Raw genomic sequence first — 72089 nt, forward strand, 5'->3', positions numbered from 1 at the left:
CTGACAGCTAGCCGTTAGCCAGGTATAGTCAAACAGCTAGCCGTTAGCCAGGTATAGTCTGACAGCTAGCCGTTAGCCAGGTACAGTCTGACAGCTAGCCGTTAGCCAGGTACAGTCTGACAGCTAGCCGTTAGCCAGGTAGTAGACCCAGCTGGTCTATAGGTTCCAGTAGGATAGTAGACCCGGCTGGTCTATAGGTTCCAGTACGATAGTAGACCCGGCTGGTCTATAGGTTCCAGTAGGATAGTAGACCCAGCTGGTCTATAGGTTCCGGTAGGATAGTAGACCCAGCTGGTCTATAGGTTCCAGTAGGATAGTAGACCCGGCTGGTCTATAGGTTCCAGTAGGATAGTAGACCCGGCTGGTCTATAGGTTCCGGTAGGATGGTAGACCCGGCTGGTCTATAGGTTCCGGTAGGTTGGTAGACCCGGCTGGTCTATAGGTTCCGGTAGAATGGTAGACCCGGCTGGTCTATAGGTTCCGGTAGGATGGTAGACCCGGCTGGTCTATAGGTTCCAGTAGGATAGTAGACCCGGCTGGTCTATAGGTTCCGGTAGGATAGTAGACCCGGCTGGTCTATAGGTTCCGGTAGGATAGTAGACCCGGCTGGTCTGTAGGATAGTAGACCCGGCTGGTCTGTAGGTTCCAGTAGGATAGTAGACCCGGCTGGTCTATATGTTCCAGTAGGATAGTAGACCCAGTTGGTCCATAGGTTCCAGTAGGATAGTAGACCCAGCTGGTCTATAGGTTCCAGTAGGATAGTAGACCCAGCTGGTCTATAGGTTCCAGTAGGATAGTAGACCCAGCTGGTCTATAGGTTCCAGTAGGATAGTAGACCCAGCAGGTCTATAGGTTCCAGTGGATAGTGAGACCCAGCTGGTCTATAGGTTCCAGTAGGATAGTAGACCCAGCTGGTCTATAGGTTCCAGTAGGATAGTAGACCCAGCTGGTCTATAGGTTCCAGTAGGATAGTAGACCCAGCTGGTCTATAGGTTCCAGTAGGATAGTAGACCCAGCTGGTCTATAGGTTCCAGTAGGATAGTAGACCCGGCTGGTCTATAGGTTCCAGTAGGATAGTAGACCCAGCTGGTCTATAGGTTCCAGTAGGATAAGTAGACCCAGCTGGTCTATAGGTTCCAGTAGGATAGTAGACCCAGCTGGTCTATAGGTTCCAGTAGAATAGTAGACCCAGCTGGTCTATAGGTTCCAGTAGGATAGTAGACCCAGCTGGTCTATAGGTTCCAGTAGGATAGTAGACCCAGCTGGTCTATAGGTTCCAGTAGGATAGTAGACCCAGCTGGTCTATAGGTTCCAGTAGGATAGTAGACCCAGCTGGTCTTTAGGTTCCAGTAGGATAGTAGACCCAGCTGGTCTATAGGTTCCAGTAGGATAGTAGACCCAGCTGGTCTATAGGTTCCAGTAGGATAGTAGACCCGGCTGGTCTTAACTGTCCTTTGTCCTCCTTGGCACTCAGCCAGTTGCTTCTTGTGTCCTGGTGAATCACGTCTCGTCTGCCCTTCCTTTCTTCGAGGAGGCGTGGTTCGGGAGGCCATCGGTCACTGGGGCCCCATGGTATCACTTCTCCTTTCTCTCCCCCCCCCACACACACACACCCCACGCTCTCAGCCCACGCTCTCAGACCACCCACACCCTTCTTTCTCTGTGTGCTCAGGGATGAATCAGAGCTGTCAGCATGAAATGTTTTCACAACAGACTAGTTTCTTTCACTCCCTAGGCTCAGGGTCAAGTGTGTGAGTGTGTGTTCCTGAAAGAGTGGTGATTATTAAACAGACAGCTAGCCGTTAGCCAGGTATAGTCTGACAGCTAGCCGTTAGCCAGGTATAGTCTGACAGCTAGCCGTTAGCCAGGTATAGTCTTACAGCTAGCCGTTAGCCAGGTATAGTCTGACAGCTAGCCGTTAGCCAGGTATAGTCTGACAGCTAGCCGTTAGCCAGGTATAGTTTGACAGCTAGCAGTTAGCCAGATATAGTCTGACAGCTAGCCGTTAGCCAGGTATAGTCTGACAGCTAGCCGTTAGCCAGGTATAGTCTGACAGCTAGCCGTTAGCCAGGTATAGTCTTACAGCTAGCCGTTAGCCAGGTATAGTCTGACAGCTAGCCGTTAGCCAGGTATAGTCTGACAGCTAGCCGTTAGCCAGGTATAGTCTGACAGCTAGCCGTTAGCCAGATATAGTCTGACAGCTAGCCGTTAGGCAGGTATAGTCTGACAGCTAGCCGTTAGCCAGGTACAGTCTGACAGCTAGCCGTTAGCCAGGTACAGTCTGACAGCTAGCCGTTAGCCAGGTACAGTCTGACAGCTAGTCGTTAGCCAGGTACAGTCTGACAGCTAGCCGTTAGCCAGGTACAGTCTGACAGCTAGCCGTTAGCCAGGTACAGTCTGACAGCTAGCCGTTAGCCAGGTACAGTCTGACAGCTAGCCGTTATCCAGGTACAGTCTGACAGCTAGCCGTTAGCCAGGTACAGTCAGACAGCTAGCCGTTAGCCAGGTACAGTCTGACAGCTAGCCGTTAGCCAGGTACAGTCTGACAGCTAGCCATTAGCCAGGTACATTCAGCATTCCAAATGGCACCTTATTATTCCCTACATAGGATGCCATTTGGGATGTTACCATGAAGCCATAAGACTCCTGAACATCTAATCAAATGGCTACCCGGACTATTTGCATTGCTGTTATTTCCCATTGACTCGGTACCGGTACCCCCTGTATATAGCCTCCCTACTGTTATTTCCCATTGACTCTGTACCGGTACCCCCTGTATATAGCCTCCCTACTGTTATTTCCCATTGACTCTGTACCGGTACCCCCTGTATATAGCCTCCCCTACTGTTATTTCCCATTGACTCTGTACCGGTACCCCCTGTATATAGCCTCCCTACTGTTATTTCCCATTGACTCTGTGCCGGTACCCCCCTGTATATAGCCTCCCCTACTGTTATTTCCCATTGACTCTGTACCGGTACCCCCTGTATATAGCCTCCCTACTGTTATTTCCCATTGACTCTGTACCGGTACCCCCTGTATATAGCCTCCCCTACTGTTATTTCCCATTGACTCGGTACCGGTACCCCCTGTATATAAGCCTCCCTACTGTTATTTCCCATTGACTCTGTACCGGTACCCCCTGTATATAGCCTCCCTACTGTTATTTCCCATTGACTCGGTACCGGTACCCCCTGTATATAGCCTCCCTACTGTTATTTCCCATTGACTCTGTACGGTACCCCCTGTATATAGCCTCCTACTGTTATTTCCCATTGACTCTGTACACGGTACCCCCTGTATATAGCCTCCCTACTGTTATTTCCCATTGACTCTGTACCGGTACCCCCTGTATATAGCCTCCCTACTGTTATTTCCCATTGACTCGGTACAGTACCCCCTGTATATAGCCTCCTACTGTTATTACACATTGACTCTGTGCAGTACCCCCCTGTATATAGCCTCTCTACTGTTATTTCCCATTGACTCGGTACCGGTACCCCCTGTATATAGCCTCCCTACTGTTATTTCACTGCTGCTCTTTAATTATTTGTCACTTTTATTTTTTTGAAATGTTATTTTTTTGGTGTTCTTTCATAAAACTGCATTGTTGGTTAAGGGCTCGTCAGTAAGCATTTCACTGTAAGGTCTACACCTGTTGTATTCGGCGCATGCGACAAATAACATGTGATTTGATTGTGTTGGTCATTGTAGCTAGTGAGATCAAATCAAATCATTTATTGATGACACGTAGGCCTTCTTTACGTTGTTGTAATAACCATCTAACCTGTTGGGATGAACAGACATTGGTTAGTGATTACGTCCTAAATGGCACCCTATTCCCTATATAGTGCACTACTTTAGACCAGAGAATGGCACCCTATTCCCTATATAGTGCACTACTTTAGACCAGAGAATGGCACCCTAGTCCCTATATAGTGCACTACTTTAGACCAGAGAATGGCACCCTATTCCCTATATAGTGCACTACTTTAGACCAGAGAATGGCACCCTATTCCCTATATAGTGCACTACTTTAGATCAGAGAATGGCACCCTAGTCCCTATATAGTGCACTACTTTAGACCAGAGAATGGGACCCTATTCCCTATATAGTGCACTACTTTAGACCAGAGAATGGCACCCTATTCCCTATATAGTGCACTACTTTAGACCAGAGAATGGCACCCTATTCCCTATATAGTGCACTACTTTAGACCAGAGAATGGCACCCTATTCCCTATATAGTGCACTACTTTAGACCAGAGAATGGCACCCTATTCCCTATATAGTGCACTACTTTAGACCAGAGAATGGCACCCTAGTCCCTATATAGTGCACTACTTTAGACCAGAGAATGGCACCCTATTCCCTATATAGTGCACTACTTTAGACCAGAGAATGGCACCTAGTCCCTATATAGTGCACTACTTTAGACCAGAGAATGGCACCCTATTCCCTATATAGTGCACTACTTTAGACCAGAGAATGGCACCCTATTCCCTATATAGTGCACTACTTTAGAACAGAGAATAGCACCCTATTCCCTATATAGTGCACTACTTTAGAACAGAGAATAGCACCCTATTCCTTATATAGTGCACTACTTTAGACCAGAGAATGGCACCCTATTCCCTATATAGTGCACTACTTTAGACCAGAGAATGGCACCCTAGTCCCTATATAGTGCACTACTTTAGACCAGAGAATGGCACCCTATTCCCTATAGTGCACTACTTTAGACCAGAGAATGGCACCCTAGTCCCTATATAGTGCACTACTTTAGACCAGAGAATGGCACCCTATTCCCTATATAGTGCACTACTTTAGACCAGAGAATGGCACCCTATTCCCTATATAGTGCACTACTTTAGAACAGAGAATAGCACCCTATTCCCTATATAGTGCACTACTTTAGAACAGAGAATAGCACCCTATTCCTTATATAGTGCACTACTTTAGACCAGAGAATGGCACCCTATTCCCTATATAGTGCACTACTTCAGAACAGAGAATAGCACCCTATTCCCTATATAGTGCACTACTTTAGACCAGAGAATGGCACCCTATTCACTATATAGTGCACTACTTTAGAACAGAGAATAGCACCCTATTCCCTATATAGTGCACTACTTTAGACCAGAGAATGGCACCCTATTCCCTATATAGTGCACTACTTTAGAACAGAGAATGGCACCCTATTCCCTATATAGTGCACTACTTTAGAACAGAGAATGGCACCCTATTCCCTATATAGTGCACTACTTTAGACCAGAGAATGGCACCCTATTCCCTATATAGTGCACTACTTTAGACCAGAGAATGGCACCTATTCCCTATATAGTGCACTACTTTAGACCAGAGAATGGCACCTATTCCCTATATAGTGCACTACTTTAGACCAGAGAATGGCACCCTATTCCCTATATAGTGCACTACTTTAGACCAGAGAATGGCACCCTATTCCCTATATAGTGCACTACTTTAGACCAGAGAATGGAACCCTATTCCCTATATAGTGCACTACTTTAGACCAGAGAATGGCACCCTATTCCCTATATAGTGCACTACTTTAGACCAGGGCCCATAGGGATCTATATAGGGAATAGGGTGCCATTCGACTATTGTCTCATGACTCGTGGTCAGTGTAAAATACACAGAACGTCATTATTTTTTTTTTACACAATAGTATTTTCTGCTAATCGTATCCCTGACATAGTGATTATTTGAACATTGAGTACATGAAGGCTAATCGAGGGGGTGTCAGCGCCCCTCCCATTCACAAGAAAAGGTTACTAGTGTTGAAATGTCTCAACGACATCTGTTGATAGTGAAAGAAATATGCCATGTGACAGAGTATTTCATGGCTATTAAATAGCAGAACCAGTCGTACAGACCACTCAGTCAGTCACAACCCTACTGGGAAGATGACAGCCATCATGATAACAGTAGCAGTACTGTTGCTATTCATTCAAACCACCCTGGAGGCTCCTGAAACAGGTATGTTGTCCATCTCATTGGTTATTGGTTTACACCTGAAACAGGTATGTTGTCCATCTCATTGGTTATTGGTTTACACCTGAAACAGGTATGTTGTCCATCTCATTGGTTATTGGTTTACACCTGAAACAGGTATGTTGTCCATCTCATTGGTTATTGGTTTACTCTGCAGAGGACAGCTCTTTAGGTCTAACTCCTGTTCTGTCTTGTCCTGGCAGCTTATTAGCCTAACCATTTGGCTGATCCAGAATCCCAATTGAGACCAAGGTCCATTTTTCAATGGGGCCCTGTATGTATGTGATAGTGTTATGTAGTCCTATAACAGTGTTATGTAGCCCTTTGACAGTGTTACGTATCCTTATGCTAGTGTTATGTAGCCCTATGACAGTATAGTGTAGCCCTATAACAGGGTTATGTAGCCCTATGACAGGGTTATGTAGCCCTATGACAGGGTTATGTAGCCCTATAACAGGGTTATGTAGCCCTATGACAGGGTTATGTAGCCCTATAACAGGGTTATGTAGCCCTATGACAGGGTTATGTAGCCCTATGACAGTGTTATCCTGTTAAATGTAATGTCAAAAGGTACATTTCCGCCTAAATAAGCATACCCAAAAGTAATTATTTATCATGAGAAGGCCATAAACAATACTTAGTAATATGTAATACTGCCAGAAAGATTACAATCTCACGTTTCTGGAATTTTCAAAAATAAATTGCTGAGGTGTAATCACTTTTGAGGACACAAGCTCAAGTACACAGTATAAATGTAATGAAAATATGAAAAATAATATATAATTTTTTTCCTGTTCAACAAAAGAGGGGGGAATAGGAATTAATAATATGCCATTTAGCAGACGCTTTTATCCAAAGCCACTTACAGTCATGTGTGCATACATTTTTACGTATGGGTGGTCCCGGGGATCGAACCCACTACCCTGGCGTTACAAGCGCCGTGCTCTACCAGCTGAGCTACAGAGGACCACGATTGCAATGCTTTCTGAATATAGTAACAATCAAATTATAAACGACTTACTATAAGATTTCACATTTCTTATAACTGTAAAATAAATATGATCGTATTTAGTGACAGTACAATATTGGCACCATTTCATATTACTGACAACAGAGCATTTTCTGCCCAGCGTCCTCTGTGTGATGCAGAGATGCCATTCAAATGCCTGCTGACTCATTACAACTTCAGCTTTTTAAGCACAAAGTGATTTAGTCCCTCTGTGACCAAGAGAAAGTGGTCTTGTTTCAGTTCTACAAAATTATTTTGTATTTTTTTCATGCTGAGAGCTAGAGAAGATCACGGCGAGATGAGTGCTGCAATCACACAGGCAGAGGATATCGATCCTTTTGTCTGGATTGGCCAGAAAATGTGAGGTGTCGCTCCCTATGCAAATGAGGTGTCAGATTTCACATGCTGCGTCTCAGAGAGCAGCATGTGAAGCGGGACAACCAGAGCTTTCACACAGCAAATGATGTTGCGCCGTTTCACAGAGCGCTCTGTACACAAAAATGTTGGTCCGACTCACATCAATAATTTCAAAGCTCAATCATTTTCAATTACGCGTAATTTAAAAGCCCATTTCTTAGAGAGTGTTACAAACTGGGACTATGTTTTGTAACTTCCTTTGAAGAGTTGGTGATTGGGTCTAAATAGGCGTTGGTAGTCTAAATTCAGTGTACTTTTCTTTAACTACCATTTCCTGAAAGTCCAACTCTTCCGACACGTCAACACATTTTTTCTCAGCTTAGTGCCTTCAGAAGGTATTCACTACCTTTGGCAGGTTTGCAAAATCTCTAAGAGCTTTGCAAACCTGGATTGTACAATATCTGCCCATTTTATTATTTTGAAAATTCTTCAAGCTCTGTCAAGTTGGTTGTTGATCATTGCTAGACAGCCATTTTCAAGTCTTGCCATAGATTTAAGTCAAAACTAACTAGGCCACTCAGGAACATTCAGTGGCATCATTGTCAGAAAAACGTGTCTGTTTCTGGTCAGCTTGTGTTGTTGTCCTGCAGTAGCTAGCTTGCTAAATCGGCCCTTTCCTAAGCCATGGATGGGGATTTGGACTTGTGGTTTTGACTTAATTCTCTCTCCAGGCAATGTTTATGACGGCGATTCTGATCTAACCATAAATTAATATATTGTGCCACTGGCCTGAGACGATTGAAGTTCAATATGTAGCCTAGAAGTAACCTAGTAGGCTCATGTTAACTAACGTTAGCTAGCTAACTTAGCTGGTTCATTGTTGCGCACGCATGCAAGCACACACACACACACACACACACACACATACACAGAAATCAGCCCCATGGACACCCACATGATTCTTAGCAACATGATTGGACTAAATTGTTTTTGGTATCTTTAAGTTTGTTTTTGTGCATACACTGCCGATTTTGCAGGTTTTCCTACTTACAAAGCATGTAGAGGTCTGTAATTTTTATCATAGGTACACTTCAACATTGTATGATTTTTAAGTAATTCATTTGCATTTTATTGCATGACATACAGTGGGGAAAACATTTATTTAGTCAGCCACCAATTGTGTGTCAAGGGTTCTGATGCGAGTGTGGTGTGGAATCAAGTGCAGGACACAGGAGCTCAGTCAAACCTGACTTTACTGAGATGAAACAAATACAAACGGGTCCAACTAACCCAGAGGCGAACAATACGCAACAGTGCGTAAAATACCAAAACCGACTACGCACGAAAACAAAAGTGCGACGGTACACTCTGGCGTCAAACAAATGAAGAGCACCAACAGACAGGTGAAAACAACACATGACAGAAACAACGAGAACTTATAGGACACATAATCAACACTAAACATGAACAGGTGTACCAAACACACCTAACCAAACAAACATCGAAAACAAAGAACGGTGGCAGCTAGTACTCCGGAGACGACGACCGCCGAAGCCTGCCCGAACAAGGAGGAGGAGCAGCCTCGGCCGAAACCGTGACATTGTGCAAGTTCTCCCACTTAAAAAGATGAGAGAGGCCTGTAATTTTCATCATAGGTACACGTCAACTATGAGAGACAAAATGAGATTTTTTTTCTCCAGAAAATCACATTGTAGGACTTTTAATTAATTTATTTGCAAATTATGGTGGAAAATAAGTATTTGGTCACCTACAAACAAGCAAGGTTTGTGGCTCTCACAGACCTGTAACTTATTCTTTAAGAGGCCCTCCTGTTCTCCACTCATTACCTGTATTAACTGCACCTGTTTGAACTCGTTACCTGTAAAAAGACACCTGTCCACACTCAATCAAACAGACTCCAACCTCTCCACAATGGCCAAGACCAGAGAGCTGTGTAAGGACATCCGGGATAAAATTGTAGACCTGCACAAGGCTGGCATGGGCTACAGGACAATAGGCAAGCAGCTTGGTGAGAAGGCAACAACTGTTGCCGCAATTATTAGAAAATGGAAGAAGTTCAAGATGACGGTCAATCACCCTCGGTCTGGGGCTCCATGCAAGATCTCACCTCGTGGGGCATCAATGATGATGAGGAAGGTGAGGGATCAGCCCAGAACTACACGGCAGGACCTGGTCAATGACCTGAAGAGAGCTGGGACCACAGTCTCAAAGAAAGCATTAGTAACACACTACGCCGTCATGGATTAAAATCCTGCAGCGCACGCAAGGTCCCCCTGCTCAAGCCAGCGCATGTCCAGGCCCGTCTGAAGTTTGCCAATGACCATCTGGATGATCCAGAGGAGGAATGGGAGAAGGCCATGTGGTCTGATGAGACAAAAATAGAGCTTTTTGGTCTAAACTCCACTCGCCATGTTTGGAGGAAGAAGAAGGATGAGTACAACCCCAAGAACACCATCCCAACCGTGAAGCATGGAGGTGGAAACATCATTCTTTGGGGATGCTTTTCTGCAAAGGGGACAGGACGACTGCACCGTATTGAGGGAGGATGGATGGGGCCATGTATCGCGAGATCTTGGCCAACAACCTCCTTCTCTCAGTAAGAGCATTGAAGATGGGTCGTGGCTGGGTCTTCCAGCATGACAACGACCCGAAACACACAGCCAGGGCAACTAAGGAGTGGCTCCGTAAGAAGCATCTCAAGGTCCTGGAGTGACCTAGCCAGTCTCCAGACCTGAACCCAATAGAAAATCTTTGGAGGGAGCTGAAAGTCCGTATTGCCCAGCGACAGCCCCGAAACCTGAAGGATCTGGAGAAGGTCAGTATGGAGGAGTGGGCCAAAATCCCTGCTGCAGTGTGTGCAAACCTGGTCAAGACCTACAGGAAACGTACAGTGGGGAAAAAAAGTATTTAGTCAGCCACCAATTGTGCAAGTTCTCCCACTTAAAAAGATGAGAGAGGCCTGTAATTTTCATCATAGGTACACGTCAACTATGACAGACAAAATGAGAAAAAAAATCCAGAAAATCACATTGTAGGATTTTTAATGAGTTATTTGCAAATTATGGTGGAAAATAAGTATTTGGTCAATAACAAAAGTTTCTCAATACTTTGTTATATACCCTTTGTTGGCAATGACACAGGTCAAACGTTTTCTGTAAGTCTTCACAAGGTTTTCACACACTGTTGCTGGTATTTTGGCCCATTCCTCCATGCAGATCTCCTCTAGAGCAGTGATGGTTTGGGGCTGTCGCTGGGCAACACGGACTTTCAACTCCCTCCAAAGATTTTCTATGGGGTTGAGATCTGGAGACTGGCTAGGCCACTCCAGGACCTTGAAATGCTTTTTACGAAGCCACTCCTTCGTTGCCTGGGTGGTGTGTTTGGGATCATTGTCATGCTGAAAGACCCAGCCACGTTTCATCTTCAATGCCCTTGCTGATGGAAGGAGGTTTTCACTCAAAATCTCACGATACATGGCCCCATTCATTCTTTCCTTTACAAGGATCAGTCGTCCTGGTCCCTTTGCAGAAAAACTGCCCCAAAGCATGATGTTTCCACCCCCATGCTTCACAGTAGGTATGGTGTTCTTTGGATGCAACTCAGCATTCTTTGTCCTCCAAACACGGCGAGGTTGAGTTTTTACCAAAAAGTTATATTTTGGTTTCATCTGACCATATGACATTCTCCCCAATCCTCTTCTGGATCATCCAAATGCACTCTAGCAAACTTCAGACGGGCCTGGACATGTACTGGCTTAAGCAGGGGGACACGTCTGGCACTGCAGGATTTGAGTCCCTGGTGGCGTAGTGTGTTACTGATGGTAGGCTTTGGTCCCAGCTCTCTGCAGGTCATTCACTAGGTCCCCCCGTGTGGTTCTGGGATTTTTGCTCACCGTTCTTGTGATCATTTTGACCCCACGGGGTGAGATCTTGCGTGGAGCCCCAGATCGAGGGAGATTATCAGTGGTCTTGTATGTCTTCCATTTCCTAATAATTGCTCCAACAGTTGATTTCTTCAAACCAAGCTGCTTACCTATTGCAGATTCAGTCTTCCCAGCCTGGTGCAGGTCTACAATTGTGTTTCTGGTGTCCTTTGACAGCTCTTTGGTCTTGGCCATAGTGGAGTTTGGAGTGTGACTGTTTGAGGTTGTGGACAGGTGTCTTTTATACTGATAACAAGTTCAAACAGGTGCCCTTAATACAGGTAACGAGTGAAGGACAGAGGAGCCTCTTAAAGAAGAAGTTACAGGTCTGTGAGAGCCAGAAATCTTGCTTGTTTGTAGGTGACCAAATACTTATTTTCCACCATAATTTGCAAATAAATTCATTAAAAATCCTACAATGTGATTTTCTGGAAAACATTTTCTCAATTTATCTGTCATAGTTGACGTGTACCTATGATGAGAATTACAGGCCTCTCTCATCTTTTTAAGTGGGAGAACTTGCACAATTGGTGGCTGACTAAATACTTTTTTCCCCCACTGTAATTGCAGCCTTACCGCAAAAGTGGAAGAGGAAAGTGGAAGGGGGAGAAAGTAAGGAACTTGTCTGTCGGCCTTGCATTAAAGAACATAATTGGTTAAGGAAAACTGTGATAAATAAAAAAGTATATCAGTTTCACTTAAGGACCAAAGGATTGACAGCTGTCCCATATAGTTTGCAAAATAGTTGGGAAGAGATCTTTGACGTACCGATCCCATGGCATAGTGTTTATGAACTGACACGCAAAACGACACCGGATTCAAAAATTAGAATCTTTCAATTTAAATTATTATATAAAATTCTTGCTACCAACAGAACGTTATTTATATGGGGGATACAATCTTCCCAGCTCTGCAGATTTTGCTGTGAAGAGACAGAATCATTAGATCATTTGTTTTGGTTCTGTCCATTTGTAGCTTGTTTTTGGTCACAGGTCCAAGAATGGCTAAAGGATTGCAATATTTACCTGGAACTAACCTTGCAGATAGCATTACTGGGTGATCTGAAAAGTCATAGTCAATCGATCAATAATATAATAATACTTTTAGCAAAAATGTTTATTTTTAATTCACAATCTGTAGAAGCAATGAGAATAGAAAGGTTCAGAACTTTTGTAAAACATCACAGTACGGTTGAAATATATATGGCAAATAGAAATCCTATATGGATGGTGTTAAGAGATAGATGGGAGGTATTGAATAGAGTTGAAGGATGGGACTAATAACAAATAACAACAACTAATAACAAGATAACTAATAATGTAAGCATACTGTGTCCATAATAAGTATATAGGTTGTATGTTGGGAGCTTTTGGGAAAGAGCACAGTTAGAAAGATATGGCATATAGAAGCAAACCGGATGGACATCATGAAAAAAATCGGAGAGGTTGAGAGTAGAAGAAGTTCAGGAGAAAAAAAATAAAAATAAAAAAATAATAATATATATATATATATATATATATATAATAGAATTATTGTAAATTTAACTCTGTCCATAAGGTGTAGATAGTAAGTATAGACCGGAGTATATATATATATTTTTTAAAACATGGGGGATTGGAAGTGATGCAGACAATTACATTGATAGAAGATACAATCTATCTGCAATATTAAGCTGATCCATTCCCCCAGGAAAAAAAAAAAAAAAAAAAGAATGTGAAATGTCAGAATAATAGTAGAGAGTGATTTATTTCAGCTTTTATTTATTTCATCACATTCCCAGTGGGTCAGAAGTTTACATACGCTTAATTAGTATTTGGTAGCATTGCCTTTAAATTATTTAACTTGGGTCAAACGATTCGGGTAGCCTTCCACAAGCTTCCCACAATAAGTTGGGTGAATTTTGACCCTTTCCTCCTGACAGAGCTGGTGTAACTGAGTCAGGTTTGTAGGCCTCCTTGCTCGCACACGCCTTTTCAGTTCTGCCCACAAATGTTCTATAGGATTGAGGTCAGGGCTTTGTGATGGCCACTCCAATACCTTGACTTTGTTGTCCTTAAGCCATTTTGCCACAACGTTGGAAGTATGCTTGGGGTCATTGTCCATTTGGAAGACCCATTTGCGACCAAGCTTTAACTTGAGATGTTGCTTCAATATATCCACATAATTTTCCTTCCTCATGATGCCATCTATTTTGTGAAGTTCACCAGACCCTCCTGCAGCAAAGCACCCCCACAGCATGATGCTGCCACCCCCGTGCTTCATGGTTGGGATGGTGTTCTTCGGCTTGCAAGGTACCCCCTTTTTCCTCCAAACATAACAATGGTCATCATGGCCAAACAGTTCTATTTTTGTTTAATCAGACCAGAGGACATTTCTCCAAAAAGTACGATCTTTGTCTCCATGTGCAGTTGCAAACCGTAGTCTGGCTTTTTTATGGCGGTTTTGAAGCAGTGGCTTCTTCCTTGCTGAGTGGCCTTTCGGGTTATGTCGATATAGGACTCGTTTTACTGTGGATATAGATACTTTTGTACCTGTTTCCTCCAGCATCTTCACAAGGTCCTTTGCTGTTGTTCTGGGATTGATTTGCATTTTTCTCACCAAAGTACGTTCATCTTTAGGAGACAGAACGCGTCTCCTTCCTGAGCGGTATGACGGCTGCGTGGTCCCATGGTGTTTATACTTGCGTACTATTGTTTGTACAGATGAACGTGGTACCTTCAGGCGTTTGGAAATTGCTCCCAAGGATGAACCATACTTGTGGAGGTCTACAATTTATTTTCTGAGGTCTTGGCTGATTTCTTTTGATTTTCCCATGATGTCAAGCAAAAAGGCACTGAGTTTGAAGGTAGGCCTTGAAATACATCCACAGGTACACCTCCAATTGACTCAAATGATGTCAATTAGCCTATCAGAATCTTCTAAAGCCATTTCATCATTTTCTGGAATTGTCCAAGCTGTTTAAAGGCACAGTCAACTTAGTGTATGTAAACTTCTGACCCACTGGAATTGTGATACAGTGAATTATAAGTGAAATAATCTGTCTGTAAACAATTGTTGGAAAAATTACTTGTGTCATGCACAAAGTAGATGTCCTAACTGACTTGCCAAAACTATAGTTTGTTAACAAGAAATTTGTGGAGTGATTGAAAAACGAGTTTTAACGACTCCAACCTAAGTGTTTGTAAACTTCCGACTTCAACTGACATTTAAAATGTATTAAATGTACATTTTGTGTCACTGATCTAACACAACAAAATGTGGAAAAAGTCAAGGCTTTCCGAAGGCGCTGTATATTCTCCATACTTGCCCAGAGTGTCACATTCGTTTAATGACGGGTCAGACCAAGGCGCAGCTTGATATGCGTACATGTTTATTTTAACTGTTAAACACACGACAAAACAACAAAGGAAACGAAACGTGAAGTCCAAGGTAGCACACACAACATACCTTAACCGGAACAAGATCCCACAACTAGACTGTGCCAATAGGCTGCTTAAGTATGGTCCCCAATCAGAGACAACGAGCGACAGCTGCCTCTGATTGGGAACCACACCGGCCAACATAAATCCACACATGCTAGATATACAACATAGAATATATACAAACAGAACATATAAGAGTCCCCTGAGTCAGGGCGTGACACAGAGGGAATTGTTGACATTGTCAATGATTTAGTCTAGATAACTTCCTTTGGAAAAAAATGAATTTTACGTACGTTTTTAGTATTTTACAGGTAAAAAGATGAAAAAAGTATTCATCCACAATCTGCTCTGGACAAGTCCGGTCCTAGAATGTCTTAAAAAATTCGATTTGCGCGATATCCAACTATGCACAATTTATTGAGATCACCTAATTTGCATACATTACCAGTCAAACGTTTGGACACACCTACTCATTCAAGGGTTTTCATTTATTTTAATATTTTCTATAGTGAAGAAATCATGTAGTAACCAGAAAAGTGTTAAACAAATCAAAAACCTTCCGGAGACACTTGAAACCCCACCTCTTTAAGGAATACCTGGGATAGGATAAAGTAATCCTTCTACCCCCCTTGCCCCCAAAAAAAAATTACATACAAAAAATACACAAATAATTATATTGTAAAGTGGTTATCCCACTGGCTATCATAAGGTGAATGCACCAATTTGTAAGTCGCTCTGAATAAGAGCGTCTGCTAAATGATGTAAATGTAATATTTGAGATTCTTCAAATAGCCACCCTTTTGCCTTGATGACAGCTTTGCACACTCTTGGCATTCTCTCAACCAGCTTCACCTGGAATGCTTTTCCAACAGTCTTGAAGGAGTTCCCACATATGCTGAGCACTTGTTGGCTGCTTTTCCTTCACTCTGCCGTCCGACTCATCCCAAACCATCTCAATTGGGTTGAGGTCGGGGGATTGTGGAGACCAGGTCATCTGATGCAGCACTCCATCACTCCCCTTCTTGGTAAAAAAACCCTTACACAGCCTGGAGGTGTGTTGGGTCATTGTCCTGTTGAAAAACAAATGATAGTCCCACTAAGCCCAAACCAGATGGGATGGCGTATCGCTGCAGAATGCTGTGGTAGCCATGCTGGTTAAGTGTGCCTTGAATTCTAAATAAATCACAGACGGTGTCACCAGCAAAGCACCCCCACACCATAACACCTCCTCCTCCATGCTTTATGGTGGGAACTACACATGCAGAGATCATCTGTTCACCCACACTGCGTCTCACAAAGACATGGCGGTTGGAACCAAAAATCTCAAATTTAGACTCCAGACCAATGGACAAATTTCCACCGGTCTAATGTCCATTGTTCATGTTTCTTGTCCCAAGCATGTCTCTTCTTCTTATTGGTGTCCTTTAGTAGTGGTTTCTTTGCAGCAATTTGACCATGTAAGCCTGATTCACACAGTCTCCTCTGAACAGTTGATGTTGAGATGTGTCTGTTACTTGAACTCTGTGAAGTATTTATTTGGGCTGCAATTTCTGAGGCTGGTAACTCTAATGAACTTATCCTCTGCAGCAGAGGTAACTCTGGATCTTCCATTCCTGTGGCGGTCCTCATGAGAGCCAGTTTCATCACAGCGCTTGATGGTTTTTGCGACTGCACTTGAAGAAACGTTCAAAGTTCTTGACATTTTCCGTATTGACTGACCTTCATGTTAAAGTAATGATGGACTGTCGTTTCTCTTTGCTTATTTGAGCTGTTCTTGCCATAATATGGACTTGGTCTTTTACCAAATAGGACTATCTTCTGTATACCCCCCTACCGTTACACAACACAACTGATTGGCTCAAACGCATTAAGAAGGAAATAAATTCCACAAATTTACTTTTAAGAAGGCACACCTGTTAATTGAAATCCATTCCAGGTGACTACCTCATGAAGCTGGTTGAGAGAATGCCAAGAGTGTGCAAAGCTGTCATCAAGGCAAAGGTGGCTACTTTGAAGAAACTTAAATATAAAATATATTTAGATTTAAAAAAAAATTTTGGGTTACTTCATGATTTCATATGTGTTACTTCATAGTTTTGATGTCTTCACTATTATTCTACAATGTAGAAAACAGTAAAAATAAGAAAAACCCTGGAATGAGTAGGCGTGTCCAAACTTTGACTGGTACTGTATGTTAATAGCATGTATAGTAAAATGTGAAGAAGTGTTATATTTGTGTTTACATTGAACCGGTAAAAGTTGATTTTGAAATGATTAAGGGAAAACAATTCCTTATGAGGGTGTGTTGCCTGGCCTTAAGAGGATTTATGTAGCCCTATAACAGGGGTATTTAGCCCTATGACAGGGGTATGTCGCCTTATGACAGTGTTATATAGACCTATAACAGGGTTATGTAGCCTTATAACAGGGGTATTTAGCCCTATGACAGTGTTATGTAGCCCTATAACAGGGTTATGTAGCCTTATGACAGGGTTATGTAGCCCTATAACAGGGTTATGTAGCCCTATAACAGGGTTATGTAGCCTTATGACAGGGTTATGTAGCCTTATGACAGGGTTATCTAGCCCTATAACAGGGTTATGTAGCCCTATAACAGGGTTATGTAGCCCTATAACAGGGTTATGTAGCCCTATGACAGTGTTATGTCGCCCTATGACAGGGTTATGTCGCCCTATGTCAGTGTTATGTAGCCTTATGACAGGGTTATCTAGCCCTATAACAGGGTTATGTAGCCCTATAACAGGGTTATGTAGCCCTATAACAGGGTTATGTAGCCCTATGACAGTGTTATGTCGCCCTATGACAGGGTTATGTCGCCCTATGTCAGTGTTATGTCGCCCTATGGCAGGGTTATGTAGCCCTATGACAGTTAAAAAGCGCTTCTGAAAGAGGGTTCAATTAAAGTTAAAATGTTTGCCTGTTATGTCAGTGCTGGTTAGTGATTTTGTTTTTGTAATTTTCCTTTGTAGACGGTCGCTTCATTCTCTTCAATGCAGCCAGTGGCATTAAACAGGGTCTGGCACGCTGGGTGTCAGGGGGACGTCTCTACTACCCCAGCATTAGGAAGTGTGCTGGGGTCTCTGGGAAGACAGAGGGTAGTACCCTGGTGTTTTCTGACTGTGATGAGAAGAGCCACCTCCAGCAGTGGGAGTGTAGTAACCACACCCTGCTCAATCTGAAAGGACAGACTCTGTACCTCCACATCAACGACAACAATGATCTGGTGCTGTCCAGAGACATGGGGCCTCGGAGTCACTGGATCGTCTTCGGTACAACGGACGGCCCCTGCTCAAGGACCCACAGAGGTACGGGATTTCTCATTTATTAGGATTTTACACAAAGTCTCAACACATTTCACAAGAAGCAAGGTTAAAGGCAGGTTACATATAACTCCCTGACCAAGGCCCTTCTCCCCTGATTGCTCACATAACTACCGTACATCTGACAGTAGTTTAGTTTTTTTTAGTTTAATAATTCAACCATTTTAAAAAACCAAGCACACATAAAACTTGAAAAAGCCGTACATGCACATGAGTAAAATCATGGAGGAAAACACACATTACAGTCTGGGACTTCTTTCCATGGTGGTCCTCCGGAGACAAGATGGCTGGCAAGATGGAACACAGTATGACAACCAGATTATAAAACAAAACACGAAGAAGAAGAACCTCTATCTCATCATTGCAGTTACATCGTAGGGGTCATTCATATGGGCACAGAAGACATCAAACAGGTTTTTACTTTATTTTTTAAAGCTGCCCAGAGAGGACGTCGTTTTTCTGGGCAGAGGCAGCTCATTCCACTCTGAGGCCCCAGTAGACGTGATAATACCTTTCCCAGCATTACCCCTGAACCTGTATAAGCACACAGCATTACCCCTGAACCTGTATAAACACACAGCATTACCCCTGAACCTGTATAAGCACACAGCATTACCCCTGAACCTGTATAAACACACAGCATTACCCCTGAACCTGTATAAGCACACAGCATTACCCCTGAACCTGTATAAACCACAGCATTACCCCTGAACCTGTATAAGCACACAGCATTACCCCTGAACCTGTATAAGCACACATTAGCAACAGCTGATCTGGTGCTGTGGTTGTGTGCATCCCTAACACGGGGAAAGTAACCAGTTAGATGGTACATTTTAACGACTGCAGGTTACACATAACTACATTTGACAGTACATTTTATTGAAAAAAAAACAACCTACATATTTTCCCCTGAGAATCCACAACGTACAGTAACACACACACACACACACACACACACACAGGGACACACACACAGAGAGAAAGAGGGACACGCACTCACAGACAGTGTCCCATAATAGTGTTCAAATAGGAGGCCATATTCACCAACAAGGTCACGCAGGGGGGCAGGGAGGCAGAGGGGCAGGGAGGCAGGGAGGCAGAGGGGCAGGGGGGCAGAGGGGCAGAGGGGCAGAGGGGCAGGGGGGCAGGGAGGCAGAGGGGCAGGGGGGCAGAGGGGCAGGGGGGCAGAGGGGCAGAGGGGCAGGGGGCAGAGGGGCAGAGGGGCAGCGGGGGGCAGAGGGGCAGGGAGGCAGAGGGGCAGAGGGGCAGAGCGGGCAGAGGGGGCAGGGGGGCAGAGGGGCAGAGGGGCGGGAGGCAGAGGGGCAGGGGGGCAGAGGGGCAGGGGGCAGAGGGGCAGGGAGGCAGAGGGGCAGAGAGGCAGGGGGGCAGGGAGGCAGAGGGGCAGAGAGGGGGGCAGGGAGGCAGAGGGGCAGAGGGGCAGAGGGGCAGGGAGGCAGGGAGGGAGGGGGGCAGGGGGGCAGGGAGGCAGAGAGGGAGGGGGGCAGGGGGCAGGGAGGCAGAGGGGCAGAGGGGCAGGGGGCAGGGAGGGAGGGGGGCAGGGGGGCAGGGAGGGAGGGGGGCAGGGGGGCAGGGAGGCAGAGGGGCAGGGAGGCAGAGAGGGAGGGGGGCAGGGGGGCAGGGAGGCAGAGGGGCAGTAAAACCCTTGGGGCTGAAACCTACGTCACACTGAGCACTTAACCACATACACACACACACACACTCACACACTCACACACACTCACAGTAACCCCTGTCCCTGTTTCCTTCAGAACTCTTTACCATCGAAGGAAACGCATTTGGGCATCCCTGTCAGTTTCCCTTCCTGTACAAAGACCAATGGTACGGAGACTGTACCTTGATGGACTCCTCTGTTGGACGCCTCTGGTGTGCCACAGAAACAAACTACCAAGACAATGAACTGTGGGGCTACTGTCCATCCAAATGTGAGTATTACATCTGTTACTTACTGTGTGTCAATATACGCACCTGTTAGATGCTACTATTTTTCTCTCTCTCTCTCTCTCTCTCTCTCTCTCTCTCTCTCTCTCTCTCTCTCTCTCTCTCTCTCTCTCTCTCTCTCTCTCTCTCTCTCTCTCTCTCTCTCTCTCTCTCTCTCTCTCTCTCTCTCTCTCTCTCTCTCTGTCTCTCTCTCTCTCTCTCTCTCTCTCTCTCTCTCTCTCTCTCTCTCTCTCTCTCTCTCTCTCTCTCTCTCTCTGTCTCTGTCTCTGTCTCTGTCTCTGTCTCTGTCTCTCTCCCTCATCCCTCATCCCTCATCCTATAGCTATGGAGCATTGGCATAAGAACCCAGTCACAGGTGCATTCTACCAGGTGAACCTCCGCTCTGCCCTGACCTGGCACCAGGCTCGGACCAGCTGCCAACAGCAGGGAGCAGACTTGGCCTCAATCACCGCACCCCACGAGCAGAGCTACTTATCAGGTAGTCCCACCTGGTGGCCATGCTCACATTCACATACATCAGGCGTGTCAAACTCCAACCCTGGAGGGCCGAGTTGTCTGCTGGTTTTTATTTCCTTTCAATTCAAGACCTAGCTTAACGAATCAATCAAGTAGAAGGAAGGAGCGAAAACCTGCAGACATTCTGTCCATTAGGACTGGAGTTAGAGACGTCCACCATTCTAAAGCACTACTGCTATTAAAATCTGCACAGCAGTCTTCTCACAGCCCAGTATATACACACTTCCTTCCACATAATATCATGTACTACTGTGTTTATTAGTGTACTGTTCATGTACTATTTATGTCACATGCAACTTTCTCTCCTTCCCTTTCTTACACTCAGGCCTGTTTGGTAGAGAGCATGTGCCGCTGTGGACGGGGCTGAACGCTCTGGAACAGGACAGTGGGTGGCAGTGGAGCAGTGGAAAGCCCCTCCGCTACTTCCGCTGGGACTCTGGTGAGTTCTCACCTTTTCACTATTCCCTTTATGGTGCACTACTTTGACCAGGGTCTGTTGCACTATATAGGGAATAGGGTGCACCATTTTGGACACAGATTAGATGGGACGTCACAATGAGACTTTACATTTTATGGGACTCTGGTGAGAACATTAAGCATTTGTTAATGTTACGATTCCTGTTGTTGTTAGTCTTCAGATGTAGTGATATATCTGTTGTTAGTCTTTAGATGTAGTGATATATCTGTTATTAGTCTTCAGATGTAGTGATATATCTGTTGTTAGTCTTTAGATGTAGTGATATATCTGTTATTAGTCTTCAGATGTAGTGATATATCTGTTGTTAGTCTTCAGATGTAGTGATATATCTGTTATTAGTCTTCAGATGTAGTGATATATCTGTTGTTAGTCTTCAGATGTAGTGATATATCTGTTATTAGTCTTCAGATGTAGTGATATATCTGTTGTTAGTCTTCAGATGTAGTGATATATCTGTTGTTAGTCTTTAGATGTAGTGATATATCTGTTATTAGTCTTCAGATGTAGTGATATATCTGTTATTAGTCTTCAGATGTAGTGATATATCTGTTATTAGTCTTCAGATGTAGTGATATATCTGTTGTTAGTCTTTAGATGTAGTGATATATCTGTTGTTAGTCTTCAGATGTAGTGATATATCTGTTGTTAGTCTTTAGATGTAGTGATATATCTGTTGTTAGTCTTTAGATGTAGTGATATATCTGTTGTTAGTCTTTAGATGTAGTGATATATCTGTTGTTAGTCTTCAGATGTAGTGATATATCTGTTGTTAGTCTTTAGATGTAGTGATATATCTGTTGTTAGTCTTCAGATGTAGTGATATATCTGTTGTTAGTCTTTAGATGTAGGGATATATCTGTTGTTAGTCTTCAGATGTAGTGATATATCTGTTATTAGTCTTTAGATGTAGTGATATATCTGTTGTTAGTCTTCAGATGTAGTGATATATCTGTTGTTGTTGTTTGTCTGTAGGTCACCCTCTCCCTGATCCTGGTCAGATCTGTGGACTGGTCAACCCGGCTCAGCAGTCCTACTGGCAGAGCTCCCTGTGCTCCAAGTCACTAGGCTACGTCTGTCAGAAAGACCCACCTACAGCCCCTGTTCAGCCAGGTACGTCTGTCAGAAAGACCCACCTACAGCCCCTGTTCAGCCAGGTACGTCTGTCAGAAAGACCCACCTACAGCCCCTGTTCAGCCAGGTACGTCTGTCAGAAAGACCCACCTAGAGCCCCTGTTCAGCCAGGTACGTCTGTCAGAAAGACCCACCTACAGCCCCTGTTCAGCCAGGTACATCTGTCAGAAAGACCCACCTAGAGCCCCTGTTCAGCCAGGTACATCTGTCAGAAAGACCCACCTAGAGCCCCTGTTCAGCCAGATCCAACACTCCATTCTACTCTGCTCAATTCATTTCAGACTAGTCCAGTCCATTTTAGTCTAGTCCAGTCTAGTCTAGTCCAGTCCATTTCAATCCAGTCCAGTTCGTTTTAATTCTGTTCAGTCCATTTCAGTCCAGTCTAGTCCAGTTCAGTTCTTTATGATTTGATTTGGTTTAGTATGGGCAGGTGTATTTGTTGTAGCACAGTATTCTACAATGTGTTTCCATGTGTTTGTGATCATCAGAAGAGGCAGGTTCATGCTCCGGTCCGTGGATTCCCTACGCTGCCAGGTGCTACCGCCTCCAGCGCACTAAGAAGACCTGGACAGAGGCTCAGATGGAATGTCGCAAGGACGGAGGCGACCTGGCCAGCATCCACAACATCGAGCAGCTCAGCTTTGTGATGTCACAGCTGGGATATGGTCAGTGAAACACTGATACGCTAGAGTTCGCACGTTAGACAATGGGTGAAAAGGGTAACTCCAACTCACCTCTCCTCTTCCCACCTCCCCTCCCCTCCCCTCCTCTCCTCTGTCCCAGCGGCCGCTGACGAGCTGTGGATCGGGATGAACGACGTCAAGACGCCACTACTGTTTGAGTGGAGCGACCAATCCCCTGTCACCTACACCAGGTGGGAGGAAGCCATGCTAAGGGAGGGCAACTGTGTCCTGGTCAGGGGAGAGGTATGGTATGCACCCCCCTGTACTATCACCCCCCTCCAGACTGCCCCTAACCCTAACCCTGGCCCTAACCCTGGCCCTAACCCTGGCCCTAACCCTGGCCCTAACCCCTAACACCCCCTAACCCTGGCCCTAACCCTGGCCCTAACCCTGCCCCTAACCCTAACACCCCCTAACCCTGGCCCTAACCCTGGCCCTAACCCTAACACCCCCTAACCCTGGCCCTAACCCTGTACCATCACCCCCCTCCAGACTGCCCCTAACCCTGGCCCTAACCCTGGCCCTAACCCTCGCCCTAACCCTAACACCCTCTAACCCTAACACCCCCTAACCCTAACACCCCCTAACCCTAACACCCCTAACCCTGGCCCTAACCCTAACACCCCCTAACCCTAACCCCCTAACCCTAACACCCCCTAACCCTAACACCCCCTAACCCTAACACCCCTAACCCTAACACCCCCTAACCCTAACACCCCCTAACCCTAACACCCCCTAACCCTAACACCCCCTAACCCTAACACCCCCTAACCCTAACCTAACCCTAACCCCCTAACCTGGCTAACTAACACCCCTAACCCTAACACCCCTAACACTCCCCTAACCCTAACACCCCTAACCCTAACACTCCCTAACCCCTAACACCCCCTAACCCTAACACCCCTAACCCTAACACCCCTAACCCTAACACCCCTAACCCTAACACCCCTAACCCTAACACCCCTAACCCTAACACCCTAACCCTGGCTAACCTAAACCCCTAACCCTAACACCCTCTAAACCTAACCCTAACCTAACCCTAACACCCTAACCCTAACACCCCCTAACCCTGGCCCTAACCCTAAACCCTAACCCTAACACCCCCTAACCCTAACACCCCCTAACCCTAACACCCCCTAACCCTAACACCCCTAACCCTGGCCCTAACCCTAACACCCCCTAACCCTAACACCCCCTAACCCTGGCCCTAACCCTGTACCATCACCCCCCTCCAGACTGCCCCTAACCCTAACCCTGGCCCTAACCCTGGCCCTAACCCTAACACCCCCTAACCCTGGCCCTAACCCTGGCCCTAACCCTGCCCCTAACCCTAACACCCCCTAACCCTAACACCCCCTAACCCTGGCCCTAACCCTAACCCCCCTAACCTGGCCCTAACCCTGGCCCTAACCCTGCCCCCTAACCCTAACCCTAACCCTAACACCCCCTAACCCTAACACCCCCTAACCCTAACACCCCCTAACCCTAACACCCCCTAACCTGGCCCTAACCCTGGCCCTAACCCTAACACCCCCTAACCCTAACCCTAACCCTAACACCCCTAACCCTAACACCCCAACCCTGGCCCTAACCCTAACACCCCTACCCTACCCCACTGACCCTAACCCCTACCCTAACCCTACCCTAACCCTAACACCCCTAACCCTGACACCCCTAACCCTAACACCCCTACCTAACACCCCTAGCCCTAACCCTAACACCCCTAACCCTAACCCTAACCCTAACACCCCTAACCCTAACACCCCTAACCCTAACACCCCTAACCCTAACACACCCCTAACCCTGGCCCTAACCCTAACCCCCTACCCTAACACCCCCTAACCCTAACACTGCTAACCCTAACACCCCTAACCCTAACACCCCTAACCCTGGCCCCTAACCCTAACACCCCTAACCCTAACACCCCCTAACCCTAACACCCTAACCCTATCACCCTAACCCTAACACCCCTAACCCTAACCACCCTCTAACCCTAACCCCTAACCCTATCACCCCCTAACCCTAATAACCCCTAACCCTATCACCCCTAACCCTGGCCCTAACCCTAACACCCCCTAACCCTAACACCCCCTAACCCTGGCCCTAACCCTAACACCCCCTAACCCTGGCCCTAACCCTATCACCCCCTAACCCTGCCCCTAACCCTAACTCTAACCACCCATTCACAACCACCACCCTCCCTGACGGTGTCCTGTGTGACTGTGCCTGTCTTGCAGCAGGGCAGGTGGGCTACCCAGGTGTGTGAGAACCAGCACGGCTTCATCTGTATGAAGAAGTCTTCCTCCCAACCCTCAGGGGACCAGGTGAACACGAACCCAGGCTGCAAACTGGTGAGTGGACTGACAGGGTCAGAGCTCGTGCTCTACAGCGCCGACGCTCTCTGGAACAGCCACATATATGCCTCTCCCCACCGGAGACCGGGGTTCAGTCCTCCATTCAAACCTTCCTACTCTTACTCCCACTTGCCCGTCTCCACCTCTGTTTCAAACTGGCTAAATAAAGTATAAAAAATAAAAAAACATTCTGTAAATGTGCCAGATTTAGCCAGCTAGCTAGTTGTCAACTGTATTCCCTGGGCAGGTAGATAGATAATCAACACGTGAAGCCTTAACCCTAGACCAGCTCAACAGCCTTAACCCTAGACCAGCTCAACAGCCTTAACCCTAGACCAGCTCAACAGCCTTAACCCTAGACCAGCTCAACAGCCTTAACCCTAGACCAGCTCAACAGCCTTAACCCTAGACCAGCTCAACAGCCTTAACCCTAGACCAGCTCAACAGCCTTAACCCTAGACCAGCTCAACAGCCTTAACCCTAGACCAGCTCAACAGTCTAACAGCTGTTTCTGACCCTGTTTGTCTCTCTGAAGCATTGGACCAGGCACGGCTCCTACTGCTACTTTGTGGGACCGGAGACCAAGACATTTGACGAGGCCAAAGAGACATGCAAGAGATCACAGTCTTATCTGGCAGATGTTTCTAGCAGGTAAGAGAAGATACTGGGATATACTTCTCTAGATCAGAAATGTGGGCTAGATGAATTTGGCTGGATAAAACATTGTCTCATGATAATGAGTTCAGGGTGGACAAAGTTCCATTATAATGTTTAAAATAATATTGTACTCAAAAAATAACTTTTTAGTTTTTTCTTAATTAGTCCACTGTTATGTGATCATAACACAAGCACCATTTTGACTAAAGGAAAAAATGCTAAAATATAGTTTTTGAGTAAAATATGCCTTTAATCATAATGTTTAAATAATGTTATAATGATAATGTTTTATAATAATGTTCCCAGGGTGTATAATGTTTTGATGATAATGTTAAATGATAACGTGTCCAGGGTGCATAACGTTATAATAATGTTTTAATAATAACGTGTCCAGGGTGCATAACGTTTTAATGATAATGTTTTAATAATAATGTGTCCAGGGTGTGTAATGTTCTGATGATAATGTTTTAATAATAACGTGTCCAGGGTGGACAATGCTTTCCTGATCAGCCTGGTTGGGTCCAGGGCAGAGCAACACTTCTGGATTGGTCTCTCCAACCAGAACCACATCGACGTCTTCACCTGGACGAACAGCAACAGGGTCAGGTACACCCACTGGAACGCACAGATGCCAGGTACGTGACAACCACAGAGATATATAATAATACTGTATGTATTGTAGCGACCACGCGTTTGGAAGCGCGTTCATCAACACCCCCAAGGGAGCGTGCTTTCTGAGGGGAGTCGATGGTGCGCAGCGGCAGAAAGTTGACGGTTCACCGCCCACTGTGGATGAGCTCACTCTCCCCGCCTGTTTCATTGCAATATTATATAATGATAATGTATCATGTCATTCTATAATATCAAACCTATTGTAATTATTTAGAGAAGAAGGGCAATGGTGATCAGATGTTTAGATACAAGATTATGTACGATGTCTATGAAGGAGTAGGACTCTCACTGCAGTTCTATAGTAGGAGTCTCTTTGCTGTGAAACTGAATGTTGCTCTGTATTTGTTGTTCTCTCTCTGCATCAACTTTGACCTCAGGCAGTAGACAGGGTTGTGTGGCCATGACAACAGGGACCCTAGCAGGATTATGGGATGTGCTGAGCTGCACCAATCAGGAGAAGTATATATGTAAACACCTGGCAGAAGGGGCGGGGCCAACACCAGAACCAATCACACCTGTCCCTCCCAGGTGCCATGAGGACTGGTATCCTGTGGGGACTCGAAACTACTGCTTCAAGGTAGACATCACTTAGAATTGAACTAATGTGTATTATCACTGCAGTAACAACCTCTAGTTGAGTTAATGCTGTTCCTCTTCATTTAACATCTCTGTAGCCAGGATCTAAAATATAACAATATAATATATGCCATTTAGTAGACGCTTTTATCCACAGTCATGCATGCATACATTTTACAGTATGGGTGGTCCCGGGAATCAAACCCACTATCCTGGTCTTGCAAGCGCCATGTCCTACCAACTGAGCTACAGAGGTTCTAAGTCATTTAGGATAACGACCTGGTTAGTCGTCATATAAGGATCTCTTCCTAACTGTAACGGATCATGATCCAGAGACAGTCTGTGTTTCAAATGATAACCTTTTCCCTGTGTGGTGCCCATAGCGTTCTGGTCAAAAGCAGTGCACTGAATAGGGTGTCTGTCTGTTCCAGTTCTTTACACAGCCTCACGCAGACGAGAAGACCTGGTTTGAGGCTCGGGACTACTGCAGGGTGATTGGAGGAGACCTACTCAGCATCCACAGTTCTACGGACCTCCAGTCTATGAATCATGTGTACGTTCTTCAAACAACCTCACTTAAACACTCCAACACACACTTTTTTTTTGATTAGCAACGATTCCAACCCCCAATAATCTTCGACAGGTCTTATTCTAGGATCCAAACAGTCAACCTATTTTACCCAAGGCTTAGTAACATCTTTGTTACAGCATATGACAGTTATATTTCCACCATCTTCCAGTTTTCTCAAAAAAAGTCCAGTAGGTGGGCCACCAGACATAGCATTGATGTAATACTGCTAACTCACATCGACGTAAGTTTTATTCCCTTGCCATGGTGATGATATAGTATTGTTTTGGAGACTGTAGCCATGGTGATAATATAGTATTGTTTTGGAGACTGTAGCCATGGTGATGATATAGTATTGTTTTGGAGACTGTAGCCATGGTGATAATATAGTATTGTTTTGGAGACTGTAGCCATGGTGATAATATAGTATTGTTTTGGAGACTGTAGCCATGGTGATAATATAGTATTGTTTTGGATACCGTAGCCATAATGATAATATGATATTGTTCTGGATACCCTAGCCATGGTGATATGAAATTGTTTTGGATACCATAGCCATGGTGATAATATGATATTGTTTTGGATAACTTAGCCATGATGATAACATGATATTGTTTTGGATAACTTAGCCATGATGGGATTGCCTGGATCGGCCTGAGTGCTCAGGACCCCAACGCTGGCTACACCTGGACTGATGGGTCGCCAGTGAGTTATGTTTACATAATAATACTAATATTACTAATAATAATACTAATAATGTTAATACTACTACTACTAATTATACTAATACTACTGCTAATAATACTACTACTACTACTACTACTACTACTACTACTACTACTACTACTACTACTACTACTACTACTACTACTACTACTACTACTACTACTACTACTACTACTACTACTACTACTACTACTACTACTACTACTACTACTACTACTACTACTAATAATAATACTAATACTAATTATAATAATGTGTTGCTGGTGTTGTTCTTGAACACTTCCAACTGAGCTGCCATCCATGTTGGCTGATGTTTGTCCTTGAGGAATGTTCATGATTGTCTGTAATAGGTTTGAAGTATTGTTGATCAGAAGTCTACCTCACGGGAAAGTTTATCTTACAAATGTGTTTGTCCTCAGCTGTCCTTCCAACACTGGATGGAGGGGGAACCCAACAACTACAACGGCGTGGAGTCCTGTGCTGAGATGAGAAACTCTTTCTGGGATGAAGAGGGATCCTGGAATGATGTAAACTGTGAGGGCTACAATGACTGGCTGTGTGAGATCCCTAAAGGTAATGTACTGAATGGAGTCTCTCAGTCTGACTCTGGCTGTGTGAGATCCCTAAAGGTAATGTACTGAATGGAGTCTCTCAGTCTGACTGTGGCTGTGTGAGATCCCTAAAGGTAATGTACTGAATGGAGTCTCTCAGTCTGACTCTGGCTGTGTGAGATCCCTAAAGGTAATGTACTGAATGGAGTCTCTCAGTCTGACTGTGGCTGTGTGAGATCCCTAAAGGTAATGTACTGAATGGAGTCTCTCAGTCTGACTGTGGCTGTGTGAGATCCCTAAAGGTAATGTACTGAATGGAGTCTCTCAGTCTGACTGTGGCTGTGTGAGATCCCTAAAGGTAATGTACTGAATGGAGTCTCTCAGTCTGACTGTGGCTGTGTGAGATCCCTAAAGGTAATGTACTGAATGGAGTCTCTCAGTCTGACTGTGGCTGTGTGAGATCCCTAAAGGTAATGTACTGAATGGAGTCTCTCAGTCTGACTGTGGCTGTGTGAGATCCCTAAGGTAATGTACTGAATGGAGTCTCTCAGTCTGACTGTGGCTGTGTGAGATCCCTAAAGGTAATGTACTGAATGGAGTCTCTCAGTCTGACTGTGGCTGTGTGAGATCCCTAAAGGTAATGTACTGAATGGAGTCTCTCAGTCTGACTGTGGCTGTGTGAGATCCCTAAAGGTAATGTACTGAATGGAGTCTCTCAGTCTGACTGTGGCTGTGTGAGATCCATAAAGGTAATGTACTGAATGGAGTCTCTCAGTCTGACTCTGGCTGTGTGAGATCCCTAAAGGTAATGTACTGAATGGAGTCTCTCAATAGACCACATGTAGCGCACTACTTTTGACCAGGGCCCATGAGGTATGGTCAAAACTACAACACTATAACAGGAATAGGAAGACATTTAGGACTCTGTCTGTTGGACATCAGTATTTTAGTGGACCTCATGTGCATGATGAGTAAACCTACTGGGACCAGAAGGCTTTAGCTTAGTGAGCTAACACAGTCTTCTCTCTCTCCTCCTCTCTTCTCCGTTCTCCTCCGTTCTCCTCCTCTCTTCTCCGTTCTCCTCCTCTCTCCTCCGTTCTCCTCCTCTCTCCTCCGTTCTCCTCCTCTCTCCTCCGTTCTTCTCCTCTCTTCTCCGTTCTCCTCCTCTCTCCTCCGTTCTCCTCCTCTCTCCTCCTCTCTTCTCCTCTCTTCTCCGTTCTCCTCCTCTCCTCTCTTCTCATTACAGGAGTGACCCCACTACCTCCTCCCAACAACACCGTCCCTGGTAAGTCCCCTTGACAGTAACACATCCCATAGCTCCCAGGACTCCCTGGAAAATAAAGGCAAGTGTTGATGAGTCGTCTATCATGCCTACATAAATCAAATGAACGAATGAATGCATGAATTAATGAATTAATGAATGAGCTCACCACATTAAAAATATAAATATTTTGGGGTTGCATTGTGGTATTCTAGTGTGAACTTTGGAACACAGTCCAAATGGCCTCAGATAAGTCCCCTCTAGAGTCTAAACCAAGCAGATAAGTCCCCTCTAGAGACCAAGCAGATAAGTCCCCTCTAGAGACCAAGCAGATAAGTTGCTGCTAGAGAACAAGCAGATAAGTCCCCTCTAGAGACCAAGCAGATAAGTCATCTCTAGAGACCAAGCAGATAAGTTGCTGCTAGGGACCAAGCAGATAAGTCCCCTCTAGAGACCAAGCAGATAAGTCATCTCTAGAGACCAAGCAGATAAGTTGCTGCTAGGGACCAAGCAGATAAGTCCTCTCTAGAGACCAAGCAGATAAGTCATCTCTAGAGACCAAGCAGATAAGTCATTTTTAGAGACCAAGCAGATAAGTCATCTCTAGAGACCAAGCAGATAAGTCATCTCTAGAGACCAAGCAGATAAGTTGCTGCTAGAGAACAAGCAGATAAGTCCCCTCTAGAGACCAAGCAGATAAGTCCCCTCTAAAGACCAAGCAGATAAGTCCCCTCCAGAAACCAAGCAGATAAGTTCCTTCTAGAGACCAAGCAGATAAGTCCCCTCCAGAAACCAAGCAGATAAGTTCCTTCTAGAGACCAAGCAGATAAGTCCCCTTTCTAGAGGGGACTCATGTGCTTGGTCTAGACTCTAGGGGCACTGATCTGCTTGGTTTCAGGAGGGGACGTATCTGCTTGGTCTCTAGGGGGACTTATCTGCTTGGTCTGTAGTCTGTAGTCCAGACCAAGCAAATAAGTCCTCTCTGGAGTCTCCAAGCAGAGATGATTCAGATTCAGACTGATATGAGTATTTTCTAATCCTGTCTAGAGTATAATGTGACAGAGGATGGCTGGCTGGAGTACGGAGGCTCTCAATATTACTTTAATACTGAAATGCTGGCCATGGAGGATGCCAGATACTACTGTCAGCAGAGGCATGGGGACCTCGTAGTTATCAACGGACAAAACGAAAATACATTTCTGTGGAAAAAGGTAAACACCTATAGTTTCGTTATAGTCCTGCCTTTAAACACATTGGCAGAGCTATATACACTGAGTGCACAAAACATTAAGAACACCATTCTAATATTGAGTTGCACCCCCTTTTGCCCTCAATTCGTCGGGGCTTGGACTCTACATGGTGTCGAAATCCATATCTCAATTGTCTCCAGGCTTAAAAATCTTTATTTAACCTGTCTCCTCCCCTTCATCTACATTGATTGAAGTGGATATAACAAATGACATCAATAAGGGATCATATCTTTCACCTGGATTCACCTGGTCAGTCTATGTCATGGAAAGAGCAGGTGTTCTTACTGTTTTGTGCACTCTGTGTGTGAGAGAGAGGAGAGAGGGAGAGAGAGATGCTCAGCAGGCTCTGCTCACACTTACTGGTCTGAGGCCAAACCACACGACTAACAACATTAGACACTTTATGGAACACAAAGCCTTCACTATCTCATCCTGGAATATCCAAGGCCTGAGGTCATCTGCCTTTGGCCTAAAGAGCAGGAACCTGGACTTCACCAAATAAATCAGAAATACAGACATTGTCATCTTACAAGAAACATGGTATAGAGGAGACGGACCCACTGGTTGCCCTCTAGGTTACAGAGAGCTGGTAGTCCCATCCACCAAACTACCAGGAGTAAAACAGGGAAGGGACTCAGGGGGTATACTAATTTGGTATAGAGCAGACCTAACTCACTCTATTCAATTAATCAAAACAGGAACATTTTACACTTGGCTAGAAATTCTAAAGGAAATTATCTCAACAGAGAAATATATCCTCCTGTGTGCTACCTATATCCCCCCACTAGAATCCCCATACTTTAATGAAGACAGCTTCTCCATCCTGGAGGGGGAAATCAATCACTTCCAGGCCCAGGGACATGTACTAGTCTGTGGCGACCTAAATGCCAGAACTGGACAAGAACCTGACACTCTCAGCACACAGGGGGACAAACACCTACCTGGAGGTGACAACATTCCCTCCCCCATATGCCCCCCTATGAACAACTACGACAACATAACCAACAAAAACGGGTCACAACTCCTGCAGCTCTGTCGCACACTGGGTATGTACATAGTCAATGGTAGGCTTCGAGGGGACTCCTATGGTAGGTACACCTATAGCTCATCTCTTGGCAGTAGTACTGTAGACTACTTCATCACTGACCTCAACCCAGAGTCTCTCAGAGCGTTCACAGTCAGCCCACTGACACCCCTATCAGACCACAGCAAAATCACAGTCTACTTGAACAGAGCAATACTCAATCATGGGGCATCAAAGCCAAAGGAACTGAATAATATTAAGAAATGCTATATATGGAAGGAAAGTAGTGTGGAAACCTACCAGAAAACAATTAGGCAACAACAAATTAAATCCCTTTTAGACAACTTCCTGGACAAAACGTTTCACTGTAATAGTGAAGGTGTAAACTTGGCAGTAGAAAACCTAAACAGTATATTTCACCTCTCAGCTTCCATATCAAATCAAACAATTTCAAGCAGACAACATAAGAAAATTAACAACAATGACAAATGGTTTAATGAAAAATGCAAAAACCTAAGAAAGAAATTGAGAAACCAATCCAGCCAAAAACATAGAGACCCAGAAAACCTGAGCCTACGCCTTCACTATGGTGAATCACTAAAACAATACAGAAATACACTACGGAAAAAGAAGGAACAGCATATCAGAAATCAGCTCAATGTAATTGAAGAATCCATAGACTCTACCCACTTCTGGGAAAATTGGAAAACACTAAACAAACAACAACACGAAGAGTTATCTATCCAAAACGGAGATGTATGGGTAAACCACTTCTCCAATCTTTTTGGCCCTATATCAAAGAACAAACAAAAAAAAAACATATACATGATCAAATACAAATCTTAAAATCAACTATTAAAGACTACGAGAACCCACTGGATTCTCCAATTACATTGAATGAACTACAGGACAAAATACAAACCCTCCAACCCCAAAAGGCCTGTGGTGTTGATGGTATCCTAAATGAAATGATAAAATATACAGACCACAAATTCTAATTGGCGATACTTAAACTCTTTAACATCATCCTTAGCTCTGGCATCTTCCCCAATATTTGGAACCAAGGACTGATAACCCCAATCCACAAAAGTGGAGTCAAATTTGACCCCAATAACTACTGTGGGAAATGTTTCAACAGCAACCTTGGGAAAATCCTTTGCATTATCATTAACAGCAGACTCGTACATTTTGTCAGTGAAAACAATGTACTGAGCAAATGTCAAATTGGCTTTCTACCAAATTACCGTACGACAGACATTCATTCATTCAATGTCTACTGTTTGCTGATGATCTGGTGCTTCTGTCACCAACCAAGGAGGGCCTACAGCAGCACCTAGATATTTTGCACAGATTCTGTCAGACCTGAGCCTGACAGTAAATCTCAGTAAGACAAAAATAGGACCACAAATACAAATTCCATCTAGACACCGCTGCCCTAAAGCACACAAAAAACTATACATACCTCGGCCTAAACATCAGCGCCACAGGTAACTTCCACAAAGCTGTGAACGATCTGAGAGACAAGGCAAGAAGGGCCTTCTATGCCATCAAAAGGAACATAACATTTGACATACCAATTAGGATCTGGCTAAAAATACTTAAATCAGTTATTGAACCCATTGCCCTCTACGGTTGAGAGGTCTGGGGTCAGCTCACCAACCAAGAATTCACAAAACGGGACAAACACCAAAATGAGACTGCATGCAGAATTCTGCAAAAATATCCTCAGTGTACAACGTAAAACACCAAATAATGCATGCAGAGCAGAATTTGGTCGATATCTGCTAATTATCAAAATCCAGAAAAGAGACGTTAAATTCTTCAACCAACTTAAAGGAAGCGATTCCCAAACCTTCCATAACAAAGCCATCACCTACAGAGAGATGAACCTGGAGAAGAGTCCCCTAAGCAAGCTGGTGCTGGGGCTCTGTTCACAAACACAAACAGACCCCACAGCCCCAGGACATCAACACAATTAGACCCAACCAAATCATGAGAAAACAAAAAGAGAATTACTTGACACATTCGAAAGAATTAACAAAAAAACATTGCAAACTAGAATGCTATTTGGCGCTAAATGTAGCGTACACAGTGGCAGAATACCTGACCACTGTGACTGACCCAAACTTAAAGAAAGCTTAGACTATGTACAGACTCAGTAAGCATAGCCTTGCTATTGAGAAAGGCCGCCGTAGGCAGACCTGGCTCTCAAGAGAAGACAGGCTATGTGCACACTGCCCACAAAATGAGGTGGAAACTGAGCTGCACTTCCTAACCTCCTGCCAAATGTATGACCATATTAGAGACACATATTTCCCTCAGATTACACAGACCAACAAAGATCTCGAAAACAAATCCAATTTTGATAAACTCCCATATCTATTGGGTGAAATACCACAGTGTGCCATCACAGCAGCAAGATTTGTGACCTGTTGCCACAAGAAAAGGGCAACCAGTGAAGAGAGAGAGAGAGAGAGAGAGAGAGAGAGAGAGAGAGAGAGAGAGAGAGAGAGAGAGAGAGAGAGAGAGAGAGAGAGAGAGAGAGAGAGAGAGAGAGAGAGAGAGAGAGAGAGAGAGAGAGAGAGAGAGAGAGACAGAGAGAGACAGAGAGACAGAGAGACAGAGAGACAGAGAGACAGAGAGACAGAGAGACAGAGAGACAGAGAGAGAGAGAGAGAGAGAGAGAGAGATAATGTTAATTGTTATTTTTCAGATACATAAAGAGCGTTTGGGAAACCATTACATCGGTCTAACAGTTGATCTTGATCGGTCATTCGGGTGAGTATAAAACAAGTAAATACATTTTCAAATAAACTAAACTAATGGTGTCAAACTGCTGTTCTATTGATACGTTCTTGACATTTTAAAAACTCTGAAATACAAGCTTCCTTTGTGGGAGAAATCGATTTGAAAAGCACTCCAATTGGAGACTCAGATACTTCTCAGACATAACTTACCAAAACATTATTTATCCAAATCAATATATTTGGATGTTTATTTAACACAATAATTTGGTTGAGAACGTGACGGCTGCACTTTTTGTTTATGGTTGACGTAGCTAGTTAGACATTAGCCAGTTGGTGTTCTCAACGATTTCAAAGCATGTGAATGCACACAAATAATTGCTCCGAGTTTAGAAGTTGTATTTCCGAACATTCCGTCATGTCATGAATGCATCATATTTGCCGTGTATTGTCCGTGTTCTTTCTGTGTTCAATGTCAATGAGTTTTTGTGTTCTGAGTTCTGGGTTCTGAGTTCTGGGTTCTTGTGTTCTTTGTTCTGGGTTCTTGTGTTCTTTGTTCTGTGTTCCATGTTTCGTGCAGAGGCGAAGCCACGGCAGTGCCAAGCTGGGCAGAGGCTGAATACTGGCCCACCCAATCAGGATGGCTTAAAATATATTTTTAAAAGAAAAAATGAAAGAAATGAATTTGATTTGTCGTTTGTATTGCTTCCTTACTAATCAGAAATGTTGAAAAATGCAGTAGGAGGTTCCAGGGATACCCCCCCCAAAAAAAAACAACAACAACACACACACACACATACAGTGCCTTCAGAAAGTATTCATACCCCTTGACAGATTCCACATTTTGTTGTTACAGCCTGAATTCAAAATTGATTAAATAGTTTTTTTCTCTCACAAATCTACACACAATACCCCATAATGACAAAGTGCAAACTTGTTTTTAGACATTTGTACACATTTATTGAAAATGAAATACAGAAATATATCATTTACATAAGTATTCCCACCCCTGAGTCAATACATGTTAGAATCACCCTTGGCAGCGATTGCAGCTGTGAGTCTTCCTGGGTAAGTCTCTAAGAGCTTTCCACACCTGGATTGTGCAACATTTTCCCATTATTCTTTAAAAAATTATTCAAGCTCTGTCAAATTGGTTGTTGATCATTGCTAGACAAACACTTTCAAGTCTTGTCATAGATTTTCAAGCTGATTTAAGTCAAAACTGTAACTCAGCCACTCAGGAACATTCACGGTCTTCTTGATAAGCAACTCCAGTGTAGATTTGGCCTTGTGTTTTAGGTTATTGTCCTGCTGAAAGGCTGAAAGGTTAATTCATTTCCCAGTGTCTGGTGGAAAGCAGACTGAACCAGGTTTTCTTCTAGGATTTTGCTTGTGCTTCGCTTCATTCCATTTCTTTTATCCTGAAAAACTCCCCAGTCCTTAACGATTACAAGCATACCCATAACATGATGCAGTCACCACCATGCTTGAAAATATGGAGAGTGGTACTCAGTAATGTGTTGTATTGGATTTGCCCCAAACATAACACTTTGTATTCAGGACAAAAAGTTAAATGCTTTGCCAAATTTTTTTGCAAAATTACTTTAGTGCCTTGTTGCAAACAGGATGCATTATTTGGAAAAAAAATGTATTCAGTACATGCTTCCTTCTTTTCACTCTGTCAATCGGTGAATGGAGCGATGATATTCTTTATTTTACAAAACAATAAACAAACGATACGTGAAGTCCTAGGTTACAACACAAACCTTTCGGAACAAGATCCCACCAAATACTAGTGCCAAACAGGCTGCCTAAGTATGGTCCCCAATCAGAGACAACGAGCTACAGCTGCCTCTGATTGGGAACCACCCTGGCCAACATAGATCAAAACGAACTAGAACCTAAAACATAGAAAACAAAACATAGAAAATCCACACCCTGGCTCAACATATAAGAGTCCCCAGAGCCAGGGCGTGACACACTCTGTCATTTAGGTTAGTATTGTGGATTAACTACAGTGTTGTTGATCCATCCTCAGTTTTCTCCTATCACAGTGATTCAACTCAGTAACTGTTTTAATGTCACCATTGGCCTCATGGTGAAATCCCGGAACGGTTTCCTTCCTCTCCGGCATCTTAGTTACTGACGCCTGTACTTTGTAGTGACTGGGTGTACACCATCCAAAGTGTAATTAATAACTTCACCGTGCTCAAAGGGATATTCAATATCTGATATTCAATATCTTATGTTCTGAGTTCTTGTGTTCCGTGTTCTGAGTTCTCGTGTTCTGAGTTCTCATGTTCTTGAATCTTCTTGTGTTCTTGTGTTCTTAGTTCTTATGTTCTGTGTTCTTGTGTTCTGAGTTCTTGTGTTCTAAGTTCTGAGTTATTGTGTTCCGTGTTCTGTCCAGGTGGATGGACGGTTCCCCAGTAGTGTACCAGAGATGGGACAACAACCAGCCGGACTTCAAGAACAACGATGAGAACTGTGTTGCCATGTATGCCTCCATGGGTGAGCTAAAGATGAGATGAGGCCCATAATTGATCCTCTCTTATAAGAACTTGCATTGAGTTATTTTAATTCTGAATCTGGGGGGTGGTTACCACAGAACTCAAGGGCATGACTAGGTCTACTATAACTGTGTGTCTGTGTCTTCAGGTTTCTAGGATGACTATAACTGTGTGTCTGTGTCTTCAGGTTTCTAGGATGACTATAACTGTGTGTCTGTGTCTTCAGGTTTCTAGGATGACTATAACTGTGTGTCTGTGTCTTCAGGTTTCTAGGATGACTATAACTGTGTGTCTGTGTCTTCAGGTTTCTAGGATGACTATAACTGTGTGTCTGTGTCTTCAGGTTTCTAGCATGACTATAACTGTGTGTCTGTGTCTTCAGGTTTCTAGCATGACTATAACTGTGTGTCTGTGTCTTCAGGTTTCTAGGATGACTATAACTGTGTGTCTGTGTCTTCAGGTTTCTGGGATGACTATAACTGTGTGTCTGTGTCTTCAGGTTTCTAGGATGACTATAACTGTGTGTCTGTGTCTTCAGGTTTCTAGGATGACTATAACTGTGTGTCTGTGTCTTCAGGTTTCTGGGATGACTATAACTGTGTGTCTGTGTCTTCAGGTTTCTGGGATGACTATAACTGTGTGTCTGTGTCTTCAGGTTTCTAGGATGACTATAACTGTGTGTCTGTGTCTTCAGGTTTCTGGGATGACTATAACTGTGTGTCTGTGTCTTCAGGTTTCTCGGATGACTATAACTGTGTGTCTGTGTCTTCAGGTTTCTAGGATGACTATAACTGTGTGTCTGTGTCTTCAGGTTTCTAGGATGACTATAACTGTGTGTCTGTGTCTTCAGGTTTCTAGGATGACTATAACTGTGTGTCTGTGTCTTCAGGTTTCTAGGATGACTATAACTGTGTGTCTGTGTCTTCAGGTTTCTAGGATGACTATAACTGTGTGTCTGTGTCTTCAGGTTTCTAGGATGACTATAAGGTGTGTCTGTGTCTTCAGGTTTCTAGGATGACTATAACTGTGTGTCTGTGTCTTCAGGTTTCTAGGATGACTATAACTGTGTGTCTGTGTCTTCAGGTTTCTAGGATGACTATAACTGTGTGTCTGTGTCTTCAGGTTTCTAGGGATGACTATAACTGTGTGTCTGTGTCTTCAGGTTTCTAGGATGACTATAACTGTGTGTCTGTGTCTTCAGGTTTCTGGGATGACTATAACTGTGTGTCTGTGTCTTCAGGTTTCTGGGATGACTATAACTGTGTGTCTGTGTCTTCAGGTTTCTAGGATGACTATAACTGTGTGTCTGTGTCTTCAGGTTTCTGGGATGACTATAACTGTGTGTCTGTGTCTTCAGGTTTCTAGGATGACTATAACTGTGTGTCTGTGTCTTCAGGTTTCTAGGATGACTATAACTGTGTGTCTGTGTCTTCAGGTTTCTGGGATGACTATAACTGTGTGTCTGTGTCTTCAGGTTTCTAGGATGACTATAACTGTGTGTCTGTGTCTTCAGGTTTCTAGGATGACTATAACTGTGTGTCTGTGTCTTCAGGTTTCTAGGATGACTATAACTGTGTGTCTGTGTCTTCAGGTTTCTAGGATGACTATAACTGTGTGTCTGTGTCTTCAGGTTTCTAGGATGACTATAACTGTGTGTCTGTGTCTTCAGGTTTCTAGGATGACTATAACTGTGTGTCTGTGTCTTCAGGTTTCTAGGATGACTATAACTGTGTGTCTGTGTCTTCAGGTTTCTAGGATGACTATAACTGTGTGTCTGTGTCTTCAGGTTTCTAGGATGACTATAACTGTGTGTCTGTGTCTTCAGGTTTCTAGGATGACTATAACTGTGTGTCTGTGTCTTCAGGTTTCTAGGATGACTATAACTGTGTGTCTGTGTCTTCAGGTTTCTAGGATGACTATAACTGTGTGTCTGTGTCTTCAGGTTTCTAGGATGACTATAACTGTGTGTCTGTGTCTTCAGGTTTCTGGGATGACTATAACTGTGTGTCTGTGTCTTCAGGTTTCTAGGATGACTATAACTGTGTGTCTGTGTCTTCAGGTTTCTGGGATGACTATAACTGTGTGTCTGTGTCTTCAGGTTTCTGGGATGACTATAACTGTGTGTCTGTGTCTTCAGGTTTCTAGGATGACTATAACTGTGTGTCTGTGTCTTCAGGTTTCTAGGATGACTATAACTGTGTGTCTGTGTCTTCAGGTTTCTAGGATGACTATAACTGTGTGTCTGTGTCTTCAGGTTTCTAGGATGACTATAACTGTGTGTCTGTGTCTTCAGGTTTCTAGGATGACTATAACTGTGTGTCTGTGTCTTCAGGTTTCTAGGATGACTATAACTGTGTGTCTGTGTCTTCAGGTTTCTGGATGACTATAACTGTGTGTCTGTGTCTTCAGGTTTCTAGGATGACTATAACTGTGTGTCTGTGTCTTCAGGTTTCTAGGATGACTATAACTGTGTGTGTCTGTGTCTTCAGGTTTCTAGGATGACTATAACTTGTGTCTGTGTCTTCAGGTTTCTAGGATGACTATAACTGTGTGTCTGTGTCTTCAGGTTTCTGGATGACTATAACTGTGTGTCTGTGTCTTCAGGTTTCTAGGATGACTATAACTGTGTGTCTGTGTCTTCAGGTTTCTAGGATGACTATAACTGTGTGTCTGTGTCTTCAGGTTTCTAGGATGACTATAACTGTGTGTCTGTGTCTTCAGGTTTCTAGGATGACTATAACTGTGTGTCTGTGTCTTCAGGTTTCTAGGATGACTATAACTGTGTGTCTGTGTCTTCAGGTTTCTGGGATGACTATAACTGTGTGTCTGTGTCTTCAGGTTTCTGGATGTACTGTGTCTGTGTCTTCAGGTTTCTAGGATGACTATATGTGTCTGTGTCTTCAGGTTTCTTGCATGACTATAACTGTGTGTCTGTGTCTTCAGGTTTCTAGGATGACTATAACGTGTGTCTGTGTCTTCAGGTTTCTGGGTGCTTCTGTATCTGTGTCTTCAGGTTTCTGGGATGACTATAACTGTGTGTCTGTGTCTTCAGGTTTCTAGGATGACTATAACTGTGTGTCTGTGTCTTCAGGTTTCTGGGACGACTATAACTGTGTGTCTGTGTCTTCAGGTTTCTGGCACGACTATAACTGTGGCACCCAAATGAGGTCCATCTGTGAGAGGATTGGTTCCCCCCCAGCGAACAGCACTGTGGCCCCTACTGCCCCCCCCACAGGAGGCTGTCCCCCGGAATGGACCCTCTACCAGTCTAAGGTCAGAGATCACAGGTCACACAGGAAGAGTGTTATAATAATAATAATGTAATAATAATTTAATGTTAAAAGTCTTTCACATGAAAACAGACGATACAGTTTTACAACAGGCTTTGAGAATGAAAGTCTAACTCTAAGTGTTTGCCTATAGTCAATCAACTTTAATCAATCAAGTTGATGTGTTGCTTATTGATTTGTTTATAGTGCTACAAACTGATTGGACACCGGGTACCTAGTACCTGGCTCGAGGCCAGATCGTTCTGCCAATCCATGGGCGCAAACCTGGCGTCCATCGCCAATAGGAGGGAGCAAGGTTGGTGAGATGCTTTTAACCCAATGACCCTTCATCTGTGGCAGTCTAAGCCGTTGCCTCTGGATCACATCTACGATGTGCCGCTGGGGGTTTGAATCCGGCCCACTGCTCTTTCATCACTCTTTGTCCTACCTTTAACCTTTCACCTCTATCTATCCTAAAACATACAAAACACTTCAATAAAACCAGTGGTGGAAAAAGTACCCAATTGTCATACTTGAGTAAAAGTAAAGATACCTTAATAGAAAATGACTCAAGTAAAAGTGAAAGTCACCCAGTAAAATACTACTTGAGTAAAAGTCTAAAAGTATTTGTTTTTAAATATACTTAAGTATCAAAAGTAAATGTAATTGCTAAAATATACTTAAGTATCAAAAGTATAAGTATAAAATCATTTGAAATTCCTTATATGAAGCAAACCAGACGGCACCATTTTCTTGTTTTTTTATTTATGGGTAGCCAGGGGCACACTCCAACACTCAGACATAATTGACAAACTAAGCATTTGTGTTTAGTGAGTCCTCCAGATCAGAGGCAGTAGGGATTTTCTTGATAAGTGTGTGAATTAGACAATGTTCCTGTCCTGCTAAGCATTCAAAATGTAACGAGTACTTTTGGCCGTCAGGGAAAATGTATGGAGTAAAAAGTACATTATTTTCTTTAGGAATGTAGTAAAGTAAAAGTTGTCAAAAATATAAATAGTAAAGTACAGATACCCCAAAAAACTACTTAAGTAGAACTTTAAAGTTTTTTTTATTAAGTACTTTACACCACTGCAAAATATATACTGTATATACTGAATGAACAGTCATCTTCTCTTTGACAGGCAGGTAGTTAACGCCCACAGACAACGCCACTGACCCTAAGCTGTCAAACTGATCAACTGACCCATTACAGACAGTCATACACATAAACACCCCATGGATACTGCTATAAATGTTAGTAGCACCTTGTTTTACAGACGAAAATGACAGTACCATCAAATAAAGGAACAGCCAAATATCAGTCAGTCAGTGTTGATCCAACCTTTTCTCTCCTGACCAACTCTCTCTCCTGTGGGTTGTAACCATAGAGATAGAAAGAGGGCTCTGGATGGATTGAGGGCTTCCACCATTTTAAAGTAGTCAGCTGGGTGGGGGTTCCTATGGGCTGTAGCCTCAATGAGCTGCCCACGCTGTCACAGACGCTATAATGGCACAGATACAAAGATGAGTCCTCTATCTGTCTCTATGGTTGCAGTGTTTCTGACGACCCAGATGACTAGTGTGGCCACTGACCTGTGGATTGGACTGAGTAACTTAAACCGGGACAGGTTTGTTTGGACCGATGGCCAGGCAGTCAAATACTTAAACTGGGATCCCAATAAGGTATGCATGTATGCACACATTTACCTAATCAATGAGGCCCGCTGGGGGGTGCTATATGGCCAATATACCACAGCTGGTCGTAGGCGTGACGCGAAGCAGACATTTATGCATTTACATATAAACAAAACATTCACATAGACATAGACAATGTTCCGTCTAAGCTGCAGAGAAGCACGAAATTGAACTTCACTCACCTTTCTTGAGTTTTCCCCTTTAGTTAACACTATCAATGTTCCGCTGTACTGTGGGAATTGTGATCGAATCAACGCAATGTTAGCCAATTTCAATGTAACATACCCACACAAAACGAACTATGCAAGAGATTTTCTTGTAGGCAGAACCCATTGGAGTAGGATTCTATTGCATTGACAGGCACGACTCAGCCCTTACTCTACACAGACCGGTCCGGCATAACCAATCAGAGCTGCAATAGGCCTATATGCAAATAGCCATTGTCATATATGGATCTGTGCCGTTCACTTTGAACTGGACTGTGTTTAGGCTACAGATGTGTTAGTTTACTTTGAGCCTGGAACACTGGGTGGCATACTGGACGTGATGTGTTAGTTTACTTTGAGCCTGGAACACTGGGTGGCATACTGGACGTGATGTGCTAGTTTACTTTGAGCCTGGACCACTGGGTGGCATACTGGACGTGATGTGCTAGTTTACTTTGAGCCTGGAACACTGGGTGGCATACTGGACGTGATGTGCTAGTTTACTTTGAGCCTGGAACACTGGGTGGCATACTGGAGCGTGATGTGCTAGTTTACTTTGAGCCTGGACCACTGGGTGGCATACTGGACGTGATGTGCTAGTTTACTTTGAGCCTGGAACACTGGGTGGCATACTGGACGTGATGTGCTGTTTACTTTGAGCCTGGACCACTGGGTGGCATACTGGACGTGATGTGCTAGTTTACTTTGAGCCTGGAACACTGGGTGGCATACTGGACGTGATGTGCTAGTTTACTTTGAGCCTGGACCACTGGGTGGCATACTGGACGTGATGTGTTAGTTTACTTTGCAAATCTTATCCCTAAGCCAATAATGTCTCTTAATAAATACCATTCATGTATAATATTTTGTTTCTTTAATTTTAGAATCTGCCGCCGACGTTAAGACAGCGATGGCATCAACTTAGTCGGGTAAATACCCTTTAAACTTTAAGTAAAAATGCTACACGTATATTCACTTAAACACAGAAATATACATACAGTAAATATACATACAGTAAATATACATACAGTAAATATACATACAGTAAATATACATACAGTAAATATACATCTACACAGACATATACAGTGAGGGGAAAAAGTATTTGATCCCCTGCTGATTTTGTACGTTTGCCCACTGACAAAGACATGATCAGTCTGTAATTTTAATGGTAGGTTTATTTTAACAGTTAGAGACAGAATAACAACAACAAAAATCCAGAAAAACGCATGTCAAAAATGTTATAAATTGATTTGGATTTTTAATGAGGGAAATAAGTATTTGACCCCCTCTGCAAAACATGACTTAGTACTTGGTGGCAAAACGCTTGTTGGCAATCACAGAGGTCAGACGTTTCTTGTAGTTGGCCACCAGGTTTGCACACATCTCAGGAGGGATTTTGTCCCACTCCTCTTTGCAGATCTTCTCCAAGTCATTAAGGTTTCGAGGCTGACGTTTGGCAACTCGAACCTTCAGCTCCCTCCACAGATTTTCTATGGGATTAAGGTCTGGAGACTGGCTAGGCCACTCCAGGACCTTAATGTGCTTCTTCTTGAGCCACTCCTTTGTTGCCTTGGCCGTGTGTTTTGGGTCATTGTCATGCTGGAATACCCATCCACGACCCATTTTCAATGCCCTGGCTGAGGGAAGGAGGTTCTCACCCAAGATTTGACGGTACATGGCCCCGTCCATCTTCCCTTTGATGCGGTGAAGTTGTCCTGTCCCCTTAGCAGAAAAACACCCCCAAAGCATAATGTTTCCACCTCCATGTTTGACTGTGGGGATGGTGTTCTTGGGGTCATAGGCAGCATTCCTCCACCTCCAAACACGGCGAGTTGAGTTGATGCCAAAGAGCTCCATTTTGGTCTCATCTGACCATAACACTTTCACCAAGTTCTCCTCTGAATCATTCAGATGTTCATTGGCAAACTTCAGACGGGCCTGTACATGTGCTTTCTTGAGCAGGGGGACCTTGCGGGCGCTGCAGGATTTCAGTCCTTCATGGCGTAGTGTGTTACCAATTGTTTTCTTGGTGACTATGGTCCCAGCTGCCTTGAGATCATTGACAAGATCCTCCCGTGTAATTCTGGGCTGATTCCTCACCGTTCTCATGATCATTGCAACTCCACGAGGTGAGATCTTGCATGGAGCCCCAGGCCAAGGGAGATTGACAGTTATTTTGTGTTTCTTCCATTTGCGAATAATCGCAACACACCCACATCCACACCACACCACACACCCACACCACACCACACCACACCACACACACCCACCGACAGGCCTACTGTACATATGTTCATAAGATACTGAAACACATTGACTAAATCCCTATAGTGTATCTCTAGAAACATTTCTGAATAAATACCACTAACATATATCATTTGTCTTGTTTAATTGTAGAATTTCTTAGAGATATTTGTCTTTCCGTCTAATAAGGTAAGACCCATTTAAACTAACTATCATCACTCAAAATGAGAATTACACACAATAAATCTGACATAATAACAATAAAAATAATATATTAATAATGTATTATTTAATGTGCTAGCCATACAGCTATACTATATGACAGAATGAAGTCTGTGACTGTGAATGTAGTGGTGGCATTGATCATCTTTCTCTCACTGTCAGTGTTTTGTGATGGCCAGTTCCTCATCCATCTTGGGGAAATGGCAGCACAGGTCCTGCAACGATGCACACGGCTTCATCTGTCAGCGCAAAGTTGGTGAGTAAAGACATTCTTCTACTTCTTCTCCACCTCCTCCTCCTCCTCCCCTTCGCTCGCTCTCTCTCTCCTCCTCTTCCTCCTCCTCTTCGCTCGCTCTCTCTCTCCTCCTCCTCCTCCTCCTCCTCCTCCTCCTCTTCCTCCTCCTCCTCCTCCTCCTTCTCTCTCTCCCTCCTCCTCCTCCTCCTCCTTCTCCTCTTCTTTCTCCCTCCTCCTCCTCCTCCTCTCTCTCTCCCTCCTCCTTCTCCTCCTCTTCTTTCTCCCTCCTCCTCCTCCTCCTCATCCTCATCCTCCTCCTCCTCCTCCTCTTCTCTCTCTCTCCTCCTCCTCCTCATCCTCCTCCTCCTCTTCTTTCTCTCTCCTCCTCCTCCTCCTCCTCCTCTTCCCCCTTCTCTTTTTCTCTTCTTCCTCCTTCTTCTTGTCTCCATCCTCAGCCCTCTGATTTGTGATGTGACTAACTGTTACTCTGCCCTCCTAGACTCAGGCATCCCGATCCCAGCCCCGACAGCGTTACCTAGAGGATGGGTGAAGCTGGCCAACGACTCCTACATGGTGCTGCCCCGGAACCAGACATGGCCCGAGGCCCGGAAGCAGTGTGAGGCCGAGGAGGGCCAGCTGGCTAGCACCCTGGACGAACTGTCAGTAGCCTACCTGGAGCTGCAGGCTCTGAAGCTGCAGTCACCACTGTGGATCGGACTCAATAGGAATGAGGTAGAGTACTAGCTACTACTACTAGTTACTGGTACCTTTCTCCTCACTGCTGGCTGTCTCTTCAGGTGCAACAGACTCCTCATCAGAATAGGGCAGGTTACTGGTACCTTTCTCCTCACTGCTGGCTGTCTCTTCAGGTGCAACAGACTCCTCATCAGAATAGGGCAGCTTACTGGTACCTTTCTCCTCACTGCTAGATAGTGTGACCAACTGGGTTTCAACCACAGGGTCGTTTACAGCACCACACAACAAAAACTGTGTTAGCCCTCTGAGATAAAGCCTAGGCATTATCTAAGGAGCATAACGTTACGTTTTCAGATGATCAAGACAGGCTACTGTACTGTAATATAACAGATGCAATTTATCAGATGCTTTATCCAAAGCGACTTACAGTCATGCGTGAATACATTTTCGCGTGGGTGGCCCCAGCAGGAATCAAACCCACGATCCTGAAGTTGGAAGCGCCATGCTCTGACTTACAGCTGTTTTTCAGACGCAAGGCTACTTCAGGTGGATGGACGGCTGGCCCCTGAGCCTGGCCAAGTGGGCCCAAGACGAGCCCAGCAGAGACCGGCCCTGTGTCTACCTGGACGTGGAAGGCACCTGGAAGACAGCCCTCTGTAACCACACCTACCCCAGTGTGTGTAAGCAATCCTCAGGTGAGAGAGTCACATTCCACAGTGTGTTAGTAGTCACCAGGTGAGACAGTCACCTACCCCAGTGTGTTAGTAGTCACCAGGTGAGACAGTCACCTACCCCAGTGTGTTAGTAGTCACCAGGTGAGACAGTCACCTACCCCAGTGTGTTAGTAGTCACCAGGTGAGACAGTCACCTACCCCAGTGTGTTAGTCACCAGGTGAGTCAGTCACCTACCCCAGTGTGTTAGTAGTCACCAGGTGAGACAGTCACCTACCCCAGTGTGTTAGTAGTCACCAGGTGAGACAGTCACCTACCCCAGTGTGTTAGTAGTCACCAGGTGAGACAGTCACCTACCCCAGTGTGTTAGTAGTCACCAGGTGAGTCAGTCACCTACCCCAGTGTGTTAGTAGTCACCAGGTGGAGTCAGTCACCTACCCCAGTGTGTTAGTAGTCACCAGGTGAGTCAGTCACCTACCCCAGTGTGTTAGTAGTCACCAGGTGAGTCAGTCACCTACCCCAGTGTGTTAGTAGTCACCAGGTGAGACAGTCACCTACCCCAGTGTGTTAGTAGTCACCAGGTGAGACAGTCACCTACCCCAGTGTGTTAGTAGTCACCAGGTGAGACAGTCACCTACCCCAGTGTGTTAGTAGTCACCAGGTGAGTCAGTCACCTACCCCAGTGTGTTAGTAGTCACCAATCAATTAATCAATCAATCAAATGTACACTGCTCAAAAAAATAAAGGGAACACTAAAATAACACATCCTAGATCTGAATGAATGAAATAATCTTATTAAATACTTTTTTCTTTACATAGTTGAATGTGCTGACAACAAAATCACACAAAAATGATCAATGGAAATCAAATTTATCAACCCATGGAGGTCTGGATTTGGAGTCACCCTCAAAATTAAAGTGGAAAACCACACTACAGGCTGATCCAACTTTGATGTAATGTCCTTAAAACAAGTCAAAATGAAGCTCAGTAGTGTGTGTGGCCTCCACGTGCCTGTATGACCTCCCTACAACGCCTGGGCATGCTCCTGATGAGGTGGCGGATGGTCTCCTGAGGGATCTCCTCCCAGACCTGGACTAAAGCATCCGCCAACTCCTGGACAGTCTTTGGTGCAACGTGGCGTTGGTGGATGGAGCGAGACATGATGTCCCAGATGTGCTCAATTGGATTCAGGTCTGGGGAACGGGCGGGCCAGTCCATAGCATCAATGCCTTCCTCTTGCAGGAACTGCTGACCCACTCCAGCCACATGAGGTCTAGCATTGTCTTGCATTAGGAGGAACCCAGGGCCAACCGCACCAGCATATGGTCTCACAAGGGGTCTGAGGATCTCATCTTGGTACCTAATGGCAGTCAGGCTACCTCTGGCGAGCACATGGAGGGCTGTGCGGCCCCCCAAAGAAATGCCACCCCACACCATGACTGACCCACCGCTAAACCAGTCATGCTGGAGGATGTTGCAGGCAGCAGAACGTTCTCCACGGCGTCTCCAGACTCTGTCACGTCTGTCACGTGCTCAGTGTGAACCTGCTTTCATCTGTGAAGAGCACAGGGCGCCAGTGGCGAATTTGCCAATCTTGGTGTTCTCTGGCAAATGCCAACGTCCTGCACGGTGTTGGGCTGTAAGCACAACCCCCCACCTGTGGACGTCGGGCCCTCATACCACCCTCATGGAGTCTGTTTCTGACCGTTTGAGCAGACACATGCACATTTGTGGCCTGCTGGAGGTCATTTTGCAGGGCTCTGGCAGTGCTCCTCCTGCTCCTCCTTGCACAAAGGTAGAGGTAGCAGTCCTGCTGCTGGGTTGTTGCCCTCCTACGGCCTCCTCCATGTCTCCTGATGTACTGGCCTGTCTCCTGGTAGCGCCTCCATGCTCTGGACACTACGCTGACAGACACAGCAAACCTTCTTGCCACAGCTCGCATTGATGTGCCATCCTGGATGAGCTGCACTACCTGAGCCACTTGTGTGGGTTCTAGACTCCGTCTCATGCTACCACTGGAGTGAAAGCACCGCCAGCATTCAAAAGTGACCAAAACATCAGCCAGGAAGCATAGGAACTGAGAAGTGGTCTGTGGTCACCACCTGCAAAACCAGTCCTTTATTGGGGGTGTTTTGCTAATTGCCTATAATTTCTACCTGTTGTCTATTCCATTTGCACAACAGCATGTGACATTTATTGTCAATCAGTGTTGCTTCCTAAGTGGACAGTTTGATTTCACAGAAGTGTGATTGACTTGGAGTTACATTGTGTTGTTTAAGTGTTCCCTTTATTTTTTTGAGCAGTGTATTTATAAAGCCCTTTTTACATTAGCAGATGTCACAAAGTGCTATACAGAAACCCAGACTAAAACCCCAAACAGCAAGCAATGCAGATGTAGAAGCACGGTGGCTAGGAAAAACTCCCTAGAAAGGCAGAAACCTAGGAAGAAACCTAGAGAGGAACCAGGCTCTGAGGGGTGGCCAGTCCCCTTCTGGCTGTGCCGGGTGGGGATTATAACAGTACATGGCCATTAAGGCCAGATTTTTCTCCAAGATGTTCAAACGTTCATAGATGACCAGCAGGGTCAAATAATAATCACAGTGGTTGTAGAGGTTGCAACAGGTCAGTAAATCAGGAGTAAATGTCACTTGGCTTTTCATAGCCGGGCATTTAGAGGTTGAAATAGCAGGTGCGGTAGAGAGAGAGTTGAAAACAGCAGGTCTGGGACAAGGTAGCTCGTCCGGTGAACAGGTCAGGGTTCCGTAACCGCAGGCAGAACAGTTGAAACTGGAGCAGCAGCACGACCAGGTGGCCTGGGGACAGCCAGGAGTCATCAGGCCAGGTAGTCCTGAGGCATCAAATCAAATCAAATTTGATTTGTCACATACACGTATTAAGCAGATGTTATAGCGGGTGTAGCCAAATGCTTGTGCTTTTAGCTCCGACAGTGCAGTATTATCTAACAATTTCACAACATATACCCAATACACACAAAAAAGTAAGGAATGGGATTTAAGAATATATACATATATGGACAAGCAATGACAGAGTGGCATGGACTAAGATACAGTAGAATATTATAGAATAGAATGCAGTATATACATATGAGATGAGTAGTGCAAGATATGTAAACATTATTAAAGTGACTGGTGTTCCATTTCTTAAAGTGGCCAGTGATTTCAATAGGCAGCAGCAGCCTCTAATGTGCTAGTGATGGCTATTTAACAGCCTGATGGCCTTGAGATAGAAGCTGTTTTTCATTCTCTCGGTCCCAGCTTTGATGCACCTGTACTGACCTCGCCTTCTGGATGATAGCGGGGTGAACAGGCGGTGGCTCGGGTGGTTGATGTCCTTGATGATCTTTTTGGCCTTCCTGTGACATCGGGTGCTGTATGTGTCTTGGAGGGCGGGTAGTTTGCCCCCGGTAATGCGTTCGGCAGACCGCACCACCCTCTGGAGAGCCCTGCGGTTGTGGGCGGTGCAGTTGCCGTACCATGCGGTGATACAGCCCGACAGGATGCTCTCAATTGTGCATCTGTAAAAGTTTGTGAGGGTTTTAGGTGACAGGCCAAATTTCTTCAGCCTCCTGAGGTTGAAAAGGCTCTGTTACGCCTTCTTCACCACACTGTCTGCGTGGGTGGACCATTTCAGTTTGTCTGTGATGTGTATGCCAAGGAACTTGAAGCTTTCCATCTTCTCCACTGCTGTCCTGTTGATGAGGACAGGGGGGTGCTCCCTCTGCTGTCTCCTGAATTCCACGATCAGCTACTTCGTTTTGTTGACGTTGAGAGAGAGGTTATTTTCCTGGCCCCACTTCGCCAGGGCCCTCACCTCCTCCCTGTAGGCTGTCTCGTCATTGTTGGTAATCAGGCCTACTACTGTTGTGTCGTCTGCAAACTTGATGATTGAGTTGGAGGCGTGCTTGGCCACGCAGTCATGGGTGAACAGGGAGTACAGGAGGGTGCTGAGCACACACCCTTGTGGGGCCCCAGTGTTGAGGATCAGCGAAGTGGAGATGTTGTTTCCTACCTTCACCACCTGGGGGCGGCCCGTCAGGAAGTCCAGGACCCAGTTGCACAGGGCAGGGTTCAGACCCAGGGCCTCGAGCTTAATGATGAGCTTGGAGGGTACTATGGTGTTGAATGCTGAGCTATAGTCAATGAACAGCATTTTTCCATAGGTATTCCTCTTGTCCAGATGGGATAGGGCAGTGGGCAGTGTGATGGCGATTGCATTGTCTGTGGATCTATTGGGGCGGTAAGCAAATTGAAGTGGGTCTAGGGTGACAGGTAAGGTAGAGGTGATATGATCCTTGACTAGTCTCTCAAAGCACTTCATGATGACAGAGGTGAGTGCTACAGGGCGATAGTCATTTAGTTCAGTTACCTTTGCTTTCTTGGGTACAGGAACAATGGTGGCCATCTTGAAGCATGTGGGGACAGCAGACTGGGAAAGGGAGAGATTGAATATGTCCATAAACACACCAGCCAGCTGGTCTGTGCATGCTCTGAGGACGCGGCTAGGGATGCCGTCTGGGCCGGCAGCCTTGCGGGGGTTAACATGCTTAAATGTCTTACTCACGTCGGCCATGGAGGAGAGGCCACAGTCCTTGGTAGTGGGCCTCGTCAGTGGCACTGTGTTATCCTCAAAGCGGGCGAAGAAGGTGTTTAGCTTGTCTGGAAGCGAGACGTCGGTGTCGGCGACGTGGCTGGTTTTCCTTTTGTAGTCTGTGATTGTCTGTAGACCCTGCCACATACGTCTCGTGTCTGAGCCGTTGAATTGCGACTCCACTTTGTCTCTATACTGATGTTTTGCCAGTTTAATTGCCTTGCAGAATGAGTAGCTACACTGTTTGTATTCTGCCATATTCCCAGTCACCTTGCCATGGTTGAATGCGGTGGTTCGCGCTTTTCAGATTGGCGCGAATGCTGCCGTCTATCCACGGTTTCTGGTTAGGGTAGGTTTTAATAGTCACAGTGGGCACAACATCACCTATACACTTCCTGATAAACTCAGTCACCGTTTCAGTGTATACGTCTAAATTATTTAATGGTCCTAGGGCTCAGATCCCCCGGGAGGGGAGGGATAGAGAATTAGAGGGAGTATACCAGGTGAGACAGTCAAATTCCCCAGTGTGTGTAAGCAGCAGGGAGGGAAGGATCCTATTGGTAGATACCTGTGCAGTGCTGTAATCCTATTGGTTGGTTCCCCCCACAGCCGTCCCGCCCACTGCCTCGTCCCAGTACCCCGGGGAGTGTATCCAGGAGGAGGAGGAGATCGGTGTTTGGAACAGCCCCTGGTCCTGGTTGCCCTTCAGAGGGCACTGCTACAGCTTCGTCAATGACGACATAGAGTGGGCCTACGCCTCCACCAGCTGTATACGCAAAGGTAGGAGCCTCAAAACCAAGGGTGTGTCAAAGAATGTCACCCTGTTGTAGACCTGTGATTTCTGATAAATTGACTTGCAGGAGAGAGAGGAGACTAGAGGCCATGTAACACATTATTTAATACAGAATTCTTCTGGGTACATGCATGTATATTCAATATGCAAGATTTGATAACAAGTTTCATTTTAGATGCAAGGGCATAGTACTTAGTGTCCCCTACACTATTCCCTACATAGTGCACTACTTCTGACCAGGGCTCTATACGGGGGTGCTTTATAAAATGGTGCGATTTTGGACTGGGCCCATCTCCCATTCTCTCCCCTTCTCCTCCAAGTGTGTACTTGTTTACTGCATTGGTGTAAGACATGTGGTAGGACACAGGCTGCTACACCAATCCAATGCTTTTAAATCCTTGCGGGGAGTGAACGGGTGCACGCTTCAGGGAGGGAAGGAGATAACTGGAATTGGGATCCAGTATTCCATGAACTTGACAGAACGTAAAGAAAGTAAATGGAGAAGCATTAATAAGAATATTGTGTGTTAAGGGGCGTCTCTGGTGAGCATCGAGGACCCTGAGGAACTCTACTTCATAAAGAGCAACATGGAGTTACTGAAAGACAGCTACTCTTCCTTCTGGATAGGCCTGTACAAAACACACCTAGGTAACTACCAATCCTTCTGGATAGGCCTGTACAAAACACACCTAGGTAACTACGACTCCTTGATAGATCTGTACAAAACACACCTAGGTAACTACCAATCCTTCTGGATAGGTCTGTACAAAACACACCTAGGTAACTACGACTCCTGGATAGAACTGTACAAAATACACCTAGGTAACTACCAATCCTTCTGGATAGGTCTGTACAAAACACACCTAGGTAACTACCAATCCTTCTGGATAGGTCTGTACAAAACACACCTAGGTAACTACCAATCCTTCTGGATAGGTCTGTACAAAACACACCTAGGTAACTACGACTCCTGGATAGAACTGTAAAAACACACCTAGGTAACTACGACTCCTGGATAGAACTGTACAAAACACACCTAGGTAACTATGACCCCCGGATAGAACTGTACAAAACACACCTAGGTAACTACCAATCCTTCTGTATAGGTCTGTACAAAACACACCTAGGTAACTACCAATCCTTCTGTATAGGTCTGTACAAAACACACCTAGGTAACTATGACTCCTGGATAGAACTGTACAAAACACACCTAGGTAACTACGACTCATGGATAGAACTGTACAAAACACACCTAGGTAACTATGACTCCTGGATAGAACTGTACAAAACACACCTAGGTAACTACGACTCGTGGATAGAACTGTACAAAACACACCTAGGTAACTACCAATCATTCTGGATAGAACTGTACAAAACAAACCTAGGTAACTACCAATCCTTCTGGATAGGCCTGTACAAAACACACCTAGGTAACTACGACTCCTGGATAGAACTGTACAAAACACACCTAGGTAACTACGACTCCTGGATAGAACTGTACAAAACACACCTAGGTAACTACCAATCCTTCTGTATAGGTCTGTACAAAACACACCTAGGTAACTACCAATCCTTCTGTATAGGTCTGTACAAAACACACCTAGGTAACTATGACTCCTGGATAGAACTGTACAAAACATACCTAGGTAGCTACGACTCCTGGATAGAACTGTACAAAACACACCTAGGTAACTACCAATCCTTCTGGATAGGCCTGTACAAAACACACCTAGGTAACTACCAATCCTTCTGGATAGGCCTGTACAAAACACACCTAGGTAACTACGACTCCTTGATAGATCTGTACAAAACACACCTAGGTAACTACCAATCCTTCTGGATAGGTCTGTACAAAACACACCTAGGTAACTACGACTCCTGGACAGAACTGTACAAAACACACCTAGGTAACTACCAATCCTTCTGGATAGGTCTGTAGAAAACACACCTAGGTAACTACCAATCCTTCTGGATAGGTCTGTACAAAACACACCTAGGTAACTACGACTCCTGGATAGAACTGAACAAAACACACCTAGGTAACTACGACTCCTGGATAGAACTGTACAAAACACACCTAGGTAACTATGACTCCTGGATAGAACTGTACAAAACACACCTAGGTAACTACCAATCATTCTGGATAGAACTGAACAAAACACACCTAGGTAACTACCAATCATTCTGGATAGAACTGTACAAAACACACCTAGGTAACTACGACTCCTGAATAGAACTGTACAAAACACACCTAGGTAACTACCAATCATTCTGGATAGAACTGTACAAAACACACCTAGGTAACTATGACTCCTGGATAGAACTGTACAAACACACCTAGGTAACTACCAATCCTTCTGGATAGGTCTGTACAAAACACACCTAGGTAACTACGACTCCTGGATAGAACTGTACAAAACACACCTAGGTAACTATGACTGCTGGATAGAACTGTACAAAACACACCTAGGTAACTACCAATCCTTCTGTATAGGTCTGTACAAAACACACCTAGGTAACTACCAATCCTTCTGTATAGGTCTGTACAAAACACACCTAGGTAACTATGACTCCTGGATAGAACTGTACAAAACACACATAGGTAACTACGACTCATGGATAGAACTGTACAAAACACACCTAGGTAACTACCAATCCTTCTGGATAGGTCTGTACAAAACACACCTAGGTAACTACGACTCCTGGATAGAACTGTACAAAACACACCTAGGTAACTACGACTCCTGGATAGAACTGTACAAAACACACCTAGGTAACTACCAATCATTCTGGATAGGTCTGTACAAAACACACCTAGGTAACTACGACTCCTGGATAGAACTGTACAAAACACACCTAGGTAACTACCAATCCTTCTGGATAGGTCTGTACAAAACACACCTAGGTAACTACGACTCCTGGATAGAACTGTACAAAACACACCTAGGTAACTATGACTCCTGGATAGAACTGTACAAAACACACCTAGGTAACTACCAATCCTTCTGTATAGGTCTGTACAAAACACACCTAGGTAACTACCAATCCTTCTGTATAGGTCTGTACAAAACACACCTAGGTAACTACCAATCATTCTGGATAGGCCTGTACAAAACACACCTAGGTAACTACGACTCCTGGAGTGAACTGTACAAAACACACCTAGGTAACTACTAATACTTCTGTATAGGTCTGTACAAAACACACCTATGTAACTACCAATCATTCTGGATATAACTGTACAACACACACCTAGGTAACTACCAATCCTTCTGTATAGGTCTGTACAAAACACACCTATGTAACTACCAATCATTCTGGATATAACTGTACAAAACACACATAGGTAACTACCAATCATTCTGGATAGGCCTGTACAAAACACACCTAGGTAACTACGACTCCTGGATAGAACTGTACAAAACACACCTAGGTAACTACTAATCCTTCTGTATAGGTCTGTACAAAACACACCTATGTAACTACCAATCATTCTGGATATAACTGTACAAAACACACATAGGTAACTACCAATCATTCTGGATAGGCCTGTACAAAACACACCTAGGTAACTACCAATCCTTCTGGATAGAACTGTACAAAACACACCTAGGTAACTACGACTCCTGGATAGAACTGTACAAAACACACCTAGGTAACTACGACTCCTGGATAGAACTGTACAAAACACACCTAGGTAACTACGACTCCTGGATAGAACTGTACAAAACACACCTAGGTAACTACGACTCCTGGATAGAACTGTACAAAACACACCTAGGTAACTACCAATCATTCTGGATAGAACTGTACAAAACACACCTAGGTAACTACAAAACCACTTCTGGATAGAGACTGTACAAAACACACCTATGTAACTACCGATCCTTCTGGATAGAACTGTACAAAACACACCTAGGTAACTACCAATCATTCTGGATTACCTGGATAAAGACAACAGGTCGAGAACTGTACAAAACACACCTAGGTAACTACGACTCCTGGATAGAACTGTACAAAACACACCTAGGTAACTACCAATCATTCTGGATAGAACTGTACAAAACACACCTAGGTAACTACGACTCCTGGATAGAACTGTACAAAACACACCTAGGTAACTACGACTCCTTGATAGAACTGTGCAAAACACACCTAGGTAACTACCAATCCTTCTGGATAGGCCTGTACAAAACACACCTAGGTAACTACGACTCCGGAATAGAACTGTATAAAACACACCTAGGTAACTATGACTCCTGGATAGAACTGTACAAAACACACCTAGGTAACTACCAATCCTTCTGGATAGGTCTGTACAAAACACACCTAGGTAACTACGACTCCTGGATAGAACTGTACAAAACACACCTTGGTTACTACCAATCATTCTGGATAGGTCTGTAGAAAACACACCTAGGTAACTACCAATCCTTCTGGATAGAACTGTACAAAACACACCTAGGTAACTACAAATCATTCTGGATAGGCCTGTACAAAACACACCTAGGTAACTACCAATCCTTCTGGATAGAACTGTACAAAACACACCTAGGTAACTACGACTCCTGGATAGAACTGTACAAAACACACCTAGGTAACTACGACTCCTGGATAGAACTGTACAAAACACATCTAGGTAACTACGACTCCTGGATAGAACTGTACAAAACACACCTAGGTAACTACCAATCATTCTGGATAGAACTGTACAAAACACACCTAGGTAACTACCAATCCTTCTGGATAGAACTGTACAAAACACACCTAGGTAACTACCAATCATTCTGGATAGGCCTGTACAAAACACACCTATGTAACTACCAATCCTTCTGGATAGAACTGTACAAAACACACCTAGGTAACTACCAATCATTCTGGATAGGTCTGTACTAAACACACCTAGGTAACTACGACTCCTGGATAAAACTGTACAAAACACACCTAGGTAACTACGACTCCTGGAAAGAACTGTACAAAACACACCTAGGTAACTACGACTCCTGGATAGAACTTTACAAAACACACCTAGGCAACTACCAATCATTCTGGATAGAACTGTACAAAACACACTTAGGTTACTACCAATCATTCTGGATAGGTCTGTACAAAACACACCTAGGTAACTACGACTCCTTGATAGATCTGTACAAAACACACCTAGGTAACTACGACTCCTGGATAGAACTGTACAAAACACACCTAGGTAACTACAACTCCTGGAGAGAACTGTACAAAACACACATACACTTTTAGAATAAAAAGGTTCCAAAATGGTTCTTCGGCTGTCCCCATGTGAGAATCCTTTGAAGGACCAGTTAAAACCCTTTTGGGTTCCATGTAGAACCCTTTCAAACGAGGTGTTCCACATGGAACCGACAATGGTTCTACCTGGAACCCAGAAGGGTTCTTCAAAGGGTTCTCCAATGGGGACAGACGAAGAACCCTTTTTGGTTCTAGATATAACCTTTCTTTGTAAGAGTGTAGGTACCCACATGACTAACAACAGACCCTGTTGCAGGTAAGTGGCAGTGGGTTGACCAAACAGTGCTGGACTACATTAACTGGGCAGAGGGACAGCCCTACGACTCTACCCAAAACAACTATGGAGAGATGCTATCCTCCGATGGGTCCTGGAGCACTGCCCCCAGATGGGATGACAAACCATACATCTGTAAGAAGCCCAAAGGTGAGAGAGGAGCACCATGGCTCTATTACAATAAACACACAACTTTCTTTCTCACTCCATAGTGGACTACACATGTGAATGTCAATAGAACTGTATGAAATGAAGGCAATGATGAAGAAGTATTTTAGGAATTAGGATAATAGACACCGTTGGACTTCTTAATAATACCTTCTTAATAATACCTTCTTAATAATACCTTCTTAATAATACCATTTTAATAATCCTCTCTTTTCCACCTCCAGTTCTACTAGAAACATTACCAACAGATGGTGAGTTATAAATGAATGAGTTGATCAATCAATCAACCAACCAACCAACCCATCCATCCATCCACCAATCATCCATCCTTCAATCAACTAATCAATCAATCAGTCAATGAATTAATCAATCAATCAGTCGAATACCATGCAGTCAATTAACCACACAGTCAATTAACCACTCAGTCAATTAACCACTCAGTTAATTAACCAATCATCCAATCAGTCATATCAGTCAATCAATCATAGCCATACTATAATATTTCTCCCTGTGATCCTGCAGTGTCTCTGAAGGGAGGTCAGAGGCGTGTGTATTCAGGCCTGGCAGTGGTGGTGGTGCTGGCTTCCCTGTGTCTGATGGGTCTCACAGCCTTAATGCTCTACAAGAAGACCGGCCGTCCCCTGCCTTCCTTCACCAAACCCCTGGTCTTCAGCGCAGGCTGGAGAGCCTTCGACAACCCCCTCTACACGGAGCCTGTCACCGAGGTCGATGTGGTCAACCCCAGCACAGTGGACACTAGCCAACTGGTCAAACACATGGAGGAGCAGGCTCAGCCAATGATCACTCTGTGATTGGAGAGAGACAAGGGGGAGTTGGGGGGGGGGTCAGGGGAGTCGGGGGGGTCGGGGGAGTCAAGGGGGGAGTCGGGGGGTCAGGGGGAGTCAAGGGGGGAGTCGGGGGGTCCTCTGTAGCTCAGCTGGTAGAGCACAGCGCTTGTAACGCCAAGGTAGTGGGTTCGATCCCCGGGACCACCCATACACAAAAATGTATGCACGCATGACTGTAAGTCGCTTTGGATAAAAGCGTCTGCTAAATGGCATATTATTATTATTATTATTACTAAGGTTAAAGATCCAACCCAGGTTAGGACATGTTATATTTATGTGCACAAGCTTTCGAAAATAAACAAATTCATTGGACCAGCTCCGTTGATAACTAGCTTCGCTGATCCCTTGGTTTTTCCCCAAGAGTTATGGGATATTAGAAACCTCTTGTTTCTACCTTCACATTTTTGACCCAGGAGTCATGGGACGTGCTGTGAGGTCTGTGGCCGGTTAGCAACTTTCTATTGGACCAGCTGCAGTAACTCTGTCGCCTCGGGGACAGTCTCAGGTCATACTGGAACAAGAAGCCGAGGAGCTGCCTAGGTGATTTGTCTCGTACCATTTCTGAACTGTACAATCCGTCAAGATCAGCCTTAAATGGATACTTTGGGATTTTGGCAATGATTGATTCCATTTTTATGTCTCTGTCTCCAGTATGAAAGAAGTTAGAGGTAGTTTCGCTAGCCAATGCTAACTAGAATTAGCGCAATGACTAGAAGTCTATGGGTATCTGCTAGCAGATACCCATAGACTTCTAGTCATTGCTAGCAGATACCCATAGACTTCTAGTCATTGCGCTAATGCGTGCTAGCAGATACCCATAGACTTCTAGTCATTGCGCTAATGCGTGCTAGCAGATACCCATAGACTTCTAGTCATTGCGCTAATGCGTGCTAGCAGATACCCATAGACTTCTAGTCATTGCGCTAATGCGTGCTAGCAGATACCCATAGACTTCTAGTCATTGCGCTAATGCGTGCTAGCAGATACCCATAGACTTCTAGTCATTGCGCTAATGCGTGCTAGCAGATACCCATAGACTTCTAGTCATTGCGCTAATGCGTGCTAGCAGATACCCATAGACTTCTAGTCATTGCGCTAATGCGTGCTAGCAGAAACCATAGACTTCTAGTCATTGCGCTAATGCGTGCTAGCAGATACCCATAGACTTCTAGTCATTGCGCTAATGCGTGCTAGCAGAAACCATAGACTTCTAGTCATTGCGCTAATGCGTGCTAGCAGATACCCATAGACTTCTAGTCATTGCGCTAATGCATGCTAGCAGATACCTCTCTCCTTCACCCTCTGGATGGACACACACACACACTCTCTGTAGAGGGTTAGGACACACACTCTCTCTAGAGTGTGCAAAGCTGTGTGTTACCAATTGTTTTCTTGGTGACTATGGTCCCAGCTGCCTTGAGATCATTGACAAGATCCTCCCGTGTAGTTCTGGGCTAATTCCTCACCGTTCTCATGATCATTGCAACTCCACGAGGTGAGAGCTTGCATGGAGCCCCAGGCCGAGGGAGATTGACAGGTCTTTTGTGTTTCTTCCATTTGCGAATAATCGCACCAACTGTTGTCACCTTCTCACCAAGCTGCTTGGCGATGGTCTTGTAGCCCATTCCAGCCTTGTGTAGGTCTACAATCTTGTCCCTGACATCCTTGGAGAGCTCTTTGGTCTTGGCCATGGTGGAGAGTTTGGAATCTGATTGATTGATTGCTTCTGTGGACAGGTGTCTTTTATACAGGTAACAAGCTGAGATTAGGAGCACTCCCTTTAAGAGTGGAACAAAATCCCTCCTGAGATGTGTGCAAACCTGGTGGCCAACTACAAGAAACGTCTGATCTCTGTGATTGCCAACAAGGGTTTTGCCACCAAGTACTAAGTCATGTTTTGCAGAGGAGTCAAATACTAATTTCCCTCATTAAAATGCAAATCAATTTATAACATTTTTGACATGCGTTTTTCTGGATTTTGTTGTTGTTATTCTGTCTCTCACTGTTCAAATAAACCTACCATTAAAATTATAGACTGATCATTTCTTTGTCAGTGGGTAAACGTACAAAATCAGCAGGGGATCAAATCATTTTTTCCCTCACTGTAGCTGGCGGGATATACGCTGCATCGGCAAGATAGAACAGGTGCCTCCGGTAAGACAAGGGGTGGAGGTCTGTGTATATTTGTAAACAACAGCTGGTGCACAAAATCTAATATTAAGGAAGTCTCGAGGTTTTGCTCGTCTGAGGTACAGTATCTCATGATCAACTGTAGACCATATTATTTACCAAGAGAGTTTTCATCTATATTTTTCGTAGCTGTCTATTTACCACCACAAACTGATGCTGTCCCTAAGACCGGACTCAATGAACTGTATAAGGCCATAAGCAAACAGGAAAATGCTCATCCAGAGGCAGCGCTCCTAATGGCCAGGGACTTTAATGCAAGGAAACTTAAATCTGCTTTACCTCATTTCTACCAGCATGTTAAATGTGCAACCAGAGGAAAAAAAACTCTAGATCACTTTTACGTCACACACAGTGACGCGTACGAAGCTCCTCCTGATTCCTGCTTACAAACTAAAGCAGGAAGCACCAGTGACTCGGTCAATAAAGAAGTGGTCAGAACCGGTTGGTAACCTAAAACACATTGGAATGGTGTTTTTGGAGTTCTGGGCATATTCTGCCCATGGCAAGAATACCGAGCACTCCCCCGGCCGGTCCTGATAGTAGGACCGCAGGAACCTACCCACATCCTGATTTACCCGTTCCACCTGCCCATTTGACTCGCGGTGGAACCCAGAGGTCAGACTGACCGAGACCCCCAGACGTTCCATGAATGCCTTCCAAACCTTGGACGTGAACTGGAGACCTCGGTTGGACACTATATCCTCTGGCACCCTGTAGTGCCGGAAGACGTGAGTAAACAGGGCATCCGCAGTCTGCAGGGCCATGGGGAGACCAGGCAGAGGAAGGAGGCGGCAGGACTTGGAAAAGCGGTCCACAATGACCAGGATGGTGGTGTTACCTTGGGAGAGGGGAAGATCAGTCAGAAAATCAATACTAAGGTGAGACCATGGTCGTTGTGGAACTGGTAAAGGTTGTAACTTACCCGCTGGGAGGTGCCTAGGTGCCTTACTCTGGGCGCACACCGAGCAGGAGGAGACGTACACCCTCACGTCCTTAGCCAAGGTAGGCCACCAGTACTTTCCTGTCAGGCAGCGCACTGTACAACCGATACCTGGGTGCCAGAGGAGGGTGACGTGTGTGCCCAGTAGATCAGACGATCACGGATAAGAGCAGGCACGTACTGTAGCCCATCTGGACACTGCGGTGGAGATGGATCCATGCGTAATGCCTGCTCTATATCCGCGTCCATCGCCCATACTACCGGCGCCACAATGCAGGAGGCCGGGAGTATGGGGGTGTTGTCTCTGGGCCTCTCCTCTGTTTCATACAGTCGGGACAGTGCGTCTACCTTCACGTTCTTCATACCCAGGATGTATGATAGAGTGAAATCAAACCGGGTGAAGAATCGGGCCCACCTGGCCTGGCGAGGGTTCAGCCTCCTCGCTGCCCGGATGTACTCCAGGTTACGGTGGTCCGTCCAGACGAGGAAAGGGTGTTTCGCCCCTTCGAGCCAATGCCTCCACACGGTCAAGGCTCGGACAACAGCCAACAGCTCCCGATCACCAACGCCGTAGTTCTGCTCCGCCGGGCTGAGCTTCTTAGAGAAGAACGCACAGGGGCGAAGCTTGGGTGGCATGCCTGAGCGTTGAGACAGGACAGCTCCTATCCCAACTTCGGACACATCCACTTCCACTACGAACGGTAGTGATGGATCGGGGTGGAGCATTCATCAAACCATAGGGCATCACCAGGTATTCATAATCCCCCGTGGTTGTGCTGAATGCTGTCTTCCACTCATCCCCCTCTCTGATACGCACCAGGTTGTACGCACTCCTGAGATTTAATTTGGTGAAGAAGCGCGCCCCACGCATTGACTCAATCATTGAAGGAATGAGGGGGAGAGGATAACTAAATCGTATCGTCTCCTAGTTCAGTGGTCAATAATCAATGCACAGGCGCAGACCGCCGTCTCTCTTCTTCACAAAAAAGAAACTTGAGGAGGCGGGTGAAGTGGAGGGACGTATATACCCCTGGCGCAGGGACTCGATAACATATGTTTCCATAGCCTCCATTTCAGCCTGTGACAGGGGATACACATGACTCCTGGGAGGAACAGCGTCTACCCGGAGGTTTATCATGCAATCCCCCGCCAGATGAGGTGGTAACTTAGTCGCCTGCGTTATAGAGAACGCTTGCGCTAGATTGAGGTATTTGGGGGGAATGCGCACGGTGGAGGTACTGTCTGGACTTTCCACGTGGTTGCACCAACGGAAACACCTAGACACCTACCCTGACACTCTCGCGATCACCCTGTGAGAACCCTCTGCGGCCATGAGAAGGTGGGGTTGTGGAGTGCTAGCCAAGGGATACCTAATACCACAGGGAAAGCAGGGGACTCAAAAAGTGCCCTGCCTTCCGCCTCCAGACCCAGAAGAGCGTTGACGAAAACGTGTGGTGGAATGTCCCTTTGTGCCACCAGTGTGGCGCTGGCGCTGTCGTCCTCCCCTCTCGCGGCTAGCGGTTCCACTCTGGATCCTAGTTGGCCAGGGTGGAAATGGGCAGACCTCCTCCAGGACGTCATCTGGCTGCTAGCAGGTTGTCCAAACAAATGGCCATGTCCACCAGTTGCGAGAAGGACAACATGGTGTCACAGCAGGTTAGCTCCTGTCGGACGTACTCCCGCAGATGGCACCGGAAATGGTTGATCAGGGCCCGCTCGTTCCACCCGGATCCAGCTGCCAGAGTTCGTAACTCCAATGCGAAGTCCTGCGCAGTCCTCGTCCGCTGCCTCAGGTGGACCAGCCACTCGCCCGCCTCTCGACCCTCGGGCGGGTGATCGAAGACCGCCCGAAAGAGGCGAGCGAACTCCCCATAGTTCTCCAACGCGGCTCCTCCTTCGTTCCACACCCCGTTGGCCCACAGTAAGCCGGTGACGACGAACGCCGAAGCCTGCCCGAACAAGGAGGGGAGGCAGCCTCGGCGGAAGTCGTGACAGATGCAGAAAAGCTAATCCATGCTTTTGTAACTTCTAGATCAGACTACTGCAATGCTCTACTCTCTGGCTACCCGGATAAAGCACTAAATAAACTTCAGATGCTAAACACGGCTGCTAGAATCTTGACTAGAACCAAAAATTTATCATATTACTCCAGTGCTTCCTGTTAAGGCTAGGGCTGATTTCAAGGTTTTACTGCTAACCTACAAAGCGTTACATGGGCTTGCTCCTACCTATCTCTCTGATTTGGTGCTGCCGTACATACCTACACGTACGCTACGGTCACAAGACGCAGGCCTCCTTATTGTCCCTAGAATTTCTAAACAAACAGCTGGAGGCATAACGTTCTCCTATAGAGCTCCATTTTTATGGAATGTTCTGCCGGTCCATGTGAGAGACGCAGACTCGGTCTCAACCTGTAAGTCTTTACTGAAGAGTCATCTCTTCAGTAGGTCCTATGATTGAGTGTAGTCTGGCCCAGGGGTGCGAAGGTGAACGGAAAGGCACTGGAGCGACAAACCACCCTTGCTGTCTCTGCCTGGCCAGCTCCCCTCTCTCCACTGGGATTCTCTGCCTCTGACCCTATTACGGGGACTGAGTCACTGGCTTACTAGTGCTCTTCCATGCCGTCCCTAGGAGGGGTGCGTTACTTGAGTGGGTTGAGTCACAGACGTGATCTTCCTGTACGGTTTGGTGCCCCCTTGGGCTCGTGCGATGGAGGAGCTCTTCATGGGCTATACTCAGCCTTGTCTCAGGGTAGTAAGTTGGTGGTCTGTTGATATCCCTCTGGTGGTGTGGGGGCTGTGCTTTGGCAAAGTGGGTGGGGATATATCCTGCCTGGTTGGCCCTGTCCGGGGGTATCATTGGACGGGGCCACTGTGTCTCCCGACCCCCCACCCCGTCCCCCCCGTCTTAGCCTCCAGTATCAATCAATTTTTTCAATCAATTTTATTTTTATAGCCCTTCTTACATCAGCTAATATCTCAAGTGCTGTACAGAAACCCGGCCTAAAACCCCAAACAGCTAGTAATGCAGGTGTAGAAGCACGGTGGCTAGAAAAAACTCCCTAGAAAGGCGAAAACCTAGGAAGAAACCTAGAGAGGAACCAGGCTATGAGGGGTGGCCAGTCCTCTTCTGGCTGTGCCGGGTGAAGATTATAACAGAACCATGCCAAGATGTTCAAAAATGTTCATAAGTGACAAGCATGGTCAAATAATAATCGGAATAAATCTCAGTTGGCTTTTCATAGCCGATCATTAAGAGTTGAAAACAGCAGGTCTGGGACAGGTAGGGGTTCCATAACCGCAGGCAGAACAGTTGAAACTGGAATAGCAGCAAGGCCAGGCGGACTGGGGACAGCAAGGAGTCACCACGGCCGGTAGTCCCGACGTATGGTCCTAGGTGCTCAGGTCTCTCAGTTGGCTTTACATAGCCGATCATTAAGAGTTGAAAACAGCAGGTCTGGGACAGGTAGGGGTTTCGTAACCGCAGGCAGAACAGTTGAAACTGGAATAGCAGCAAGGCCAGGCGGACTGGGGACAGCAAGGTGTCATCATGCCCGGTAGTCCTGACGTATATGTCCTAGGGCTCAGGTTCTCAGAGAGAAAGAGAGAACGAGAGAATTAGAGAGAGCATACTTAAATTCACACAGGACACTGGATAAGACAGGAGAAGTACTCCAGGTATAACCAACTAACCCCAGCCCCCCGACACATAAACTACTGCAGCATAAATACTGGAGGCTGAGACAGGAGCGGTCCGGAGACACTGTGGCCCCATCCGAAGAAACCCCCGGACAGGGCCAAACAGGAAGGATATCTATGCTGCAATAGTCTATGTGCTGGAGGGCTAGGGTCAGTCTGTTATATCTGGTGTAAATCTCCTGTCTTATCCTGTGTCCTGTGTAAATTTAAGTATGCTCCCTCTAATTCTCTCTCTCTCCCTCTCTCCCTCCCATCCCGGAGGACCTGAACCCTAGGACCATGCCTCAGGACTACCTGGCCTGATGACTCCTGGCTATCCCCAGTCCACCTGGTCATGCTGCTGCTCCAGTTTCAACTGTTCTGCCTGCGGCTATGGAACCCTGACCTGTTCACTGGACGTGCTACCTTGTCCCAGACCTGCTGTTTTCGACCCTCTCTCTCTCTACCGCACCTGCTATTTCAACCTCTAAATGCCCGGCTATGAAAAGCCAAGTGACATTTACTCCTGATGTACTGACCTGTTGCAACCTCTACAACCACTGTGATTATTGTTTGACCCTGCTGGTCATCTATGAACGTTTGAACATCTTGAAGAACAATCTGGCCTTAATGGCCATGTACTGTTATAATCTCCACCCGGCACAGCCAGAAGGGGACTGGCCACCCCTCAGAGCCTGGTTCCTCTCTAGGTTTCTTCCTAGGTTCCTGCCTTTCTAGGGAGTTTTTCCTAGCCACTGTGCTTCTACATCTGCATGGCTTGCTGTTTGGGGTTTTAGGCTGGGTTTCTGTATAGCACTTTGTGACATCTGCTGATGTAAAAAAGGGCTTCATAAATACATTTGATTGAATTTGATTGACGTGAGAGAGGATGCCAACCCCAAGTCCCGTCATCGCCACCTCACCTGCTCTAAGATACCCTCGCGCCAACTGGGGACCCAAGGCTGGTTAGGAGACACCGCTAGAGACACTGCTATGTAATTGTGATGAACTGAGAGAAGGTAGCTTAGTGGTTAAGAGCGCAGTGCCAGTAACCGAAAGGTCGCTGGTTCTAATCCCCGAGCCGACTAGGTGAAAAATCTGTCGATGTGCCCTTGAGCAAGGCACTTAACCGTAATTGCTCCTGTAAGTCGCTCTGGATAAGAGCGTCTGCTAAATGACTAAAAAAAAATAAAAAATATAAAAAATATATATATTAAGTTTAGTAGCACTGTAATTCATTAATCATATGCTGTCTTCCCTGCTCCTCTGTTCTCATCTCCTTCCCTGTCTGTCTTCCCTGCTCCTCTGTTCTCATCACCTTCCCTGTCTGTCTTCCCTGCTCCTCTGTTCTCATCTCCTTCCCTGTCTGTCTTCCCTGCTCCTCTGTTCTCACCTCCTTCCCTGTCTGTCTTCCCTGCTCCTCTGTTCTCATCTCCTTCCCTGTCTGTCTTCCCTGCTCCTCTGTTCTCACCTCCTTCCCTGTCTGTCTTCCCTGCTCCTCTGTTCTCATCTCCTTCCCTGTCTGTCTTCCCTGCTCCTCTGTTCTCATCTCCTTCCCCTGTCTGTCTTCCCTGCTCCTCTGTTCTCATCTCCTTCCCTGTCTGTCTTCCCTGCTCCTCTGTTCTCATCTCCTTCCCTGTCTGTCTTCCCTGCTCCTCTGTTCTCATCTCCTTCCCTGTCTGTCTTCCCTGCTCCTCTGTTCTCATCTCCTTCCCTGTCTGTCTTCCCTGCTCCTCTGTTCTCGTCTGTCTTCCCTGCTCCTCTGTTCTCACCTCCTTCCCTGTCTGTCTTCCCTGCTCCTCTGTTCTTACCTCCTTCCCTGTCTGTCTTCCCTGCTCCTCTGTTCTCACCTCCTTCCCTGTCTGTCTTCCCTGCTCCTCTGTTCTCATCTCCTTCCCTGTCTGTCTTCCCTGCTCCTCTGTTCTCATCTCCTTCCCTGTCTGTCTTCCCTGCTCCTCTGTTCTCACCTCCTTCCCTGTCTGTCTTCCCTGCTCCTCTGTTCTCATCTCCTTCCCTGTCTGTCTTCCCTGCTCCTCTGTTCTCATCTCTCTCTGTCCTTCTCACCCCCCGACCGCTTTCTTCCTCTGGTTTTATAATGCTCACCAGATGTGCATTGAAGTACAGATTGAACTTGTATTTATAATATAATATTACAATTATAATATTTATAATGCATGTATTATGTATTTATAACACTTGGATAATGAACTTCTTTCAATAAAACTTTTCACATTCTCTACTGGTTGAAATTAAGTCTCTCATTTGATGAAGTACTACACCTATCCTCAGATCAGGGCAGAGGAAGGAAATTAGATATTGAGTATTTACATGATGCATAGGTAGTGTAGTGTACTGTTTTATAAATTCTGGTTCTGTATATATGAATTACAAATCAGTCTTTAATTAGTTAAATCATGTTTCTAGTCTACTGCAGAGTTACAATGTGTAACCAATGATGTCCCAGGACCAGGATTGGTAAACACTGTTGAAGTGTATAATTGTAATACATAAATGCAGACACAGCATCATTCAGAGACTGGAGTTTGATTATCCTGGTATTGGATATGACTGAAAAATAATGTCTCACAGACATTCATACCTTGAACAGCAGCTTTATTTGCCAAGGTAGAGTACATGATCAGTGAATATATTCAATGTATAAGCTACAATGTGGGGATCTCAATAATAATAATAACTACATTTACTGTAGATACGACTTGCATCTTTGGCACAATAAAGTTGTATTATATTCTACTCAATCCATAGGCTTCATTGATGCCATTCAGACTGTCTTGAAGTCGATACAACCGACTATGATAGCTGAGGTTCATAGCTAGGTTCATAGCTAGCTAGCTAATATTGACATTATATAATATTGAAGCTAGCTTCAAAGCTAGCTAGCTAATATTTACATTATAATACTGAAGCTAGGTTCATAGCTAGCTAGCTAATATTTACATTATACTATTGACATGTAACATTCATGTGTGTAACAGTCATTTTCTTGGGGATTAATGATTAACTGGTGGAAGCAATTAAAAACCACTGTTCTGAACTAATATTTACATCAAACGTTTTAGGGTCCATACACAGATATGGCCACATAGCTAGCTACACATCCATCGTGTCATGACTGTCCTGGGAGAATCAGGTTTGCAGGGAGAGCTTCCATCGGACTCAGATCAGTTCTCAGATCAGGAACTGTAGGGTTTTGACACCACGTCCTGTCGTAAATTTAACAAAGGAATGTGCCTTTGTTTCACAGACGTTTTCCCGCCGAAACTCTAACACGTTCTGAAGCGAATACTGGAACAATATTTCTAACATAGAACATGGGGAATGGTCAGAGGAGATCTATAGAAAATGAATGTCATATGGCGTTGTTATTTTGTGATTGTCATTAAAAACATTATAGAGGAAATACTGTAATTTGAAAAGTATAAAAACTATGAATGATGTTTTCATCCGATGCGTTGTGAATGAAATATGAAAAATGATGAAAGTATTTTTGTTAAGATAGGAATGTGATTTGAGAAGCTCTGAGATAATTGTTTTTCATAAAACTTTCCACAGTAAGTAGCCACACCCCGAGTGAGGTCAGAGAGCGTGTCAGCCTGACGGAACCGCCCCTTTAGACCAGAGTGCATAAAGGCTTGGTATATAATAAGATAAGTCACCTCCCGGACAATCACTGGTACGGCTGATTAGCTGTTCTGAGCAAAGTATCTAGAAAAGTGAATTTAAGTGGACCATACTACTACTCTATCCAAACCATCCTACTAAGCTATTATCGTCACCTCACTGGGGAACCATCGACAGGGCTGGCTAGCCTCTCTTCAAAGAACCAATCTTCCAGAACGAGTGAAAGGACAATCCATGCTGTAGTTTTGTTCAGGACTACATGACAAGTTATTGGAGATCTGACAACTAAGAAGAAGTACATTGTGACCTTTTTTGGACAATCAGAGCCTTACAAGCGTGCCACGGAAAGGCCCAACCAAACCCCTTTCCAAGAAGGCCCGGTTCCGAGAGCTACACGGCGGCATTCATGATTTAAATACATTCATGATTTCTTACTCCAAGCGGGCGGCGGTTCGTGTGCAAAGTATATGATTGCTGTGAGAGTAGTTTCCAAATGTATCAAATTATAATGTCTCTGTCCCTCTCTGCCCCCCTCTCCATCTCTTTTGTAACAAGCCGTCATATTGGGTCAGTCCGCTAGGGACCTGTTTCCATCGTATTAAGTTTCTAGTCAATAACCTATTCTGTGTGTGTCTGTTCATCCTGTGTTATTATTTAGTTAGTTAGTAAATAAATAATTAAACCAATTTTTATAGTACCGAATCATAAGTAAGGCTGGGGTTTTTGCAGATGCAAGGAGGATACAACGTTCAGAATGAGGACATGATATGAGGTAATGATTAATAAGTTGACTGTTCATCGATGTGATAGGTATATACCTTCTAGAGTTTAATTTGGGAGATGGTAACTCTTTAAACAACCGCTTCCGTGGTGCCCCAAATCCTAATGAGCTAATTGTTACATGATTTATGTAATCGGGTAACAATTAAACATAGTTAATTATAGAAATACAGTCATCAGATTAATGTTAGACGACAATAGGCATACAGGTATTTTTATCCTCCACTACACAATAAGCAATAACATAGTTAGCTAGCTACGTTACTTCAGCTGCATTGCATGGCAAACATCAGCAAGGCAAGCTTAAAAAATTGTACCTTCAATTTGCTGTAAATGCTTTAGCTAGCTAGATTCTTTACATCTACTGTTTCACAAGACGACAGCCTGGTTTGCTGGTTTTCTCAGGAGTCCCTAAAACATGAAACGTATTCTTCTCAACTGTAATTTTTTTTTTGCATGATTCGTTATGACGTTATAATTACTTACCTTTGCTTCAATCTAGTATTTTTGTCAGCCATCTTTGCTGAAAAAAAAGTATCCAGCGTTGGGTCGCATATCGTCAAATTCGTCATGGGAACCACTCAATATGATTGGTCATCGCCCAGCCTTCGCTGCTGGTGATTTGCATAAAGTTGGGAAATGCTTAACTATTTCATCACCTCCCACACCACATTCGCACCGCCCATTGGTCCCCTGCCCACTCCCCTTCTCACCGCTTTATTTCCATTGAAAATGAATGGGAAGCTGTGTTTCACTACGTGTACACGGGCCGTAAGTTTAGAAGTGCGAACCTCAACTTCTCCGCTGTTTTGGTCCTGTTTTGGTCCTGTTTTGGTCCTGTTTTGGTCCTGTTTTGGTCCTGTTTTGGTCCTGTTTTGGTCCTGTATCACGTTGGAAGGGAGCTCGTGCTCATGCACGGATACTGTGTGTGACTCTGTCTTGCATGTCGTCGCAACATCTGTTGTGCTTCTCGTGCAACATCACATCGCTGAGTCTAGTTGTACAACACTGTTACTAGTTGCTAGCTAGGTTGCTAATGTAGCTGTTTAGCTACTAACTATAGCCTCAGTGGCTAACACTAGCTACCTTCATAATATGGGAAGAATAGCTATGCTACAGTATTATGGCCTCTGACACCAATGTTACCCACTAAGTTAAAGCTAAAAGTATAACCAGCTCAGATACAACTGGTACCAATATCAGACAAACACTATTTTGCACAACCACCCATGCACAATCTACAGTGTTAACCGATGTTAGCTAGCTAGCTAACTTGCTATAGCTAGTTATTACCTAAATAGTTACTTACCGTCAGCATGTTAGCTACAAAGTTCACACCAGCAAACATAACACCGCCGAAATGGCAACACACTGAACTTTATTTGATTGAAATCAACACTGAAGCTTAACACTTAATTTTATTATACAGTACCAGTAGGAAGGATGATATTATAATATACCTGTAGGAAGGATGATGTAACTATTATACAGTAATGGTATGAAAGATGAATAAACTATTATACAGTACTGGTAGAAAGGAGGATTTAACTCTTATACAGTACCAGTAGGAAGGAAGATATAACTATTATAAAATACTGGTAGGAAGGATGATATTATACAGTACCGGTAGGAAGAAAGATATTATAGTACTGGTAGGAAGGATGATATTATACAGTACCGGTAGGAAAAAAGATATTATAGTACTGGTAGGAAGGATGATATTATACAGTACCAGTAGGAAGAAAGATATTATAGTACTGGTAGGAAGGAGGATATTATACAGTACCGGTAGGAAGAAAGATATTATAGTACTGGTAGGAAGGAGGATATTATACAGTACCGGTAGGAAGAAAGATATTATAGTACTGGTAGGAAGGATGATATTATAGTACTGGTAGGAAGGATGATATTATAGT

The 72089-nt window shown here is 44.9% G+C and overlaps 1 protein-coding gene across 1 annotated transcript; it reads left to right on the forward strand.

Moving 5' to 3' along the window:
- The first annotated feature begins 5919 nt into the window (after positions 1 to 5919).
- On the forward strand, positions 5920 to 58921 carry LOC121580531 (macrophage mannose receptor 1). The gene is made up of 32 exons (XM_041895455.1): positions 5920 to 5999; positions 17736 to 18071; positions 19856 to 20029; positions 20368 to 20523; positions 20887 to 21000; positions 22012 to 22149; positions 22659 to 22835; positions 22954 to 23096; positions 25091 to 25204; positions 25743 to 25858; positions 26351 to 26499; positions 26914 to 27113; positions 27544 to 27665; positions 28310 to 28385; positions 28826 to 28979; positions 30204 to 30242; positions 31266 to 31429; positions 35206 to 35270; positions 37647 to 37747; positions 40877 to 41019; positions 41223 to 41331; positions 42571 to 42698; positions 43801 to 43845; positions 45317 to 45352; positions 45548 to 45641; positions 46120 to 46352; positions 46846 to 47011; positions 52206 to 52376; positions 52921 to 53037; positions 57911 to 58078; positions 58321 to 58347; positions 58619 to 58921. Exons 1-32 carry the CDS (start codon positions 5927 to 5929, stop codon positions 58906 to 58908), a joined length of 4338 nt encoding a protein of 1445 aa, XP_041751389.1. The 5' UTR covers positions 5920 to 5926; the 3' UTR covers positions 58909 to 58921.
- Positions 58922 to 72089: the final 13168 nt, after the last annotated feature.

The sequence above is a fragment of the Coregonus clupeaformis genome, unplaced genomic scaffold (genome assembly GCF_020615455.1).
Source record: "Coregonus clupeaformis isolate EN_2021a unplaced genomic scaffold, ASM2061545v1 scaf0409, whole genome shotgun sequence".
In the NCBI taxonomy this organism is placed as follows: domain Eukaryota; kingdom Metazoa; phylum Chordata; class Actinopteri; order Salmoniformes; family Salmonidae; genus Coregonus; species Coregonus clupeaformis.

Coding starts and splice junctions, on each gene's coding strand:
- LOC121580531 (XM_041895455.1), top strand. CDS start 5,927: ATGACAGCCATCATGATAACAGTAGCAGTACTGTTGCTATTCATTCAA. Junction 31,430..35,205: donor ATACATTTCTGTGGAAAAAG/GTAAACACCTAT, acceptor GTTATTTTTCAG/ATACATAAAGAGCGTTTGGG. Junction 58,079..58,320: donor CATCTGTAAGAAGCCCAAAG/GTGAGAGAGGAG, acceptor TTCCACCTCCAG/TTCTACTAGAAACATTACCA.